The sequence below is a fragment of the Trachurus japonicus genome, chromosome 11 (assembly GCF_045865225.1).
Source record: "Trachurus japonicus isolate A0001 chromosome 11, Traja_1.0".
Taxonomy (NCBI): Eukaryota; Metazoa; Chordata; class Actinopteri; order Carangiformes; family Carangidae; genus Trachurus; species Trachurus japonicus.
In genome coordinates this window covers 8,532,243-8,604,331 of record NC_140917.1, presented here as the reverse complement: position 1 = coordinate 8,604,331, position 72,089 = coordinate 8,532,243, and the positions used below count along the sequence as shown (strand labels likewise).

The 72,089-nt window shown below is 41.1% G+C and overlaps 1 protein-coding gene, 5 pseudogenes and 2 gene segments (V, D, J or C); 3 read left to right on the top strand and 5 right to left on the bottom strand.

The window, feature by feature from the left end:
* Positions 1-6,487: 6,487 nt before the first annotated feature.
* On the bottom strand, positions 6,488-7,606 carry LOC146978147 (Ig kappa-b4 chain C region pseudogene; annotated as a pseudogene). Its single transcript, XR_015037052.1, has 2 exons — positions 7,575-7,606; positions 6,488-6,890 (listed from the first exon to the last, which is right to left on the bottom strand). The product of XR_015037052.1 is annotated as an Ig kappa-b4 chain C region pseudogene (transcript).
* A 5,326-nt stretch (positions 7,607-12,932) lies between these two features.
* Positions 12,933-14,009, bottom strand: LOC146978146 (Ig kappa-b4 chain C region pseudogene; annotated as a pseudogene).
* Positions 14,010-17,346: 3,337 nt separating this feature from the next.
* Positions 17,347-17,998, top strand: LOC146978145 (immunoglobulin kappa variable 6D-21-like). The segment is given in 2 exon segments: positions 17,347-17,474; positions 17,688-17,998. Coding segments are annotated over 2 exon segments (363 nt in total).
* Positions 17,999-23,163: 5,165 nt separating this feature from the next.
* LOC146978144 (Ig kappa-b4 chain C region pseudogene) lies at positions 23,164-24,430 on the bottom strand (annotated as a pseudogene). Its single transcript, XR_015037049.1, has 2 exons — positions 24,399-24,430; positions 23,164-23,582 (listed from the first exon to the last, which is right to left on the bottom strand). The product of XR_015037049.1 is annotated as an Ig kappa-b4 chain C region pseudogene (transcript).
* A 3,496-nt stretch (positions 24,431-27,926) lies between these two features.
* Positions 27,927-35,059, top strand: LOC146978143 (Ig kappa chain V-III region PC 2485/PC 4039-like). The segment is given in 3 exon segments: positions 27,927-27,972; positions 28,186-28,242; positions 34,752-35,059. Coding segments are annotated over 3 exon segments (411 nt in total).
* Positions 35,060-37,460: 2,401 nt separating this feature from the next.
* On the bottom strand, positions 37,461-48,962 carry LOC146978142 (immunoglobulin kappa light chain-like). Its single transcript, XM_085790877.1, has 4 exons — positions 48,854-48,962; positions 48,439-48,751; positions 38,627-38,661; positions 37,461-37,938 (listed from the first exon to the last, which is right to left on the bottom strand). The coding sequence occupies exons 1-4, from the start codon at positions 48,942-48,944 to the stop codon at positions 37,610-37,612; spliced, it is 768 nt and encodes a 255-aa protein (XP_085647003.1). The 5' UTR covers positions 48,945-48,962; the 3' UTR covers positions 37,461-37,609.
* Positions 48,963-49,365: 403 nt separating this feature from the next.
* On the top strand, positions 49,366-57,704 carry LOC146978141 (immunoglobulin kappa variable 2D-29 pseudogene; annotated as a pseudogene).
* An 858-nt stretch (positions 57,705-58,562) lies between these two features.
* LOC146978140 (Ig kappa-b4 chain C region pseudogene) lies at positions 58,563-61,098 on the bottom strand (annotated as a pseudogene). Its single transcript, XR_015037015.1, has 2 exons — positions 61,041-61,098; positions 58,563-58,967 (listed from the first exon to the last, which is right to left on the bottom strand). The product of XR_015037015.1 is annotated as an Ig kappa-b4 chain C region pseudogene (transcript).
* Between the last annotated feature and the right edge of the window lie 10,991 nt (positions 61,099-72,089).

Genomic DNA, 72,089 nt, shown 5'->3' with positions numbered 1-72,089 from the left:
AAACTCCTGTGTATTAGAAAGTGTTGAATTAACCTTGACCTGTTGTGTCCTGACTGTAAGAAAGGCCTGATACAATTGAACCAAGGTGGAATTCACCTCCATCTGTTGTAGCTTTGTTAAAAGGATTTGAGGCAGAATCGTATTGTAGCTGAACTAAAATCCATGAAAACTGATCTAGCAAAGACATTAGTATCTTCTAAGTGCTTCAGTATGAGACGGGACATGGTACATAAGGCATCAGTACTACTCCAGTACATCCCTAGATGCAAATTGATAGGGATCAAGAAGATGTTGGACCTGTCTACCAAGTTCTCCAAACATAATGGGCCCTAGTCTCGTTAGACGGGTGAAGTCTAACATCAGCGCAGCTTCGCCACGCCAACGGGGTGTGGCCCAGGGCCATTTCGCAAGATTGGTGGGCGCGCAGTCAGACTTAGACCAGCGCAGCCCTCCCCTCGTCCCTCCACCGGCGCAAACGGTGAAGAGGGATGAGAGAGGGCGGGAGGGAGACAGGAGGAGGAGAGAAAGGCGTGTGGAGTGGGTTTGACACAGCGAGTCAGATCTTCACAATCAAAGGAGCTCCTCTCCTCACTTTAACTGCGCGGCGGGTGATGCAAGTTTGTCATTTTATACTTTGACATGGACGGAGGAGACAGCGACGCCAGAGGCCGAACCTCTACAGGAGGAAAACAGCTGTTTTGGTCCGGAGGTCCGAGCTCAGAGTGACCAATAATGAGTTTACTAATATACTTAACCAGGATTGATCTGATACACTGAGAACGGCTGCCCAATGTAAGAAACAACAACTAATAAACTAATAAAGAAACTCACATTTATTCAAACCCTGTAAGACAGATGAGAGGTGTAGGCTACACTAATCACAACATAAACAAAGACCATGTGGATGAAATCAAAGGACGCGCTCTCTCTCTCTCCCTCTCTCTCTCTCTCTCTCTGTCCGTCTCTTTTTTTTCTGTGATAGAGATGCTGAGTATACTGTAGTAGGCTATATACTGACTATCTGATACCGAGGCTGTTGTGGTGGACTAAGAGAGATGATGATTTGTGTTTTGTTTTTCATTACGGCTGCGTGATGCGGTCGCTCGCGCTAATGAATTAATAAGTAAATAAATAAAGTGGATCATCACAAGGGCAGAGTGGTATCTCAACACGGCAGCGACATGCAGTCATCCACCCTCAGTCCTGCTTGGGACATCCACAGCTGCTTTTCAGTACCAGTTCGTCCCTGCTGTGTTAATTCAGGTGGAGTTTCCTTTACGCGCCGACAGCCTTTGATCTCTGCTTTGATCTGATGTCAGATGTGACGGGACAATCTATATAGATATAAATTCACGTGTTGATTCCGTTAGTTGCATTAAATAGTGGTTATTGTGGATATTTATTGCATTGAAATGTGTCTGGAACTGTGGAGATCTGCCTGTGAGGTCTTGGTGACGTGTGTGCACTGCAGGTCAGTCAGCCAAACTTCCACTGCACCTGCTGCGCTCCGCCCTGTGCTGAGAGTAGACCTGGTTTGAGGTGGCGAGCTTTCAGCGCAACCTCGGCGGGACATTTTCGCACAAAACTTCCACTGCACCAAGCTGAATCTGTGACGCCTCCCCCTGCTGCGCGGCCACTCCTATCTCAGCGCAGCGCGATCTGCCAATCTTCCAATCTGACTTTGCGCTAGGCTGCGCTGGTCGAAACTTGCATTAGACCGGCTGCGCTACCTTGCGCCACCTGCGCTGCGCCAGCAAACTAGGGCCCAATACGTTCAAAGGATTTCATGATGAATGACGTTGTTGCAACTGGTCTGTAGTCATTATTCCATTGTGGGCATGGTGTCTTTGCCATTGTGCTGCTGGTATACTGTGTGTTACAATACTAAATATACTTCAACACTGGTCTCCAACTTTATTAATTTCAGCATAAACGTTCAGTAGACATCATATTGCATCATATTTCTATGATCTACATTTTGTTGGGTTAGGGTTAGGTTATATGTGTCCTTAGTGAACTGTATCAGTCTCTGCAGTATCTTACAGCTGCAACAGTCAGTTCAGTTTCTGTTCACTTTGACTGAGGGAGGTTTTTGTACGATGCTTTTTCACTGTGTGAACACCACTTGCTGTTGATATAGTGAGCACCTGACAGTAGTAAACTGCTGCATCTTCAGCCTGGACTCCACTGATGCTCAGAGTGAAGTCAGAGTTTGATCACTGCCTGTTAAAACGACCTGGAATACCTGATCCTCGAGTGGAAGCATTATAAATGAGGAGTTTAGGTTTTTCCCCATCTCTCTGTTGGTACCAGTGGAAATAGTTGTTGCCGTAAACATCCTGACTGAATCTACATCTGATGGTGACTGAGCTCCTACAGCAGAGCTCACTGCTCCAGGCTGAGTCACTGTGACCTGACCTCTGGACTCTGAGGACACAGAGACAGAAAGATAAAACAGAGTCATGGTTTTGTGGGCTTCATTTCAGAGCGACAGATGTTGATAGAGGAGTTGGAATCTCTAGACTTTACCTGTGAAGCAGCAGCAGAGGAGAGTCCAGATGAGGACGGAGACCAAAGTCATGTTTTTGATGAGGAGGATTTCTGTGTCTTGTGTTGTCATGAAGGACAGCTGTCAGTTATCCAGTCTTCAACTCTCAGGACTATAAACTCTCCCAGAGCACTGGAGCATGGTGCTGCTGATGCAAAGTGGCTCTCTATGGAAATGCTCTGACTGACTCCAAACAGGGACTGGGATCAATCTGATCATCCTGATTATCAATGGATCAATGACATTAATGGAATAAATATTAGAAATCCTGAAAAACCCAGGTTAAGGCTTTCTGAAATGTCATATATTGTACTAATTTAAACACGAGCAGTCACGATACAACATGATGATGTGTTGAGGACAGCTCCAGTTGAGTGACTCTGTGTGTTTGCATTGTGACAACCCCAAGTGGTTGTGTGTGTGTGTGTGTGTGTGTGTGTGCGGCGCCCCTCTCGCTCTCCTGTCTCTCCTTCCCTCAGGATTACTCATGGGCCTCCGGTGTGCGTGCCGTAGGGGGGCGTGGCTATGTTCCTAAAAGCCGGGTGGAGATCGCCGTCTCCTTCTCTCTCATCCCATTCATGACCTGGCGTCCTGCAGCTCCCCCGCTGCGACTGTCCTCGTGGTTTTAATGCACAGACAACACCATATCCATCCATGCACCCGCACTCACCACTGATATCCTCCACTACTGATTGTTTACCTTTGCCTGTTGTTACAAATAAATAAGATTATTGTCGGCACCTTCCCCTCTCCGCGTGTTGTTTGTCAGGAAAAGGAGCCAGTCCTGACAAATGGGGGCTCGTCCGGGGTTGTTGAGGACCAGTCTGTTTTTTCTCAAGAAAGTTCAATCGACATCAGGCCAACTATTCCGTGATAGAAAAGGAGGCTTTGGGTCTCATTCTGGCCTTACAGCATTTTGAGGTGTACGTAGGTGGGACGGCACCTTTAATTGTTTACACAGATCACAACCCTTTGACATTCTTAGGTTCCTTGAAAACTCCAAATCAGAGACTGGTCAGGTGGTCTCTCTTTTTGCAGGGTTATGATTTAGACATACGCCATATTAAAGGGCAAGATAATATCCTGGCAGATGCTTTGTCTAGGGCGCCTCTGCCTTAGAGTTAATGGGGTATTGGGTCAGTTGTGCATTGTTAATCTTGTATGTATGATGACATGTAACTTTATCCCCGCTTTCACACTCCTGCTCCTCCGTCCTTTCAAACTCTTAAATAGGCTTCCCCGGTACCAGGTTGCAGAGTTCTGGGATGGCTGGGTGAGTTGGGTTGGGTTTTTGCAGTGGGAATTGTTCATGTAATTCATGTTATTTGGAGTATGGTTACAACTGTAAATGGGTAACATGTAGCTGGTCCTGCCACCCTTACTAGCTTGGGGGTTTATTGTGCCGGTTCCCCTTTGGGGTCCCGTCTTAAGGGGGGGGGGTGTGACAACCCCAAGTGGTTGTGTGTATGTGTGAGTGTGTGTGTGCGGCGCCCCTCTCGCTCTCTGTCTCTCCTTCCCTCAGGATTACTCATGGGCCTCCGGTGTGCGTGCCGTAGGGGGGGCGTGGCTATGTTCCTAAAAGCCGGGTGGAGATCGCCGTCTCCCTCTCTCTCATCCCATTCATGACCTGGCGTCCTGCAGCTCCCCCGCTGCGACTGTCCTCGTGGTTTTAATGCACAGACAACACCTACATATCCATCCATGCACCCGCACTCACCACTGATATCCTCCACTACTGATTGTTTACCTTTGATTGTTGTTACAAATAAATAGATTATTGTCGGCACCTTCCCTCTCCGCGTGTTGTTTGTCAGGAAAAGGAGCCAGTCCTGACAGCATATGTGTCCTTCCTCTCTGCTCCCAGCCGTTAAGAGGCAAGTGTTGATCAGTGTGTGTCCAGGCCTTTCACAGCCACTGACACCACAGCAGCTCAATGATGATGTCTGTGACTCTACTGCTGGCCACCCTGGGGCTCCTTGTTCAGGGTGAGACTCTCTGCTGAAAACTTTGCTTCAGGATGGAACCAGGTTCACCACAATGATGTTCAGCTATGATGGAGAAACACTGAAACCAGCAGCATTGACCTTCTTCCATCTATTCTCCATGTTCAAGAAATGATCCTCTTCTATTTGGATGTTGATCTTTCTCCAAGATGGATTTGTCTCAATAACTCTTCCCCTCTTGTTGATGTTTTTCAGGTTCATCAGGAGAAATCATCCTGACTCAGACTCCTGGAGCTCAGTCTGTTGTTCTAGGTCAGACTGTTTCTCTCAGATGTAAAGCCAGTTCAAGTATTTCTAATAACCTTCATTGGTACCTTCAGAAACCTGGAGAAGCTCCCAAACTTCTGATTCGTTATGCAACAACTCGACATTCTGGAGTTTCAGATCGTTTCAGTGGAAGTTATTCTAATACTGACTACACTCTGACCATCAGTGGAGTTCAGACTGAAGATGCAGGAGATTATTACTGTCAGAAGAGTGGCAGTTTTCCGTTCACACAGTAAAACAGCGTCGTACAAAAACCCTCCTCAGCTGCAGAGGAACTGATCTGACTCAACAGCTGCAATGAAACTAGAGCACTTCAAGTTTGCCACGATAGAAATATGGTATCTATTCAATTTATCAAGGACAACAATGTCAACTTAAATGTTTCTAAATACAAAACATTAAGATGTAATTCAATTAAAGCAGAAATAATTAACACAGGCAGAAATAGTTAACACAATCAGAAATGATTAACACAAATAATAGGTGTCAGTTACTGTAATGTGAACACAAAATTGATATGTTGAATATATTATGACAATGAAATAAATTTAAAATCTCATTAATAGATATATATTTTAACAGATTCTAAGGGCAAATTCCAAAATGGTTACATTTCCAAACTGCACTCCAAATAATATGAATGAAGACATTTTCATATAAGTAGGATGATACAATTTACATGTAAAATTTGCCACATCCACTCATTCCCATTATGTCACAAATCTCACACAATTAAGAAAATCACAGATCACCAACCACAACTAATCATCGTCAATTTGTAGTTTAACTATTAATTATATAAATGGATTCTACACACATGAACAAGGACAAAGTACTCCACAAGAACTAATGATAGAACAAAACCATTCAAGAAACATTTGAAAACAGATTGTAAAAGGAACTGTGGCACAGCTCTTAAGCAAAATCATATTGATGTTTCGGTTTGTCCATTCGAGACAGAAAATCTAAAAGAGCCAATAATCTTTCTACTGCATCCACATGTTCTGACATCAGCGCAGAGAAGGTCAGATGTCACATGTGGAAGACAGGCACATAGTTGCTTGTTGTCATTAAGTCTTTTATTATGACTCTATGTTTCATGAACCAGCAGTCAGAGCCAAGACGTTGGAAAAGAGACAGCACATGTTTTACTTTAATGAGATGCATTGAAAAAAGCTTTATAATCAAAGTGTTTTATTATAATTAATTATTGAAGCAAACACCACTGTTGAAATCTATGTCAGCCCTGTTAAAAACAGACACAGAGGGAGAGCTGCAGAGTTAGTGGATATCTTTCTATACTGATGATACCTGACTTTATATTTGTGTTTCTGAAACATGCACAACATTTGGTGGAGTTGTGTCAAACAACAAAGAACAATCAGCAGTTTAATAGTTCCATATTTTAATCAGGGAGTGAAAATTATGAATTTTTGAATTGAAAATTTAAAAATAAAACACTTTGAATCCACACTTTGTTTTTTGTAGACAATTCAATTTTTGAAGGGTTAAGTTGTGTTTCATATAACTGTGAAAGTATCATTATCTGTTGATAAAAAACAAAGACAGAATCAAAATTTATTTGATGAACAGATCTTTATTTTCTGGAAATAATGAAATTAAAAACATGAGGAAAAACAGTCAAACAAATCAGAGAGAAAGACAGAACATGATAATGAAAGAACGAGAGAGAGTGTTAGAGAGAACAGAGTAAAACCAGTAGTAGAGTCCCAGTGAGTCAGCTCAGGACTAAGGACACTGGTCTCTCCTCAGTGTCTCTGAGACCAGAGTCTGGGAGCCCTGGGTGGCCTCACAGGTCACAGAGCCCAGCTTCCTCCACTGGTCTGCAGGGAGCCTCAGGGTGCTGCTCCAGCTGTAGAGGCCGTCCTTCCCCAGCACCACGGGGCTCCTGCTCTCCTCCCAGCTGCTGCTGCTGCTGCCGTCCACCTTCCAGACCAGACTCCAGTCTGAGGGGAAGCCCTTGTTGGCCAGGCACATGAGCGTGGCCTTCCCCTGCTGCTGCAGCTCCTCACTGGAGGGGGGCAGCACCGTCAGGGTGGGACGGGTATCACCTAGGAGACACAGACCATAAACTGTCAATCCAACAGCAGCCACTTGGACACCTTTACTGTGTGAGAGCTGGTTTTGTCCTTTAAGGAGTTTCTGTCAGATGTTTTTCTGCTCCACCAGTCACTCACTCACACATTGTTTCACTTCCCTTTAAGAAGCCTCTCATGCACATCAGCACAGAGACAATCATCATACAGTTTGACCTGAAACATATCAAACTACTCTAGAAATACATCAAACTCATTTAGGAAACAATCATACATTTTTCGTGAGTTTGATTTTCAAGTGCAACACAAACATTTATCAAATAATCTGACAACGATCAAATGTTCCTCGAGTGGAAAATACTGCACATTGAACAAACTCTTAAAATGATTCAAATGAACAATGGAAACAGTGAATCACATGTTTCAAAAGGATTTCAAAGACTAGTACTACTACGATGAAACAATATATTAAAAATATACAATATATTTAAAAACAAATTATGTTTGACCATTTCTACAGTTCAACTTCAATTCAATCATGGCAGGCATGCGATAAGAAAGGCCCTACGTTTAACTCTACGATTAAGAAGGAGAAATAAAAACACAAATATGAAAAATATAGTTAATAACATAAAAGATTTTATTTGCTAAAAACTAAAAAAAGAAAAAAATAGTTTTAGTATTTTTGCAGAAACTTACTTCCAAGCTCCAGTCTGGTTCCTCCACCAAAAGTCCACCACAGTGATACAAAGTCATTGAGCCGTCGTACAAAAACCTCTCACTGTAGAGACACGGCTCTCTGACTCTGTCACACTGAACTACTCTTATCTACAAGATTTTATCATGAAACTTTAACATAAATGTTTTGTATCTGTTTCTCAATTGTTTATCCTCTTTATGTTGCAAAATTTGAAGTCATAATTTTTTTTTTTTAAAGAATAAATATTTATAATAATCACGAAATATATTTAAAAACAAATGATGTTTGACCATTTCTACAGTTCAACTTCAATTCAATCATGACAGGCATACGACAAGAAAGGCCCTATGTTTAACTACACGATTAAGAAGGAGAAATAAAAACACAAATATGAAAAATATAGTTAATAAAATAAAAGATTTTATATGCTAAAAACTAAAAAAAGAAAAAAAAAAATCTTTTTAGTATTTTTGCAGAAACTTACTTCCAAGCTCCAGTCTGGTTCCTCCACCGAACGTGTACCACAGTGATACAAAGTCATTGAGTCATCGTACAAAAACCTCTCACTGTGGAGACACGGCTCTCTGACTCTGAAACAAACAAACTCACCATAATTAGTCTGTTTATAACGTTTTGGCAGCAGATGTGAGAAATGACAACAACACAGTACAAAAAGGACAATAAGTATCGACAATTTTTAATATTTGTTCATTTTAAGAAAAATCTACACTTTCAAAAATGTTTTAAGACATGAGAAAATATAGTCGGAATTAAAGAAGCTCAAGCAGATAAAACCTAAACAGCATTAAAAAAGCACTTCCTGATCAATATACTCATCAATTGATTGATCCATTGATAATCAGCACGATGAGATTGATCCCAGTCCCTGTTGGAGTCAGTCAGAGCATTTCCATAGAGAGCCACTTTGCATCAGCAGCACCATGCTCCAGTGCTCTGGGAGAGTTTATAGTCCTGAGAGTTGAAGACTGGATGACTGACAGCTGTCCTTCATGACAACACAAGACACAGAAATCCTCCTCATCAAAAACATGACTTTGGTCTCCGTCCTCATCTGGACTCTCCTCTGCTGCTGCTTCACAGGTAAAGTCCAGAGAATCCAACTCCTCTATCAACATCTGTCCTTCTGAAATGAAGCCCACAAAACCATGACTCTGTTTTATCTTTCTGTCTCTGTGTCCTCAGAGTCCAGAGGTCAGGTCACACTGACTCAGCCTGGAGCAGTGAGCTCTGCTGTAGGAGGCTCAGTCACCATCAGGTGTAGAGTCAGTCCGGATGTTTATGCTGACGGCAACGGGCACCATTCATACTGGTACCAACAGAGAGATGGAGAAAAACATAAATTCCTCATCAAATACACTTCCACTCGAGCATCAGGGATTCCAGGTCGTTTTACAGGCAGTGGATCAAACTCTGACTTCACTCTGAGCATCAGTGGAGTCCAGGCTGAAGATGCAGCAGTTTACTACTGTAAGAGCCTTCACCGTATCAACAGTCAGTGGGTGTTCACACAGTGAAAAAGCGTCGTACAAAAACCTCCCTCAGTCAAAGTGAACAGAAACTGAACCGACTGCTGCAGCTGGAAGATACTGCAGAGACTGATACAGTTCACTGAGGACACACACATATACACACACACACAGTTGGCTCCACGGCAGGGCCGGCCCTGTACATCTGGGGGCCCTAAGCAGGATAAAATTGGGGGCCCTGCCTCACAGTGTATCATCACATATTCATAAAACCAGCTACCGTATGCAACCCTTGCATATTTTATTGTACCTCTATCAACATGATGGCGAGCAGATATTTCATTACTAATTAGAGTCTAAACACTTAAAGCTGTCTAATTGCACTTGTCATTTTTTCTTCTACTTTGTTTTTGTCTGAATGTTAATGTTAATATTGTGAATGGCAATAGGTGGCTCCAAACCGGCAGTACTTTTGATGTAGCAGAAAGATAAAAGATTCTACAAAAGATTACAGTTTGAACAGATTTATTTTCTTTAAATTATCTGTACAGCTAAATTCTAGAACCCTTAAAACAAAACTTCAGTTGAGAAGAAGATAGAGGATGTTGGTTGGTCAGCAGCATCATCAGCAGTAACCATTGGAGCTGTGGAGAAGATTAGTAGAATTTTTTAGCCACTTTACACACAATTTAATTTTCCAACAGAGATAAACATATTGTGGCAACAAACAAGAAACTTACCAACTGTATGACTGGAACCAGCCACAGGGGATGAGGATGTGGCAACATGACAGCCATTAATAAATGGGTGATTGATCCTTTATCCCCTCACAGGAAAACAGCTGTTATCTTTTCACTGTAAACAGACCTTAAAATCAGCCAGGACATGTTAACTGCAGCAGGCTGGTATGTAGCAGCTAGCCAGCTAAGTGAGCTAACACAAGCACCGACATGTTTTTCGGCTAAACGTACATCTAGTAAACATAACATTAATTAGCCTTACCTTGTCCTTGTTTTTTTTTTCATCCTTGACCTTCTTTTTCCTATTTTCCGCACCTGACGGATATATCCTTTTGGACATCGTCGCTGTCCAAAAGCTAATCACCTCCTCGCAAATCGCGATCTCAGTGAGTGAGGGAGGGAGGGGGCCAGGGGGGAGAGAAGGGGAAGGGGTGGTGCGCGCTCGTTACCGGACAACGGCCACAGTCTGCGTTACGTTTACGTATGCGTGTCACGGTCATTGTTGCCAGTTGGGTCAAGGGTTACACTTTGTCAGAGACGGTTAGACAAATGATTGAGCAAAGTTTGGGGGCCCCCTAGTGGCTGCGGGGCCCTAAGCAGCTGCTTAGTTCGCTTATAGGGAGGGCCGGCTCTGCTCCACGGACATCCACACATACACCTGATATTCGGTGTCAATGTCCATAGTTCAAATCTCTGCACCAGAGGCGGTCCTGGCTAGTTTTACGCCCTGGGCGAAACCATCCCTTGGTGCCCCCCCCCCCCCCCCCAAAAAAAAAAAAAAACCACCAACGAACAAACACAAGAATATATAATCAGTATTGGGGGGGTTTCTTTTAAAATGTATTCCCCTACAGATTACTGATTACATGTCCCAAAATCTGTAATCTGTAATGCATTTCGATTACTCAAGTAAAGTAAGTACTTTCTGGATTACTTTTAGCATAGCCTATTTCAAAATCACCTGCCTAAGCGCCTTTAACACTGAATTTGATCTTACACATGATCTTATAGGCTACCGTGGTTCCTTTAAATTAAATCATCAATAAATGTGTTTGAATTTGTCAAACCACAGTTTAATTTGTTATTGATCATCCAGCCATAAATGATTTTTTAAAATAGCCAATCATATAAAATTATAGGCTTAGGCTATATTAAAGCAGAAGTAAGCGATATGTTTGTGTTAATATAAGTCTTAAATAGTTATATCTTCCGACAGCAATCACTTCTATAGAGTGTTTGGACCGAAACACGGGTCTGTCAGTCCCTCTGCTCTGCTCTGAGCCGAGGAGAAAACTTTTCTCGTATCCTACAAGTTTTATCCAATGAGGAGAGAGAACGGCATGAAGGGCTGTGTGTGCAGCCAAGGGATGCGCGTGAATGTGGTGACGTAGGGTCGAGGGCGGGGACTGCTAACTCCATCGGCTGACAAGAAGTTATGGTGCGTTCAAGGCAACCCGTAACTCGTGATTTTCCGACCTGTGAAGTGGTACCAGTTCGATCTGGTACGAGTTCACGGGTCAGAAGTTACGAGTGGCCGTTATAGTGACTTTCACAGGTAAAACAGGTCGGAAAAACACGAGTGGGTTGCCTGGAACGCTACAAAGTCGTAAGTTGTGACTTGAAGCTGTAATTTACGGTTTCAAAAGCCTGCCTGGAACGCAGCATTAGCCAAAACGACCGGATCGCTTACTTCTGCTTTAAAACTGAGCAGCTTGACTACAGCCTCTGAACCTCTAAAAAAAATACACAATTTAAAATAGTTTTTGTTTGTGAGTGTAGGGCCAGCAACATGATGATATTTTGAATATAAAGTGACAGGAACCACTGTTCCATCTGTAGGCGAAACTAAAAATGTGCTTAAACTCACATCTCTGCTGAAGTCGGTGTGGTTTTGGAAACAGCGTGACGTTGCTCATTAGAAACATCATGACAGTCCGGGAACCTTTTTAACACAGGATCCTGTCGCAGTTCATTCATGTTGTTTACCAGTGACCGGACATTGAAGAGGGAGAAGAGGAATATTGCTGGGCATCCCATAGCAACATTACCAAAATGAAGCCAACTTCAGGGCGAGGAGTTTAGCACTCCTTTCTTTCCCCGCATGAGAGCCCTCTGGGCATCCGACGTGAGACCTCAGCAGTCGCAAGTTGATCCCCCCGCCCCCCTCCCCCCTCCCCCCTCGCCTCTCCTGACACACACAGAACCTGTAGTAGACCCAGTATATGTAGTAGACCTATGACTCTCAGCAGCAAGTTGACGTGACAGGGGCGCCCCAGCGACCACTCCACTGACTAACTTGACAGCGAATTTTGTTTTGTCTTTTTTTTTTTTTTTTTTTGGAGAGCGCTCGTGCGCCCTCACAAAGATTGCGCCCTGGGCGGTCGCCCATATTGCCCATAGCTAAAACCGGCCCTGCTCTGCACACTGAAACCTCATCTACAGTGTGACAAGGTGGCAGAATCACTAGCACTGTCAAAAACACAATGTGTCTGAAACACAACACAAACTGCACATGACACAGATAAAAGGCAATTGGAACATTTGCTGTTCATATGTTAGTATACATGAGTCAACAGTATCAGTGGCTGCACTTTAAAATCTTTATATGACACAACACCCATCATTTAAACAGTCTTCAGAATGAGTGCAGACTCAGTGGATATCACTCTATGCAGATGATACTTGACTTTATATTTGTGTATCCCCAAAGGATACAGAGACATATCAAGCTTCCGTCTTTCAAACAACAGAGAAGTTGAGTAGTCCTGCTTTCAAATCAAGGCTACCAATGTATTAATTGAAAAATATTCCAAGTATGAGAAAAAAGATATTTAAAAAAACAAAAAAACATTCACATTTGGATCCCACAAATGTTTTGTGTATATAAATCAGTGGAGACATTGATCAAGTGTTGTTTCATGACACTGACAAAACATCACCATCTTATGATGTTATAAAAACCAATGATAGAATCAAAAATTTATTTGATGAACAGATCTTTATTTTCTGGAAACAGTGAAATTACATGATAGAAAACTGTCAAACACATCAGATAGAAAGACAGAACATGGTAATGAAAGAAAGGCAGAGAGTGTTAGAGAGAACAGAGTAAAACCAGTAGTAGAGTCCCAGTGAGTCAGCTCAGGACTAAGGACACTGGTCTCTCCTCAGTGTCTCTGAGACCAGAGTCTGGGAGCCCTGGGTGGCCTCACAGGTCACAGAGCCCAGCTTCCTCCACTGGTCTGCAGGGAGCCTCAGGGTGCTGCTCCAGCTGTAGAGGCCGTCCTTCCCCAGCACCACGGGGCTCCTGCTCTCCTCCCAGCTGCTGCTGCTGCTGCCGTCCACCTTCCAGACCAGACTCCAGTCTGAGGGGAAGCCCTTGTTGGCCAGGCACATGAGCGTGGCCTTCCCCTGCTGCTGCAGCTCCTCACTGGAGGGGGGCAGCACCGTCAGGGTGGGACGGGTATCACCTAGGAGACACAGACCATAAACTGTCAATCCAACAGCAGCCACTTGGACACCTTTACTGTGTGAGAGCTGGTTTTGTCCTTTAAGGAGTTTCTGTCAGATGTTTTTCTGCTCCACCAGTCACTCACTCACACATTGTTTCACTTCCCTTCAAGAAGCCTCTCATGCACATCAGCACAGAGACAATCATCATACAGTTTGACCTGAAACATATCAAACTACTCTAGAAATACATGAAGCTCATTTAGGAAACAATCATACATTTTCCATGAGTTTGATTATCAGGTGCAACACAAACATTTATTAAATAATCTGACAACGATGAAATGTTTCTCGAGTGGAAAATACTCCACTTTGAACAAACTCTTAAAACGATTTAAATGAACAATGGAAACAGTGAATCACATGGTTCAAAAGGATTTCAAAAACTAGTACTACTACTACTACTACTACGAAACAATGTATTAAATATACAATATATTAAAAACAAATGATGTTTGACCATTTCTACAGTTCAACTTCAATTCAATCATGGCAGGCATGCGACAAGAAAACCTCAGAAAAGAGGCCCTACATTTAATTCCATGATTAAGAAGGAGAAATAAAAACACAAATATGAAAAATATAGTTAATAAAATAAAAGATTTTATATGCTAAAAACTAAAAAAAGAAAAAAAAATCTTTTTAGTATTTTTGCAGAAACTTACTTCCAAGCTCCAGTCTGGTTCCTCCACCAAAAGTCCACCACAGTGATACAAAGTCATTGAGCCATCGTACAAAAACCTCTCACTGTAGAGACATGGCTCTCTGACTCTGTCACACTGAACCACTCTTATCTACAATATTTTATCATGAAACTTTAACGTAAATGTTTTATATCTGTTTTTTAATTGTTTATCCTCTTTGTGTTGCAAAATTTGAAGTCATAATTTTTTTTTTTTTAAAGAATAAATCTTTTTGGATCCTAAAACTGAAATTTTTCACTTTTCAAAAATCCCAAAAAGCCAAGTATGTGCTTTTCTTTGCCATTTTAGGATTTAACAAATTAAATTAAATAAAATTCCATGAAGAAATATTCACTTACTTCCAATATCCAGTCTGGTTCCTCCACCGAACGTGAGCCACAGTGATACAAACTCATTGAGCCGTCGTACAAAAACCTCTCACTGTGGAGACACGGCTCTCTGACTCTGAAACAAACAAACTCACCAGAATTAATCTGTAACGTTTTGGCAGCTGATGTGAGAAATGACAACAACACAGTATAAAAAGGATAATATGTATGTCAATTTTTAATATTTGTTCATTTTAAGAAAAATCTACATTTTCAAAAATATTTTTAAAACATGAGAAAATATAATCGGAATTAAAGAAGCTCAAACAGATAAAACCTAAACAGCATTAAAAAAGCACTTCCTGATCAATATACTCATCAACTGATTGATCCATTGATAATCAGGATGATCAGATTGATCCCAGTCCCGGTTGGAGTCAGTCAGAGCATTTCCATAGAGAGCCACTTTGCATCAGCAGCACCATGCTCCAGTGCTCTGGGAGAGTTTATAGTCCTGAGAGTTGAAGACTGGATGACTGACAGCTGTCCTTCATGACAACACAAGACACAGAAATCCTCCTCATCAAAAACATGACTTTGGTCTCCGTCCTCATCTGGACTCTCCTCTGCTGCTGCTTCACAGGTAAAGTCCAGAGAATCCAACTCCTCTATCAACATCTGTCCCTCTGAAATGAAGCCCACAAAACCATGACTCTGTTTTATCTTTCTGTCTCTGTGTCCTCAGAGTCCAGAGGTCAGGTCACAGTGACTCAGCCTGGAGCAGTGAGATCTGCTGTAGGAGCCTTAGTCACCATCAACTGTAGAGTCAGTCAGGATGTTAATGGCAACAACTATTTATTCTGGTACCAACAGAGAGATGGAGAAAAACCTAAACTCCTCATTTATCTTGCTTCCACTCGAGCATCAGGGATTCCAGGTCGTTTTACAGGCAGTGGATCAAACTCTGACTTCACTCTGAGCATCAGTGGAGTCCAGGCTGAAGATGCAGCAGTTTACTACTGTCAGAGTTATCACTGGTTGAACAGTAAGAGTGTGTTCACACAGTGAAAAAGCGTCGTACAAAAACCTCCCTCAGTCAAACAGAACAGAAACTGAACTGACTGCTGCAGCTGGAAGATACTGCAGAGAAATGAAGTTCACTGAGGACACACACACACACCTACATCACATCCACCGCTTAGATATTTTCATACACACACGCACAGGCACAGAGTTAGCTACAGTAACGTCCACACATCCATCTGATTCAATATCAAGGTAACATCAATGTCCACAGACTATGTTAAAGTCTCTGCACACTGAAGCCTCACATCTGCAATGTCACAAGTGTTTTCTGTGGCAGAAACACTGGCTTTGTAATTAACATAATTTGTCTGAAACACAACACAAACTGTACATGACACATTCAAAAGTGTTGTCAGATGATTAAACAGAACTTTGAACACAATTCGCTGATCAACAGTTTCAGGAGGATCATTGATATCTAATGTCTGAGACTTTCTGATCGAATATTTATTACTGGCAGAAAAATGGATCTTAACAACAAACAGAATATAAACTAGAGGGGACCAATGATGGCGCCTTGTGGAACTCCAGGAGTAAATTTGGTTATAGCAGATGAACATTTAGCAAATGAGAAAAATATCACCAGACAGGTGATGACTGATTTACACTGTGAGACAAGCGGGGCATGTGCTGTTTATATACAAGTCAACAGTATCAGTGGCTTCACTTCAACATTTTTATATGAAACTATATCCAGAGTTTTCATCAATTTCCATGAAGATGATTGAATGATTATACAACAAGTAGTTCCGACCAAGCAATCTGATTGGTCAATAAGACATTTAGAACGTGCTCAAATCAGCATTACAGCACGGCTGACTCATCACTGAAAATATTACTTCGCCATGTCATGTTGTTTACACATCTCCATGGCAACATGGATTTTTCGTAATTTATTACTCGTGAAAATAAATCAAAACTACATTGACCTCCTGTAGGTTGTTCCTGACAGCTGCCAAAGTCACATTTATAGAACAATTATGTTTTATTTTTTGTTAATATATTGTAAACTTCCCCGTTACAGCAGAGAGGATTGTCTCCCTCCCATGTGTGTAACGTTACAAAGTCGGAGAGACACGAGTTGTGATCGCGGTGAATATGTTTTTTAAAATATGGCCTGGAGCTGAATATTTTCATTGGATAAAACGGAGGTGATTACCTGTATGTTTCTCTCTCTCTCTCTCTCTCGCTTGCGCCTTTTGGGCTTTTAAATAATCTGGAGTAATCGTTTGGCTTTCTCTATCAGCTGTGTCGGCGACACGGCGCTATAACTTCATTTACATGCAGAGTTTGCGGTTGTAGAAGCTACATCTGTGAAAGGAAAAAAACGGCATCTTTGTTATAACTTGGGCGAGTTTGTGCAGTGTTGATTTAGTTCGGGAAAGTCAGAGACCGCGTTAAAACATGAACGTCAGCTCAGAGTTCACTCATCTGGGACTAGAAAATCATTTCTGTTGCTAGGTCGTTACTAAGGTTCGGACTATTTGCTGTAGAGGTGAACTAGGTTCCATTACACATAGGAGTCTACTGACGTGACTGATTGTGTTTCAGTTATTAGTCAGACCCCATTTATTTCCATGGAAACGGGAAGCACACTCGCAAAAAACTTTACATTTTGAGAGCAAAACGTCCATCAACATGAATATTTATTTAATTATACGCTTTATTTTGTTGGTAATTGTTGTATAATCGCAATATTACCCTCGAGGGTGTGCTTAAACGTAATTTGAGCACTTCGGTGATGCTTGCGGACCTCGGCGCAAGCGCCTCGGTCCTGACCGCATCACCGTCGTGCTCAAATGACGTTAAAGCACACCCTCTCGGGTAATATTGCTTAAGTGAATTGTTCCAGCAATGAGGAGGACACAGCATGATGTGTTGAGGACAGCTCCAGTTGAGTGACTCTGTGTGTTTGCATATGTGTCCTTCCTCTCTGCTCCCAGCCGTTAAGAGGCCAGTGTTGATCAGTGTGTGTCCAGGCCTTTCACAGCCACTGACACCACAGCAGCTCAATGATGATGTCTGTGACTCTACTGCTGGCCACCCTGGGGCTCCTTGTTCAGGGTGAGACTCTCTGCTGAAAACTTTGCTTCAGGATGGAACCAGGTTCACCACAATGATGTTCTGCTATGATGGAGAAACACTGAAACCAGCAGCATTGACCTTCTTCCATCTATTCTCCATGTTGAAGAAATGATCCTCTTCTGTTTGGATGTTGATCTTTCTCCAAGATGGATTTGTCTCAATAACTCTTCTCCTCTCGTTAATGTTTTTCAGGTTCATCAGGAGAAATCATCCTGACTCAGACTCCTGGAGCTCAGTCTGTTGTTCTAGGTCAGACTGTTTCTATCAGGTGTAAAGCCAGTTCAAGTATGGGCAACTACCTTCATTGGTACCTTCAGAAACCTGGAGAAGCTCCTAAACTCCTGATTTATTATGCTACAACCCGTCAGTCTGGAGTTTCAGATCGTTTCAGTGGCAGTCAGTCAGGAACTGACTTCTCTCTGACCATCAGCAGAGTCCAGAGTGAAGATGCAGGAGTTTTTTATTGTGGACAGAGTGGTTACAGCTCCCCGTTCACACAGTGAAAAAGCGTCGTACAAAAACCTCCCTCAGCTGCAGAGGAACTGATCTGATCCACAGCTGCACTGAAAGTAAAATATCATATATAATGTCTGAACAAAACATCATGTAGTAATAATGTTTGATACTGAACATTTTGACTTTAGTACAATTAACTGCATTTTTCTTTTTTCATTAATTTTAGTCAAAGTCAGAGTGACAGACATCACAGATGAGTGTCTCTGAGACCAGAGTCTGGGAGCTCTGGGTAACACATATTTTATTATCTCTATCTATCTATTATTATTATTATTATTATTATTATTATTATTATTATTATTATTATTATTATTATTATTATTATTATCTACCTCTAGTGGACTGCAGCGAAGGAGACTTTTACTCTGTTGGTTTTCTTCAGACTGGATGAAACTTCTCTTCAGTTTTTTCACTTCCCTCTTTCAGCCCAGTAACCATGGGAACAGACCGGCATCACTGCTGATCCATGACAACAGGCCGGTTTTAGTACAAAAGTTGAAAAGTACAAAACTTCGCTTTTGTGTCAATGTTTAATCTCTAAAATATGCATTCAAGGTTTAGACAAAAACGTCAAAACTTTCAAAAATGCCAGTTCTCAACTGTGTCTGGAAAAAGTGATTATCTGAAAAAGAGAAGACAGTCTTATTTAGGATGAACTAATTAACATATTAAAACTTATGAAATGAATCTCATTCATCCAAACTTCTTTTTAAACAGAACTGAAAAATGTGATGTGAAAATTGGTGAAAAACTGTGAGAATGTCCCTGTGCTCATTTTAAAATAAGACATAATGGTATTTTTTTCTCAATGCAAAGATATAGCAAATCACATCACTGTAAAATTTCTAAAGTGAAAACAGTTAGTTTTCCACTTTGTCTGTGAAGTGCTGAAGAAAATCCTGAAGTTTCTTTAAATCACAAATATCAGCAAGAATTTTTCATAAATGTCCAACAATATGTAGTTACAGTTCACATCCAATTCTTTCAGGTATCAAAACAAATAATGGGAAAATTAGTATTAACAACTTCTAATAAAGACGATCCAATAATTTGATCTTTGAAACCTCACCCAATTGGGTGAGGTTTTCATATAAGCCCTCTTGGGTTTCATACCTCCCCTTTGCACATCCCAGTAATGTTGATTGTTCATGTTGTTTATTTATATGATATTGCTTGTGCTAAATGAAAAATAAAAATAAAAAATAAAAAAATTGATCCATTGATAATCAGTATGATCAGAATGACCCAAGTCTCTGTTGGAGTCAGTCAGAGCATTTCCATAGAGAGCCACTTTGCATCAGCAGCACCATGCTCCAGTGCTCTGGGAGAGTTTATAGTCCTGAGAGTTGAAGACTGGATGACTGACAGCTGTCCTTCATGACAACACAAGACACAGAAATCATCCTCATCAAAAACATGACTTTGGTCTCCGTCCTCATCTGGACTCTCCTCTGCTGCTGCTTCACAGGTAAAGTCCAGAGAATCCAACTCCTCTATCAACATCTGTCCCTCTGAAATGAAGCCCACAAAACCATGACTCTGTTTTATCTTTCTGTCTCTGTGTCCTCAGAGTCCAGAGGTCAGGTCTCAGTGACTCAGCCTGGAGCAGTGAGATCTGCTGTAGGAGGCTCAGTCACCATCAACTGTAGAACCAGTCAGGATGTTTATGGCAACAACTATTTAGCCTGGTACCAACAGAGAGATGGAGAAAAACCTAAACTCCTCATTTATGTTGCTTCCACTCGAGCATCAGGGATTCCAGGTCGTTTTACAGGCAGTGGATCAAACTCTGACTTCACTCTGAGCATCAGTGGAGTCCAGGCTGAAGATGCAGCAGTTTACTACTGTGTTGGAGAATTTAATATTACCATTTGGCAGCTGTTCACACAGTGAAAAAGCATCGTACAAAAACCTCTGTCAGTCTAACTGAAGAGGAACTGAACTGACTGCTGCAGCTGGAAGATACTGCAGAGACTGATACAGTTCACTGAGGACACACACTTCATCAGTCTACCCCCCACCTCAACAAGCCAAAAGTTTCCTCATAAAGAGAACAGTTCCAGTGAGGAAGCCCAATCAGACCATTAACATTACAACTATCAAGCCCCTATGTCCAAGGTCCACAGGCTGTATTAAAATCACTGCACACTGAAGCCTCATATAAGCAGTGTCACAATCCCTTTCTATGGCAGAATCACTGGCACTGACATAAACATGTGTCTGAAACACAACACAAACTGCACTGCACACAGACAAAAATGTTGTCAGAGGATCAAACTCAACTTTGAACACAATCAGCTGATCAACATTTTCAGGAGGATCTTTGGTATCTAATGTCTGAGACTTTCTGATCAAATATGTATTACTGGTACAAAAATTAATCATAGCAAAAAAGAAAATATGAACTAGTTTGGACCAAGTATGGTGCCGTGTGGAACTAATTAGCAGATGAACATTAAGCAAGTGAGAAAAATTCACCAGACAGGTGATGACTGATTAACACTGAGACAAGAGGTACATGTGCTGTTTATGTATTACTATGAAACGAAATGTGACTCTGTGTGTTTGCATATGTGTCCTTCCTCTCTGCTCCCAGCCGTTAAGAGGCCAGTGTTGATCAGTGTGTGTCCAGGCCTTTCACAGCCACTGACACCACAGCAGCTCAATGATGATGTCTGTGACTCTACTGCTGGCCACCCTGGGGCTCCTTGTTCAGGGTGAGACTCTCTGCTGAAAACTTTGCTTCAGGATGGAACCAGGTTCACCACAATGATGTTCTGCTATGATGGAGAAACACTGAAACCAGCAGCACTGACCTTCTTCCATCTATTCTCCACGTTCAAGAAACGATCCTCTTCTGTTTGGATGTTGATCTTTCTCCAAGATGGATTTGTCTAAATAACTCTTCTCCTCTTGATCATATTTTTCAGGTTCATCAGGAGAAATCATCCTGACTCAGACTCCTGGAGCTCAGTCTGTTGTTCTAGGTCAGACTGTTTCTCTCAGATGTAAAGCCAGTTCAAGTGTTAGTTATGACCTACAGTGGTACCTTCAGAAACCTGGAGAAGCTCCTAAACTCCTGATTTATGATGCGGCATCTCGCCAGTCTGGAGTTTCAAATCGTTTCAGTGGCACTCAGTCAGGAACCGACTTCACTCTGACCATCAGTGGAATTCAGGCTGAAGATGCAGGAGTTTATTACTGTCAGCAGGATAACAGCTTCCCGTTCACACAGTGAAAAAGCATCGTACAAAAACCTACTTTAGCTTAAGAGGAACTGATCTGACTCAACAGCTGCACTAAAACTACAGTAGAACACCGCACACTCACACAGTAGGACAGTAATTAAAGCAATGGAACAAATCTCAAAACAATTACATGAGGTCATTATTTTAGAACATGGTTGGCAAATCATTGACATTTTTTTACACTCCGTAGCCTATTTATATTCAGCTTAAACGACTGCTTTACATGTATGAGGTGAATTCTCAATAACAAGAGGGATTGATACAGACTGTGAAATATCAAAAATCTGAAATAAAAAATATCACATTTCAAATAACACTCATTACAAGATAAGTCAATGACCCATTAGTTTGCAATAAAACAGCAGTGGTTGAAATTCTGATAATATCATTATGTAATTGAAAATGTAATATAGTATTCCCCTTGCGATACGATTTTCAGACACCCCTAAGGTGGACTGTACAATACCTGAACCTCCATTAGGTTAGACTGTTGACAGCTACCTGAGGTGGTGCGTGTCACTTCCATCAAGGAGACCAATAGGAGAGACTACAGTCTATGGGAGAGACCTAGAAGCAGGTAGCTCCTTCGTTTCATCTCTCTGTTGTGGCTTATGGAAAATAATGACCCCCCTAGGAAATTATTTTTCTTTTTATTGCCAATTTGGCACCAGGTTCACCAGAATGATGTTCTGCTATGATGGAGAAACACTGAAACCAGCAGCATTGACCTTCTTCCATCTATTCTCCATGTTAAAGAAATGATCCTCTTCTGTTTGGATGTTGATCTTTCAGACTGTTTCTATGTTGTGTAAATCCAGTACATACCTTGAGGATGACATCCACTGGTACCTCCACAAACCCGGAGAAACTACTAAACTCCTGATCTATAATGATGTAACCCGTTACTCTGGAGTCCCAGAACGTTTTAGTGGAAGTAAATCCAGAGGTATTGACTTCACTCTGACCATCAGTGGAGCTCAGGCTGAAGATGCAGGAGTTTATTACTGTCAACATGATGACAACTTCCCGTTCACACAGTGATACAACGTCGTACAAAAATCTCCTTCAGCTGCAGAGGAACTGATCTGACTCAATAGCTGCACTGAAACTAAAACATGATTTGACTTCAACATAGTATTAAAAATAATTTCCTCAAATATATTCTATTCAATAAATTTACAATTTAAGGTATTTTATCAAACCCGAACTGTTTAATCAAATGGCTCATTTTGAGTTGTCAAGATTTCCAATTCATATTTTATCAAACACATTAAGTAGGTGTCAACCAATACAATACAGTACATTGTGAAGAGCAAGTCAAATAAACCTAAACTTACTTAACTTTTTGCAAAAACTATGTTATGTTGAACTCCAAATATCCATCAAATGAAGGATTTTGTTTTACAGATAGCATTACAGTTCTAATGTCTAATTTTCCCACATGAAATATTGAAGAAAAAAGCACAGTTGAACTATATCATCTGTCATAAAGAGAAACAAAGGAGAGCTGCAGATTGAGTGCATACTTAGCGGACATCACTCTATGCTGATGATACTTGACTTTATATCACCAAAAGATACAGAGACGTATTAAATTTCTGTTTGTCAAACAACGCAGAAGTTGACTAGTCCAATTTGCCATTCAAGGCTACCAATTTATTAATAGAAAAATATTAAACTTATTAGAAAAAAAGTCGTCTGTGGGTGTGAACGTGAATGTTTGTTTTTTTTATGTTTTCTGTATATAAATCAGTGGAGGGATTGACCAAGTGTAATTTCATATCACTGACAAAGAATCATCATCTTATGACAAACCAAAGACTGAATCAAAATTTATTTGATGAACAGATCTTTATTTTCTGGAAATAGTGAAATTACATGATAGAAAACTTTCAAACACATCAGAGAGAAAGACAGAACATGATAATGAAAGAACGAGAGAGAGAGTTAGAGAGAACAGAGTAAAACCAGTAGTAGAGTCCCAGTGAGTCAGCTCAGGACTGGGGACACTGGTCTCTCCTCAGAGTCTCTGAGACCAGAGTCTGGGAGCCCTGGGTGGCCTCACAGGTCACAGAGCCCAGCTTCCTCCACTGGTCTGCAGGGAGCCTCAGGGTGCTGCTCCAGCTGTAGAGGCCGTCCTTCCCCAGCACCCCGGGGCTCCTGCTCTCCTCCCAGCTGCTGCTGCTGCTGCCGTCCACCTTCCAGACCAGACTCCAGTCTGAGGGGAAGCCCTTGTTGGCCAGGCACATGAGCGTGGCCTTCCCCTGCTGCTGCAGCTCCTCACTGGAGGGGGGCAGCACCGTCAGGGTGGGACGGGTATCACCTAGGAGACACAGACCATAAACTGTCAATCCAACAGCAGCCACTTGGACACCTTTACTGTGTGAGAGCTGGTTTGTCCTTTAAGGAGTTTCTGTCAGATGTTTTTCTGCTTCATTCACTCCACATTGTTTCACTTCCCTTCAAGAAGCCTCTCATGCACATCAGCACAGAGACAATTATCATACAGTTTGACCTGAAACATATCAAACTACTCTAAAAAATACAAAAAGCTCATTGGGAAATATTTATACATTTTCTTTAGTATGTATAAAATCTTCAGTTTACGAAAGTTGGTTTTCAGGTGTAACACAAACAGATTAACCAAATAATCTGACAACCATCAAATGATCAAATGTTCCCCAAGTGGAAAATACTTCTCACTGACCAAACTCCTAAAATGATTTCAAACAACATTGGAAACAGTGAATCACAAAATATAAAGTATCACAGGTTTTTAAAATATGAAATAGCCTACTCATCTACAGAAAATGAATCACAATTTACTTTTGACAGATTGTAAGGTAAGTTTGAAATTTATATTTTTTTGGGAATATATATTAGATGACAAATTATGTTTGACCAGTTTGAATTTTATGATTTTTTTGACAGTATATTAGATGACAAATGACGTTTCACCTTACAGTTCAACTTCAATTCAATCATGAAAGGCATGAGAGAAGACAAAAAAGCCCTATAAGGCCATGATTAAAAAGGAGAAATAAATAAAATAAAATAAAAAAAAATCACCTCTATAAAGACTTAATTTAAAATAAAAAAGTCACATAAATATGTTTTTTGTATTTCTGCAGAAACTTACTTCCAAGCTCCAGTCTGGTTCCTCCACCAAAAGTCCACCACAGTGATACAAAGTCATTGAGCCTTCGTACAAAAACCTCTCACTGTAGAGACAGGGCTCTCTGACTCTGATACACTTAACTTATTCTCTACATTTTTATAAAATAACTATAATTTTCACTTTAAAAAAAAAAAATGATCGTCTTTATTTTGCAAAATTTGCACTTATCTGAATTTATCTAAAAGGAATAATTGTTGGATTCTAAAAACGGGCAATTTCAATGTTAAAAAACAAACACCAGCAACACAGATTATGATTTGTTTTTGTCATTTTAACATCTAAGAAATAAAAATTCAAAAAAAAATCATGAATACAACTATGAAATATTAACTTACTTCCAACATCCAGTCTGGTTCCTCCACCAAAAGTCCACCACAGTGATACAAAGTCATTGAGCCGTCGTACAAAAACCTCTCACTGTAGAGACACGGCTCTCTGACTCTGTCACACTGAACTTAATCTACAGGTTTTCATCAAATAACTATATTTTCCACTTATTTAAAAAAAATCTTTATACTGTAAAATATAATGTAAGTTTTTTTTTTTTTTTTTAAACAAAAGATTCACCATTTTGGGATTTTTGATACAACATTTTCAACAATGAAAACACCCAACTAACAATAAAGTTCATAATTTTTTTTCTCATTTCAACACCTTGGAAAAAAAAAACAACATATATTAATCTTTACTTACTTCCAATATCCAGTCTGGTTCCTCCACCGAACGTGTACCACAGTGATACAAAGTCATTGAGCCGTCGTACAAAAACCTCTCACTGTAGAGACACGGCTCTCTGACTCTGAAACAAACAAACTCACCAGAATTAGTCGGTTTGTAATGTTTTGGCAGCTGATGTGACAAATTACAACAACACAGTATAATTGTACATTTTTAATATCTGTTAAATTTAAAGAGACCCCGAGGAGTTTGCTTTTGGTTATAAAAGAGTCTCATATTAATGTGGATGAATCTACATCACTCACACTTGTTATTGGGTCTATTTTTTATATATATATTGTTTTGTCTCTCTAGTTATTTTGATATTATTATTTAGTGGTCGACTCGCCCAGTATTTCGTAATTTTGGTTTCCTGGACGATGCCCGGCGGGTCAAGGGAATAACGCTGGCGGATCGCCATTTATGGTCGGAACTACAACGGTATCTGATCGTCTTCGAACCTCCGACTTTCATTCTTGATTAATGAAAACATCCTTAGAAAAATGTTTTCGCTTTCGCCCGTCTTGCGCCGGTCCAAGAATTTCACTGTGCGTCTGAGGCTCATGGAAAATGTAGTGTGAATACACTTTGCTTTCCGAAACTCCTCGTAGTCCTCCTCCTCGTAGTCCTCCTCCTCGTAGTCCTCCAAAAAAAAAAATATATATATAAATATTACGAATAAAATTAGTGCAAACACATAGAGCCTAAGAAGCATTAAAAATAAGAATTAGCACTTTCTGATCAATACTCTGTTGAAGTTATTGATCCATTGATAATCAGCATGATGAGATTGATCCCAGTCCCTGTTGGAGTCAGTCAGAGCATTTCCATAGAGAGCCACTTTGCATCAGCAGCACCATGCTCCAGTGCTCTGGGAGAGTTTATAGTCCTGAGAGTTGAAGACTGGATGACTGACAGCTGTCCTTCATGACAACACAAGACACAGAAATCCTCCTCATCAAAAACATGACTTTGGTCTCCGTCCTCATCTGGACTCTCCTCTGCTGCTGCTTCACAGGTAAAGTCCAGAGAATCCAACTCCTCTATCAACATCTGTCCCTCTGAAATGAAGCCCACAAAACCATGACTCTGTTTTATCTTTCTGTCTCTGTGTCCTCAGAGTCCAGAGGTCAGGTCACAGTGACTCAGCCTGGAGCAGTGAGCTCTGCTGTAGGAGGTTCAGTCACCATCAGATGTAGAGTCAGTCCAGCTGTCTCTAGCACGAGCTATTTCCACTGGTACCAACAGAGAGATGGAGAAAAACCTAAACTCCTCATCAAAAACACTTCCACTCGAGAATCTGGGATTCCAGGTCGTTTTTCAGGCAGTGGATCAAACTCTGACTTCACTCTGAGCATCAGTGGAGTCCAGGCTGAAGATGCAGCAGTTTACTACTGTCAGAGTTTTCATGTTATCAACAGTCAGTGGGTGTTCACACAGTGAAAAAACGTCGTACAAAAACCTCCCTCAATTAAACAGAACAGAAACTAAGCTGACTGCTGTAACTGGAAGATACTGCAGAGACTGATACAGTTCACTGAGGACACACACACAATTCCAGTGAAAAAGCCCAATCAAACCATTAACATCACAACTCCATGAAGCACAGTCAGCTCCACTGACGTCCACACATCCATTTGATACAATATTAAAGGGACAACAAGGAGTTTTGGAAAAGCGAAGCGTTTTCACACTACATTTATGAGCCTCCGCGCGCACCGTAAAATTATTTTGACCGGCGCAAGACAGACTCATGTTTTCATTCATCAAGATTTAAAGTCAGAGGTTCAAAGAGGTTCACATACCGTCGTAGTTCCGACCTTAAACGGCGATTCAGCTGCATTATTCTCATGACTCGTTGCGAAACCGAAAGTAAAAAACGCTGGTCGGCTCGACCAGCATCTCCGCCACCACTAAAAGTAACAAAATAACGATAGAGACAGAACGATATATTTATCGAAAATGGGCCCATTAACAAGTGTGGGTAGCGGAGATTCATCCACATTAACATGAGACTTTTTTTATAACCGAATAGAAACTCCTCGTTGTCCCTTTAAGGACTAGGACTACAGTCTATGTTAAAGTCACTGCACACTGAAGCCTCATATCTGCAATGTGACAAGTGATACTGTGGCAGAAACCCTGGAATTGTCATTAACATAACTTGTCTAAAACACAACACAAACTACACAAGTGTTGTCAGATGATTAAACTTTGAGCACTTTGATCACAATTCACTGATCAACATTTTCAGGAGGATCTTTAGTATCTAATGTCTGAGACATTCTAATCAAATATTTATTACTGGTAGAAAAATGGATCATAGCAACAAATACAATATAAACTAGAAGGGACCAAGGATGGCGCCTTGTGGAACTCCAGGAGTAAATTTGTTTATAGCAGATGAACATTTAGCAAGTGAGAAAAAAATCACCAGACAGGTGATGACTGATTAACACTGTGAGACAAGAGGAACATGTGCTGTTTAAATATTACAATACATGAGTCGACAGTATCAGTAGCTGCACTTTAAAATGTTATATGACACAACATCCACAGTCTTCATCAATCTCCAAGAGGATGAATGAATGAGTGAGTTGTTCCAGCAGTGAGGAGGACACAGCATGATGTGTTGAGGACAGCTCCAGTTGAGTGACTGTGTGTGTTTGCATATGTGTCCTTCCTCTCTGCTCCCAGCCGTTAAGAGGCCAGTGTTGATCAGTGTGTGTCCAGGCCTTTCACAGCCACTGACACCACAGCAGCTCAATGATGATGTCTGTGACTCTACTGCTGGCCACCCTGGGGCTCCTTGTTCAGGGTGAGACTCTCTGCTGAAAACTTTGCTTCAGGATGGAACCAGGTTCACCACAATGATGTTCTGCTATGATGGAGAAACACTGAAACCAGCAGCATTGACCTTCTTCCATCTATTCTCCATGTTAAAGAAATGATCCTCTTCTGTTTGGATGTTGATCTTTCTCCAAGATGGATTTGTCTCAATAACTCTTCTCCTCTTGTTGATGTTTTTCAGGTTCATCAGGAGAAATCATCCTGACTCAGACTCCTGGAGCTCAGTCTGTTGTTCTAGGTCAGACTGTTTCTCTCAGATGTAAAGCCAGTTCAAGTATTTCTAATGACCTTCATTGGTACCTTCAGAAACCTGGAGAAGCTCCTAAACTCCTGATTTATTATGCAACAGCTCGACATTCTGGAGTTACAGATCGTTTCAGTGGCAGTCAGTCAGGAACTGACTTCACTCTGACCATCAGTGGAGTTCAGACTGAAGATGCAGGAGTTTATTACTGTCAGAAGAGTGGCAACTTCCCGTTCACACTGTGAAAAAGCGTCGTACAAAAACCTCCCTCAGCTGCAGAGGAACTGATCTGACTCAACAGCTGCAATGAAACTAGAGCACTTCAAGTTCGCCACGATAGAAATATGGTATCTATTCAATTTATCAAGGACAACAATGTCAACTTAAATGTTTCTAAATACAAAACTTTATGATGTAATTCAATTAAAGCAGAAATAATTAACACAGGCAGAAATAGTTAACACAATCAGAAATGATTAACACAAATAATAGATGTCAGTTACTGTGAACACAAAATTGATATGTTGAATATATTATGAAAATGAACTAAATTTAAAATCTCATTAAAAGATCTATATTTAAACAGATTCTAAGGGCAAATTCCAAAATGGTTACATTTCCAAACTGAACTCCAAATAATATGAATGAAGACATTTTCATATAAGTAGGATGATACAATTTACATGTAAAATTTGCCACATCCACTCATTCCCATTATGTCACAAATCTCACACAATTAAGAAAATCACAGATCACAACCACAGCTAATCATTTTCAATTTGTAGTTTAACTATTAATTATATAAATGGATTCTACACACATGAACAAGGACAAAGTACTCCACAAGAACTAATGATAGAACAAAACCATTCAAGAAACATTTGAAAACAGATTGTAAAAGGAACTGTGGCACAGCTCTTAAGCAAAATCATATTGATGTTTCGGTTTGTCCATTCAAGACAGAAAATCTAAAAGAGCCAATATAATCTTTCTACTGCATCCACATGTTCTGACATCAGCGCAGAGAAGGTCAGATGTCACATGTGGAAGACATGCACATAGTTGCTTGTTGTCAATAAGTCTTTTATTATGACTCTATGTTTCATGAACCAGCAGTCAGAGCCAAGACGTTGGAAAAGAGACAGCACATGTTTTACTTTAATGAGATGCACTGAAAAAAGCTTTATAATCAAAGTGTTTTATTATAATAAATTATTGAAGCAAACACCACTGTTGAAATCTATGTCAGCCCTGTTAAAAACAGACACAGAGGGAGAGCTGCAGAGTTAGTGGATATCTTTCTATACTGATGATACCTGACTTTATATTTGTGTTTCTGAAACATGCACAACATTTGGTGGAGTTGTGTCAAACAACAAAGAACAATCAGCAGTTTAATAGTTCCATATTTTAATCAGGGAGTGAAAATTATGAATTTTTGAATTGAAAATTTCAAAAATTGATTCAGAAATTGAATCCACACTTTGTTTTTTGTAGACAATTCAATTTTTGAAGGGTTAAGTTGTGTTTCATATAACTGTGAAAGTATCATTATCTGTTGATAAAAAACAAAGACAGAATCAAAATTTATTTGATGAACAGATCTTTATTTTCTGGAAATAATGAAATTAAAAACATGAGGAAAAACAGTCAAACAAATCACAGAGAAAGACAGAACATGATAATGAAAGAACGAGAGAGAGTGTTAGAGAGAACAGAGTAAAACCAGTAGTAGAGTCCCAGTGAGTCAGCTCAGGACTGGGGACACTGGTCTCTCCTCAGTGTCTCTGAGACCAGAGTCTGGGAGCCCTGGGTGGCCTCACAGGTCACAGAGCCCAGCTTCCTCCACTGGTCTGCAGGGAGCCTCAGGGTGCTGCTCCAGCTGTAGAGGCCGTCCTTCCCCAGCACCACGGGGCTCCTGCTCTCCTCCCAGCTGCTGCTGCTGCTGCCGTCCACCTTCCAGACCAGACTCCAGTCTGAGGGGAAGCCCTTGTTGGCCAGGCACATGAGCGTGGCCTTCCCCTGCTGCTGCAGCTCCTCACTGGAGGGGGGCAGCACCGTCAGGGTGGGACGGGTATCACCTAGGAGACACAGACCATAAACTGTCAATCCAACAGCAGCCACTTGGACACCTTTACTGTGTGAGAGCTGGTTTTGTCCTTTAAGGAGTTTCTGTCAGATGTTTTTCTGCTCCACCAGTCACTCACTCACACATTGTTTCACTTCCCTTTAAGAAGCCTCTCATGCACATCAGCACAGAGACAATCATCATACAGTTTGACCTGAAACATATCAAACTACACTAGAAATACATTAAGTTCATTTAGGAAACAATCATACATTTTCCGTGAGATTGATTTTCAGGTGAAACACAAACAGGTCTATCAAATAATCTGACAACCATCAAATGTTCCTCGAGTGGAAAATACTCCTCATTGAACAAACTCTTAAAATGATTTAAATGAACACTTTCAAAAACTAGTACTACTACTACTACGAAACAATTTATTAAATATACAGTATATTAAAAAACAAATTATGTTTGACCATTTCTACAGTTCAACTTCAATTCAGTCATGGCAGGCATGCGACAAGAAAACTTCAGAAAAGAGGCCCTACATTTAACTCCATGATTAAGAAGGAGAAATAAAAACACAAATATGAAAAATATAGTTAATAAATTAAAATATTTTATGTGCTTAAAACTAAAAAAAGAAAAAAAAATCTTTTTGGTATTTTTGCAGAAACTTACTTCCAACATCCAGTCTGGTTCCTCCACCAAAAGTCCACCACAGTGATACAAAGTCATTGAGCCGTCGTACAAAAACCTCTCACTGTAGAGACACGGCTCTCTGACTCTGTCACACTGAACTACTCTCATCTACAAGATTTTATCATAAAACTTTAACAAAAATATTTTGTATCTGTTTCTTTATCATCTATACTTTTTATGTTGCAAAATTTGAAGTCATCAGATTTTTTGTTTAAAAGAATAAACATTTTTGGATCCTAAAACTGAAATTTTTCACTTTTCAAAAAATCACAAAAAGCCAAGTATGTACTTTTCTTTGCCATTTTAGGATTTCAAAAATTATATTAAAGAAATATTCACTTACTTCCAATATCCAGTCTGGTTCCTCCACCGAACGTGTACCACAGTGATACAAAGTCATTGAGTCGTCGTACAAAAACCTCTCACTGTGGAGACACGGCTCTCTGACTCTGAAACAAACAAACTCACCATGATTAGTCTGTTTATAACGTTTTGGCAGCTGATGTGAGAAATGACAACAACACAGTACAAAAAGGAAAATATGTAACGTCCATTTTCAATATTTGTTCATTTTAAGAAAAATCTACAATTTCAAAAATGTTTTAAGACATGAGAAAATACTGTATAATCTGAATTAAAGAAGCTCAAGCAGATAAAACCTAAACAGCATTAAAAAGCACTTCCTGATCAATATACTAATCAATTGACTGAACCATTGATAATCAGGATGATCAGACTGATCCCAGTCCCTGTTGGAGTCAGTCAGAGCATTTCCATAGAGAGCCACTTTGCATCAGCAGCACCATGCTCCAGTGCTCTGGGAGAGTTTATAGTCCTGAGAGTTGAAGACTGGATGACTGACAGCTGTCCTTCATGACAACACAAGACACAGAAATCCTCCTCATCAAAAACATGACTTTGGTCTCCGTCCTCATCTGGACTCTCCTCTGCTGCTGCTTCACAGGTAAAGTCCAGAGAATCCAACTCCTCTATCAACATCTGTCCCTCTGAAATGAAGCCCACAAAACCATGACTCTGTTTTATCTTTCTGTCTCTGTGTCCTCAGAGTCCAGAGGTCAATACACAGTGACTCAGCCTGCAGCAGTGAGATCTGCTGTAGGAGGCTCAGTCACCATCAACTGTAGAACCAGTCAGAATGTTTATAACAACAACTATTTACACTGGTACCAACAGAGAGATGGAGAAAAACCTAAACTCCTAATTTATGTTACTTCCACTCGAGCATCAGGGATTCCAGGTCGTTTTACAGGCAGTGGATCAAACTCTGACTTCACTCTGAGCATCAGTGGAGTCCAGGCTGAAGATGCAGCAGTTTACTACTGTAAGAGTGTTCACTATATCAACAATCAGTATGTGTTCACACAGTGAAAAATCGTCGTACAAAAACCTCCCTCAGTGAAACTGAACAGAAACTGAACTGACTGTTGCAGCTGGAAGATACTGCAGAGACTGATACAGTTCACTGAAGACACACACAGTTCTAGTGAAAAAGCCCAATCATACCATTAATATCACAACTACATCAAGCACAATCGGCTCCACTGACGTCCATACATCCATCTGATTCAATATTAAGGAATCATCAATGTCCACAGACTATGTTAAAGTCTCTGCACACTGAAGCCTCACATCTGCAATGTCACAAGTGTTTTCTGTGGCAGAAACACTGGCTTTGTCATTAACATAATGTGTCTGAAACACAACACAAACTGTACATGATGCATTCAAAAGTGTTGCCAGAGGATTAAATTGAACTTTGAACACAATCAGCTAATCAACATTTTCAGGAAGATCTTTAGTATCTAATGTCTGAGACATTCTGATCAAATATTTATTACTGGTAGGAAAATGAATCATAGCAACCAGAGGTGGGAGAAAGTCCCTATGTTGCAAGTCCAAGTAGAGTCTCAAGTCTTTGCTCTCAAGTCTCGAGTAGAGTCTCAAGTCTTTGCTCTCAAGTCCCAAGTCAAGTCCAAGTCCTAAGATTTTTGTTTCGAGTCCCAACCAAGTCCTAAGATTTTTTTTTCAAGTCCCAACCAAGTCCTAAGATTTTTTTTCAAGTCCCAACCAAGTCCTAAGATTTTTGTTTCGAGTCCCAAACAAATCGATTATAATTAATGATACGTAAAGATCACGACCACGCCTCAATTGTTAAGTTGTTTATATTTTATTGTTAATGTTCTGCCACTTATTCATCTGTTTATTTTTATTAATATTCTATTGTGATATGCTTTGTCAATATAAGCACTGCCTTCTCATGCCAATAAAGCTATTTAAAATTGACGTACAGTAACACGCCAGAAATCTCGTGTGATCAAACGTGATCTGACGTAGTCTGTTGATGGTAGCCATGGTGCATGGATGTATTATATAGATAAAACATAAAGAAGCAGAGCCAGTGACTCGAGATTGTCGGCTTCCCCCACACACAAGCCGATTTTTGATCCAAATGGTCACGATTGTTGGGACCAACAATCGTAAATACTGAACATGTTTAATATTTACGATTGTCGCCGCCGACCATTTTACGAGCCGATTGTTGGGAGAATTTAAATCTTAAAACACCATATGCTACAGGAGAATCTCATAAAATACTCTTAGGAGCCAAGATAATCGGGCGATTTTTGACTTTGGTCGGAAGGGGGAAAATCGGGGCAAAATCAGCCAGATTATCTTTATGTGTGTGGTAGGCATTAGTGTGTTGGCATTAATTATAGAGCCAAGACTGATAACAGGACTGGGTTCTATAGGAATGTCTCTGGCTGGCTGCTGCAGTATAACATTGATGTGACACTTTTTAAAATATTTTAATATTTGTGCTTGCTGCTTGTGACTTGACTTGAATTCAAGTCTTTGCTCTCAAGTCCAAGTAGAGTCTCAAGTCTTTGGCATCAAGTCCCAAGCGAGTCCAAGTCTTTTTTTGATTTGATCAAGCAAGTCTTAAGTCATCAAAATTGGGACTCGAGTCCAAGTCAAGTCTCAAGTCTCGAGTCCAAGTCCACACCTCTGATAGCAACAAATAAAATATAAACTAGAGGGGACAAAAGATGGCGCCTTGTGGAACTCCAGGAGTAAATTTAGTTATAGCAGATGAACATTAAGCAAGTTAGAAAAAAAATGTGTAATGGTGATGACTGATTAACACTGTGAGACAAGCGGGACATGTGCTGTTTACATATAAGTCAACAGTATCATTGGCTGCACTTCAACATTTTTATATGAAACCATATCCAGAGTTTTAATCAATTTCCATGAGGATGATTGAGTTGAGTGAATTGTTCCAGCAGTGAGGAGGACACAGCATGATGTGTTGAGGACAGCTCCAGTTGAGTGACTCTGTGTGTTTGCATATGTGTCCTTCCTCTCTGCTCCCAGCCGTTAAGAGGCCAGTGTTGATCAGTGTGTGTCCAGGCCTTTCACAGCCACTGACACCACAGCAGCTCAATGATGATGTCTGTGACTCTACTGCTGGCCACCCTGGGGCTCCTTGTTCAGGGTGAGACTCTCTGCTGAAAACTTTGCTTCAGGATGGAACCAGGTTCACCACAATGATGTTCTGCTATGATGGAGAAACACTGAAACCAGCAGCATTGACCTTCTTCCATCTATTCTCCATGTTAAAGAAATGATCCTCGTCTGTTTGGATGTTGATCTTTCTCCAAGATGGATTTGTCTCAATAACTCTTCTCCTCTTGTTGATGTTTTTCAGGTTCATCAGGAGAAATCATCCTGACTCAGACTCCTGGAGCTCAGTCTAGTCTAGGTCAGAGTGTTTCTCTCAGGTGTAAAGCCAGTTCAAGTGTTACTTATGACATGCAGTGGTACCTTCAGAAACCTGGAGAAACTCCTAAACTCCTGATTCATAGTGATACAACCCGTTACTCTGGAGTCCCTGCACGTTTCAGTGGAAGTAAATCCAGCAACACTGACTTCACTCTGACCATCAGTGGAGTTCAGGCTGAAGACGCAGGAGTTTATTACTGTCAACATGATGAATCCCTCCCGTTCACACAGTGATACAACGTCGTACAAAAACCTCCCTCAGCTGCAGAGGAACTGATTTGACTCAACAGCTGCACTGAAACTAAAACGTGGTTTGACTTCAACATATTCTCATGTTGTAAAACAGATTGTCCTCAAATAAGTATTCTATTCACAAAATTTACAATTTCAGGTAATTTTTATCAAACCAGTACTGTTTAATCAAATGGCTCCTTTTGAGTTGTTAACATTTCAATTCATATTTTAACAAACACATAGGTGTCAGTCAATTGTTGTGCTCTGGCACAACTATAAGAAAAGTGTTAAGAATTGTTATGATGCCTCACAATGGAAGCGCCATTTATGTTGTGCTCTAGCACAACTTATAAGAAAAGGTTATTAAGATTTATTATGATGCCTCACAAAGGAAGCACCATTTGTGTTGGGGTTATACCAACTATAAGTAAAGTTATTATTAAGAGGGTTATTGGCTATCAAATTTGTAAAATATCAATACCAAAATATTAATAATTACTATAAAAATTATTAATGGGATTTAATTTGATTAAATCCACCTCGGGGCACCAGACAGCCAATGTACCAAAGTCAGTCTCATAAGGGTGTGCTAACTATTAATATAGAACATTGTTTAATGATTAAGTTAATAATTATAAACAAAATAACATTATCAATAGCTGCAAAGTTGAAGGATTTAGAAGTTCTACTGCGTAGAGGTTGGCATACTCACTATTGTACAACATTAACAGACGAGTAAAGTTTCAAGGAAGTTTATTGGACACATCTAGAAAATGGAATAACAAAACATGAAACTAAGACAAGCTACATACACTGTGTACACGTGTGGGTGTGTGGGTGTTGGTGAGAGTGTATGGCTATGTGTCGGTGACCATGTGTCTGTGAGGTGTGAAGTGTGACCTCAGACAATGGAAAAGATGGAGGGTGGCCTTTTGTCCTGAGACTTCTAAGGCCAACCGCATGTGATGTGGTGGAGGTGAGCAAAGGTGTCCCTTTGTTCAACGCTCAGGTCACAAACTAAACGTACAGGTTAAGTGAAGATCAGGCTCTAACTGACAACAACAACAACAAAGCTCAAGTATTTAAACTGATTTCAAATCAATACATACATTGGCATGGTTGAAGTACTCTATGCTTAGTCAAGGTGCAAGGTAAGCTAACTAGGCCCAGTTACGTTACCAAGTCACGTGAGGGTGAGAAGTTCCCGGTGCTGGTGGGGATTCCTGCGGTTGCAGGTTTTGCTGGTCCTGTTGCAGCAGTCAAGTCCAGTGATTGTGTCTTTGTCCAGTGAACTACAGCCGTCCTGGCTGTGTAGTTTGAGTTCCGTTGAGGAGAGACCTTCTCCTTGCAGAGTTGGTTGGTTGTTCTGCTTGGCGTTGTGGCTCCTTCCTTGTTGACTCAACTAGCAGACCTTGTGTCATGCTAGTTGGTTCTTGTTCTTTAATCCGTTGGTAGGCACTTGCGTCGCTGCCAAGGGTTGCTCCAGTGTAGGCGTCTGCCTTGTGCAGGCCTCACGGAGGTAGGAGAGTCGTAGCAGTAGCTCCAGGTGAGGAGCTGAGAGGAACAGCAGCTCCTGCTGAGGTGAAGAAGAGAAGAAGGCGAAGAGAGAGAGAGGAGAAGGGAACTTCTCCTTTTTATATGGCCTGTGACCTCACAGGTCCTGGGGCCATACCTGACCAATGGGGGGTCAGTAGTGGAGGTTTCACACCTAGGTGCGAAGAGGTGAAGGATTGAGTTCATTGGTTTCCCTTTGTCTGGAAGACAAAGAAGCCCTGCAGCCTTATCCTCCATTTTGACTGGGCTGAGTCCCAACACAATATAATACATTGTGAAGAAAAACTCAAATAAACCCAAGCTTACTTAATTTATTGCAAAAACAATGTTATAACAAAAGATTCATTTCAAATTGAACTCCAAATATCCATCAAATGAAGGATTTTCTTTTTCTTTTCGTTTTTTTCAGATGGCATTACAGTTAAAATGTCTAATTTTCCCAAATGAAATATTAAAGAAAAAAAGCACAGTTGAACTATATCATCTGTCATAAAGAGAAACAAATGAGAGCTGCAGAGTGAGTGCATACTCAGTGAATATCACTCTATGCTGATGATACTTGATTTTATATCCCCAAAAGATACAGATACATTCAATTTCTGTTTGTCAAACAACACAGAAGTTGACTAGTCCAATTTGCCACTCAAGGCTACCAATTTATTAATAGAAAAATATTAAACGTATGACAAAAAAATTCGTTTGTGGGTGTGAATGTGAATGTTTGTTTTTTTTAATGTTTTCTGTATATAAATCAGTGGAGGGATTGATCAAGTGTTATTTCATATCACTGACAAAGAATCATCATCTTATGACAAACCAAAGACTGAATCAAAATGTATTTGATGAACAGATCTTTATTTTCTGGAAATAGTGAAATTACATGATAGAAAACTGTCAAACACATCAGAGAGAAAGACAGAACATGGTAATGAAAGAAAGGCAGAGAGTGTTAGAGAGAACAGAGTAAAACCAGTATGAGAGTCCCAGTGAGTCAGCTCAGGACTGGGGACACTGGTCTCTCCTCAGTGTCTCTGAGACCAGAGTCTGGGAGCCCTGGGTGGCCTCACAGGTCACAGAGCCCAGCTTCCTCCACTGGTCTGCAGGGAGCCTCAGGGTGCTGCTCCAGCTGTAGAGGCCGTCCTTCCCCAGCACCCCGGGGCTCCTGCTCTCCTCCCAGCTGCTGCTGCTGCTGCCGTCCACCTTCCAGACCAGACTCCAGTCTGAGGGGAAGCCCTTGTTGGCCAGGCACATGAGCGTGGCCTTCCCCTGCTGCTGCAGCTCCTCACTGGAGGGGGGCAGCACCGTCAGGGTGGGACGGGTATCACCTAGGAGACACAGACCATAAACTGTCAATCCAACAGCAGCCACTTGGACACCTTTACTGTGTGAGAGCTGGTTTTGTCCTTTAAGGAGTTTCTGTCAGATGTTTTTCTGCTCCACCAGTCACTCACACACATATTGTTTCACTTCCCTTCAAGAAGCCTCTCATGCACATCAGCACAGAGACAATCATCATACAGTTTGACCTGAAACATATCAAACTACTCTAGAAATACATGAAGCTCATTTAGGAAACAATCATACATTTTATGTGAGTTTGAGGTGCAACACAAACAGATTCATCAAATAATCTGACAAACATCAAATGTTCCTTGAGTGGAAAACACTCCTCATTAAAATGATTGAAATGAACAGTGGGAACAGTGAATCACAAGTTTCAAAAGGATTTCAAAAACTAGTACTACTACTACTACTACTACGAAACAATATATTAAATATACAATATATTAAAAAACAAATTATGTTTGACCATTTCTACAGTTCAACTTCAATTCAATCATGGCAGGCATGCGACAAGAAAACCTCAGAAAAGAGGCCCTACATTTAACTCCATGATTAAGAAGGAGAAATAAAAACACAAATATGAAAAATATAGTTAATAAAATAAAAGATTTTATTTGCTAAAAACTAAAAAAGGGAAGAAATCTTTTTAGTATTTTAGCAGAAACTTACTTCCAACATCCAGTCTGGTTCCTCCACCAAAAGTCCACCACAGTGACACAAAGTCATTGAGCCGTCGTACAAAAACCTCTCACTGTAGAGACACGGCTCTCTGACTCTGTCGCACTGAACTACTCTTATCTACAAGAATTTATCATGAAACTTTAACATAAATGTTTTGTATCTGTTTCTTTATCGTTTATCCTCTTTATGTTGCAACATTTGAAGTCATCAGATTTAAAAAAAATAAATAAATAAATAAATATTTTTGGATCCTAAAACTGAAATTTTTTCACTTTTCAAAAAATCACAAAAAGCCAAGTATGTGCTTCTCTTTGCCATTTTAGGATTTAACAAATTTAATTTAATTTAATTTCATGAAGAAATATTCACTTACTTCCAATATCCAGTCTGGTTCCTCCACCGAACGTGTACCACAGTGATATAAACTAATTGAGCCGTCGTACAAAAAACCTCTCACTGTAGAGACACGGCTCTCTGACTCTGAAACAAACAAACTCACCACAATTAGTCTGTTTGTAACGTTTTGGCAGCTGATGTGAGAAATAACAACAACACAGTATAAAAAGGACAATATGTATTGTCAATTTTTAATATTTGTTCATTTTAAGAAAAATCAACATTTTCCAAAATGTTTTAAGACATGAGAAAATATAATCGGAATAAAATAAGCTCAAGCAAATAAAACCTAAACAGCATTAAAAAAGAACTTCCTGATCAATATACTAATCAACTGATTGATCCATTGATAATCAGCATGATCAGATTGATCCCAGTCCCTGCTGGAGTCAGTCAGAGCATTTCCATAGAGAGCCACTTTGCATCAGCAGCACCATGCTCCAGTGCTCTGGGAGAGTTTATAGTCCTGAGAGTTGAAGACTGGATGACTGACAGCTGTCCTTCATGACAACACAAGACACAGAAATCTTCCTCGTCAAAAATATGACTTTGGTCTCCGTCCTCATCTGGACTCTCCTCTGCTGCTGCTTCACAGGTAAAGTCCAGAGAATCCAACTCCTCTATCAACATCTGTCCCTCTGAAATGAAGCCCACAAAACCATGACTCTGTTTTATCTTTCTGTCTCTGTGTCCTCAGAGTCCAGAGGTCAGGTCACACTGACTCAGCCTGGAGCAGTGAGCTCTGCTGTAGGAGGCTCAGTCACCATCAGATGTAGAGTCAGTCAGAATGTTTATGTTGACGGCTACGGGCACTATTTAGCCTGGTACCAACAGAGAGATGGAGAAACACCTAAACTCCTCATCTATCTTGCTTCCACTCGAGCATCAGGGATTCCAGGTCGTTTTACAGGCAGTGGATCAAACTCTGACTTCACTCTGAGCATCAGTGGAGTCCAGGCTGAAGATGCAGCAGTTTACTACTGTAAGAGTTTACACAACAGTCCATGGAGGTTCACACAGTGAAAAAGCGTCGTACAAAAACCTCCCTCAGTCAAACAGAACAGAAACTGAACTAACTGCTGCAGCTGGAAGATACTGCAGAGACTGATACAGTTCACTGAGGACACACAAACACAGTTCCAGTGAAAAAGCCCAATCAGACCATTAATATCACAACTACATCAAGCACAGTCAGCTCCACTGATGTCCACACATCCATCTGATTCAATATTAAGGAAACATCAATGTCCACAGACTATGTTAAAGTCTCTGCACACTGAAGCCTCACATCTGCAATGTCACAAGTGCTTTCTCTGGCAGAAACACTGGCTGTGTCATTAACATAATGTGTCTGAAACACAACACAAACTGTACATGACACATTCAAAAGTGTAACCAGAGGATTAAATTGAACTTTGAACACAATTTGCTGATAAACTGTTTCAGGAGGAACTTTGGTATCTAATGTCTGAGATGCTCTGATCAAATATTTATTACTGCTGGAAAAATGGATCATAGCAACAAAAAAATATATAAATTAGAGGGGACTAAAGATGGCGCTTTGTGGAACTCCAGGAGTAAATTTGGTTATAGCAGATGAACATAAAGCAAGTAAGAAAAAAATCATCTGGTGATGACTGATTAACACTGTGAGAGAAAATAAGAGGGACATGTGCTGTTTATATATAAGTCAACTGTATCAGTGGCTGCACTTTAAAATTTCTTATATGAAACCATATCCAGAGTTTTAATCAGTGAGGATGATTGAGTTGAGTGAATTGTTCCAGCAGTGAGGAGGACACAGCATGATGTGTTGAGGACAGCTCCAGTTGAGTGACTCTGTGTGTTTGCATATGTGTCCTTCCTCTCTGCTCCCAGCCGTTAAGAGGCCAGTGTTGATCAGTGTGTGTCCAGGCCTTTCACAGCCACTGACACCACAGCAGCTCAATGATGATGTCTGTGACTCTACTGCTGGCCACCCTGGGGCTCCTTGTTCAGGGTGAGACTCTCTGCTGAAAACTTTGCTTCAGGATGGAACCAGGTTCACCACAATGATGTTCTGCTATGATGGAGGAACACTGAAACCAGCAGCATTGACCTTCTTCCATCTATTCTCCATGTTGAAGAAATGATCCTCTTCTGTTTGGATGTTGATCTTTCTCCAAGATGGATTTGTCTCAATAACTCTTCTCCTCTTGTTGATGTTTTTCAGGTTCATCAGGAGAAATCATCCTGACTCAGACTCCTGGAGCTCAGTCTGTTGTTCTAGGTCAGACTGTTTCTATCAGATGTAAAGCCAGTTCAAGTATGAGCAACTACTGTCATTGGTACCTTCAGAAACCTGGAGAAACTACTAAACTCCTGATTCGTTACGCTACAACGCGTCAGTCTGGAGTTTCAGATCGTTTCAGTGGCAGTCAGTCAGGAACGTATGGTTACATGGTAACCTTGGTTCTCTGAGTGGAGAGACTGTCTCTCCACTCAGTTACATATTCCATATGTACGGGATATGACCCCCGCTGCTTGTCAGGGCACGTGGATATTTCTTTAAGACACACCGGCTTGCCCGGCCACGCCCTATTGCGTAGCTATAAAGCGCCTGCGCCGGCGTGTAATCACTGATAGTTTGATCGAAACGTGTCTCCGAGCGGCCTAAGGACTGGAGAGACAGTCTCTCCACTCAGAGAACCAAGGTTACCATGTAACCATACGTTCTCTATCGTCCTGAGACTGTCTCTCCACTCAGTTACATATTCCATATGTACGGGATAGATCTTTAAGACACCCCGTGAGGAGACGGTGCAGCCACAATCCCACACCACAACGTGCAACACACGAACTATGTACAAATATACAATATATACAATTCACAGGAGAAGGCCCCGCAAGGCGCTAGGGCCAACCCTGAGAGGGAAAGGGCTGCCATGGAAGCCCGCAAGACGCAGGACTAACCCAAGGAGACCGACAATGGCCCCGCAAGACGCAGGGGCCAGCCTGGCCACAGAGCGGCCGCTCACTCAGCCTGCAAGACGCAAGGCCGAGGGGAGACAAGTAAATGTGAGGTCGGGCCACGCCCAGCACACGCCGGAGCCTGGCCCATGTTGATGTTTGCCAGGACCCGCCGACACTGGGGGCCCTGTGAAGCCTCCAAGGGACCGCCACTATGGTCCCGTGGGACCCCTGCGGGCCCAAATGCAAGCCCAGCAGACATCTCTGCACGGGCTGCATGTGAGAGGGGCCGCCCACACCATGGAACCCATGGTGCAGGCGGTCCCTCCACCACCAGACGAAGGCAGAGTCCCAAGTCGAACCATACCCCGGAAGGCAGACGGAGGAGGCTGGTTGGCCAGGGCCTGGTGGCCGTCAGGACCTTGGGGGACGCTCAGGGGACCCCTCAGCCCTGGCAGGTGGTCCTCGCCTCCTGCCCCGTCGGGGGTACCCACGCCGACGGGAAGCCTCCAACGCAGGTCTGAGATCCCCTTGCCATGTTGAGGCCTCTGGAGTTGGTGCCACTGGAGTTGGTGCCGGCTGAGACCACGAGACCATGTCTGTGGTACGCCTGGCAAGGCCCACTGAAACCTCCCTTGCACAGCGGCGGCCCTCCTGTGCCTGCTGCAACAAAGCAGTAGCATGGGGCCCAAACATAGCGGGAGGTTCCACCGGCACCTTAAGCAGGCAGTCTCTATCCTCGTGCTGCAGCAGGGATTGAGACAGCCACAGGTGGCGCCTAGCCACCCAGAAGGAAGCCAAAGCACAGCCTGCTGCCTCAGCCTGCTCCTTCATCACGGAGGAGAGGCATGAGGAGGCCGTCTGTAGCTCCTCCCCCACACTGGTGTCATCCTGAGCCTGCCGAGACAAGTCACGGAGGTAAAGAGACAGAATAGCCCCAGTGTTGGCCAACCGGGTCAGCACCGCCATAGCTTTATGTAGCTTCGCGAGCAGACTATCCATTCGCCTGCAGTTCTTGCTGGAGCAGGTGGCGTTGCCAAGGATAGAGCTGGAGGGGGAAACCAGTGGGGTGAGGGGTCGGTCCACTGGGGGAAGTGTCCCACAAGCAACCTGGTCCCTGTCATGCATGTCAGAAAACCGGCGACATGCTGCAGACCACTTGTGGGTAGAAGTTGGGGAATGGAACTGCTGACACAGCAGTTCCTTAAAATCAAGCAGGAGGGGCACCTGGGTTGATGCAGGGCGCACCTCTGCATCCTCCTCAAACCTAGAGGACGTGGCCCTAGGATTTGCAGGGAGGGAAACCCCCAGAGCTCTGGAGGCCCTGTTCATTACCGCCTCAAAGCGGTGAGCTACCTCCCCCCTCGTGGCGTCGTCCACAGTTTGCTGCGCGCAAGAGAGGTCGTTGTCATCGGAGGAGGCGACCGTTTCTATATCCACATCCTCCTCCGCCTCTTCCTCCCTGTCCAACCCTGAAGACGGGGGCAGGAAAGAACTGAGCGGAGGCCGGATCACCATGGGCCGAAGGGGGAGCAGAGGAGTCTGCCAGACCCCTGAAGACTCCCCCCTCCCCTCCGAAGCTGCAGCCGTTCTGCCAGTTTTCCGCCTCGGCCCCTCAGAAACCTGAGGGCCTGAGCGTTTTGAGGCAAAGAAACGACACCGAGCCTCCCTAGAATGTGGGGGCAGAATAAAACAGTCCATGCATGATTGAGGTTTCTCACTTGAGGCCAAGGCATGCTCATGCCCCAAACAAAGCACGCAACTATCATGCCCATCCTCTAGGGGCATGGCCACCCCACAGCCCACACAGCAATAGCCCTCCTGGCTTGCCATACTGCCCAGGACCGGAAACAGGAAGTACCGCACTTCCTGTTTACAGGTAGCCTGTAGCACCGCAGCTAACTTAGCTTTTTTATTTGCTTTTGTGAGTGTACTTTGCGTGCCGGCCCTGTGGGAACCGTACGCTTATGATGGGGTGAGAGTGCTCGAACTGTTGGAGAAGGGAGACAGACGTTCGCCGCCGGGCGCGTCAGCCCGCGAGCCGCGGGCAATACGCCGGTGAGGGAACACTGCCGAGGCCGGCCCGGGAGCCAAAGAGCTCCGGCTCAGCCACACAGATGATGTTCGCCGTGAATCCACCCGGCGCGTCAGCCCGCGAGCCGCGAGCAATACGCCGGTGAGGAACGCTGCCGAGGCCGGGAGCCGAAGAGCTCCGGCTCAACCACACAGACGATGTTCGCCGTGAATCCACCCGGCGCGTCAGCCCGCGAGCCGCGGGCAATACGCCGGTGAGGGAACACTGCCGGGGCCGGCCCGGGAGCCAAAGAGCTCCGGCTCAGCCACACAGATGTTCGCCGTGAATCCACCCGGCGCGTCAGCCCGCGAGCCGCGGGCAATACGCCGATGGAAGACACTGCCGACCCGGTCAGTACTCAACCACCAAGCGCGTCAGCCCACGAACCGCGAGCAATACGCTGGGGAGAGAGCACAGTACCGGACGCAGTCCGTGTGTATCCACCAAGCGCGTTAGCTCACGAGCCGCGAGCGATACGCCGGGAGGAACACAGCCACCGCCGCTGGGAGCCAGAGGACCTCCGGCCGGACCAGACAGGCTATGGTTTTCTTTTCTTTTTTTTTTTTTTTGAAAGAACAGACAGAAAGAGCTTCGGATACAGCAATCCAGGGAGGCTGCCAGTGACAGACGCCCCGACTCACACAGGTAAGCGGATTCACTGCTATATCTATTGCTCCTCTTTCAGTATTAATTTCTCGGATTGTGAGACACAGCACCCTGACGTACAACGTGGAGATCAAACAATCAGTGATTACACGCCGGCGCAGGCGCTTTATAGCTACGCAATAGGGCGTGGCCGGGCAAGCCGGTGTGTCTTAAAGAAATATCCACGTGCCCTGACAAGCAGCGGGGGTCATATCCCGTACATATGGAATATGTAACTGAGTGGAGAGACAGTCTCAGGACGATAGAGAACTGACTTCTCTCTGACCATCAGTAGAATCCAGAGTGAAGATGCAGGAGTTTATCATTGTGGACAGAGTGGTCACAGCTTCCCGTTCACACAGTGAAAAAGCGTCGTACAAAAACCTCCCTCAGCTGCAGAGGAACTGATCTGATCAACAGCTGCACTGAAAGATCATAATGTCTGAACAAAACATCATGTAGTAATAATGTTTTACACTGCACATTTTAACTTCACTACAATTAACTTCATTCTTCTTTTTTTTTTTTGAATTCATTTTAGTCAAAGTTCTCACAAAAACCATTTATGACACTAAGACTGAAATCACAGACAAGTTAGTAGCTTCACATGAAGACACATCAGTGTTTCTCTTGTTCAGAATTATATTCTAAGGTTTTATTGAGAGTATTTTACTGATGTATCCGACAAACACAGTGAGTGAAGGGACATTATGTTGTTGAGCTTCAGTTGTAAATCAGTTGCAGTAAAAGATTATTTCAAGTTTTGTTGAGAAGTGTTAAATATCATTGAAGAAAATAATAGACTTAAATTTATGTCATATACACTTATGCTGACAATGATTTTCAAAATATATAAAATACTTAAATCGATGGCCACACCTTTTAAAATTATTTAAAGTACATTTTAACACAATCTTGATCGTTTTAGTTTCACCTATACAGTATCAATCCTACCTCATATATACAACTGTTATTTAAAAATATTTATCACAATAAGAGAAAACAATCAATTCATTGATTATATGTTGATAGTTGTTGACATTGTATTGGATAAAATAATGGATTATTTATGAACATACAAGGCTGAATAAAATGTGAATTATATCTTAACTTTACTTCACAGTTTCATGAAACTTAACTCCCTCTAGTGGACTGCAGCGGAGGAGACTTCTACTCTGTTGGTTTTCTTCAGACTGGATGAAACTTCTCATCTAACTTCAGTTTTTTCATTTCATCACTGCTGATCCATGACAATGGTTTCAGAGCAAAATAGGAAAAAATAAAAAAAAACTCTCTTTTGTATCAATGTAATCTCTAAAATATAAATTCAAAGTTTAAACCAAAAAGTCACAAATTCAAAAAAAAATGCCAGTTATAAACATTGTCCTGAAAAAGTGATTATCTGAAAAAGAGAAGATACTCTAATTTAGGATGAACTCATTTACATATTAAAACTCACAAAAATGAATATAATTCATCCAAACTTAAAGAGAACATTGATGCAGATAATTTCACAAATTCTCTGAAAAATGTGATAGCTTATAGAATATTAGTGAAAAGATGTGAGAATGTTTTTTGTCCCTGTACTTATTTTAAAATCTGAAGACATAATGGTATTTTTTCTCAGTGCGAAAATATAGCAAATCATTATCACTGTCAAATTTCTGTAGTGAGAACAATTACTTTTCCACTTTGTCTGTGATTTGCTGAAGAATTGCTGAGGTTTCTTTAAATCACAAATATCAGCAAGCATTTTTCATAAATGTCCAACTCCTGTCAGTCAAAACAACAAGCCAATATGTAGTTACAGTTCACATTCAATTATTTCAAGTATCAAAACAAATAATGGGAAAATGAGTATTAACAAATTCTAATAAAGATGATGATCAAATAATTGATTCATTTATGATCAGCTTGTTCAGATTGATTTAAGTCTCGGTTGGAGTCAGTCAGAGCATTTCCATAGAGAGCCACTTTGCATCAGCAGCACCATGCTCCAGTGCTCTGGGAGAGTTTATAGTCCTGAGAGTTGAAGACTGGATGACTGACAGCTGTCCTTCATGACAACACAAGACACAGAAATCCTCCTCATCAAAAACATGACTTTGGTCTCCGTCCTCATCTGGACTCTCCTCTGCTGCTGCTTCACAGGTAAAGTCCAGAGAATCCAACTCCTCTATCAACACCCGTCCCTCTGAAATGAAGCCCACAAAACCATGACTCTGTTTTATCTTTCTGTCTCTGTGTCCTCAGAGTCCAGAGGTCAGTACACACTGACTCAGCCTGGAGCAGTGAGATCTGCTGTAGGAGGCTCAGTCACCATCAACTGTAGAGTCAGTCAGAATATTTATAGCAACTATTTAGCCTGGTACCAACAGAGAGATGGAGAAAAACCTAAACTCCTTATTTACTACATTTCCACTCGAGCATCAGGGATTCCAGGTCGTTTTACAGGCAGTGGATCAAACTCTGACTTCACTCTGATCATCAGTGGAGTCCAGGCTGAAGATGCAGCAGTTTACTACTGTCAGAGTTATCATAATGACCCGATGTTCACACAGTGAAAAAACGTCGTACAAAAACCTCCCTCAGTCAAAGTGAACAGAAACTGAACTGACTGCTGCAGCTGGAAGATACTGCAGAGACTGATACAGTTCACTGAGGACACACACACACACCCAAACCCTACAATATGTAGATCGTAGAAATATGATGCATGATGATGTCTACTGAACCTTTATTCTGAAATTAATAAAGTCGGAGACCAGTGTTGAAGTATATTTGGTAACACACAGTGTAACAACACAATGTCAAAGACACCGTGCCCACAAGAGAATAATAACTACAGACCAGTTGCAACAACGTCAGTCGTCATGAAATGTTTTGAACGTATTATGTTTGGAGAAATTGGTACACAGGTCCAACATCTTTTTGATCCCTATCAATTTGTGTATAGGGATGTACTGGAGTAGTACTGGAGATGCCTTATGTACCATGTCCCATCTCATACTGACGCACTGAAAAGATACTAAAACCTTTGCTAGATCAGTTTCATATAGTTTCATATCAAATGAATGCAGGTACCACTAAACATAATTATATTAATATGTTTTCTGTCTTTTAACAAGGGACACAGACACTATGGTCTATCAGTCAGAGATAGAGAGAGTAGTGTTATCGTGTGGTATTTATGGATTATCACTGGGCAATATTACACATGTTACTGTGAGTAGAGGTGTCTGAGTGAGGAAGGATCTCATGGATGGGCAGGTGAGTGTGTTTTTGTAAATGTGAGTGTGGTTGGGACAGCTGAGGGATGAGGTAAGTGTGAGCTGAGGTGTGCGTGGTGTAGTAGGGGACATCCCATTTTATGTATTTGTGCTTTGACTAAATGTTTTTCATTGCTTGTGGCAGGAAATATGTATTTATTGTCTGTATCTGTGTCTTTCTCTCCTAATCGCCCAAGACAAATTTCTCCACTCTAGGAGACAATAATCTAACTTATCTTCTCTTATAAAATGTATGAAATTATCTGTGTGTGTGTGTGTGTGCGTGTGTGTGTGTGTGTGTGCGTGTGTGTGTGTGCGTGTGTGTGTGTGTGTGTGTGTGCGTGTGTGTGTGTGTGTCCTCAGTGAACTGTATCAGTCTCTGCAGTATCTTCCAGCTGCAGCAGTCAGTTCAGTTTCTGTTCAGTTTCACTGAGGGAGGTTTTTGTACGACGCTTTTTCACTGTGTGAACACATACTGACTGTTGATGTTGTGTTCACTCTGACAGTAGTAAACTGCTGCATCTTCAGCCTGGACTCCACTGATGATCAGAGCGAAGTCAGAGTTTGATCCACTGCCTATAAAACGATCTGGAATCCCTGATGCTCGAGTGGTGGCAAGATAAATGAGGAGTTTAGGTTTTTCTCCATCTCTCTGTTGGTGCCAGGCTAAATAGTTGTAAACATTAACATTCTGACTGGTTTTACAGGTGATGGTGACTGAGCCTCCTACAGAAGTGCTGACTACTCCAGGCTGAGTCACTGTGACCTGACCTCTGGACTCTGAGGACACAGAGACAGAAAGATAAAACAGAGTCATGGTTTTGTGGGCTTCATTTCAGAGGGACAGATGTTGATAGAGGAGTTGGATTCTCTGGACTTTACCTGTGAAGCAGCAGCAGAGGAGAGTCCAGATGAGGACGGAGACCAAAGTCATGTTTTTGATGAGGAGGATTTCTGTGTCTTGTGTTGTCATGAAGGACAGCTGTCAGTCATCCAGTCTTCAACTCTCAGGACTATAAACTCTCCCAGAGCACTGGAGCATGGTGCTGCTGATGCAAAGTGGCTCTCTATGGAAATGCTCTGACTGACTCCAACAGGGACTGGGATCAGTCTCATTGTGCTGATTATCAATGGATCAATGACATTAATGGAATAAATATTAGAAATCCTGAAAAACCCAGGTTTGGGCCTTCTGAAATGTCATATATTGTACTAATTTAAACATAAGCAGTCATGAAACAATAGCATGATGTGTTGAGGACAGCTCCAGTTGAGTGACTCTGTGTGTTTGCATATGTGTCCTTCCTCTCTGCTCCCAGCCGTTAAGAGGCCAGTGTTGATCAGTGTGTGTCCAGGCCTTTCACAGCCACTGACACCACAGCAGCTCAATGATGATGTCTGTGACTCTACTGCTGGCCACCCTGGGGCTCCTTGTTCAGGGTGAGACTCTCTGCTGAAAACTTTGCTTCAGGATGGAACCAGGTTCACCACAATGATGTTCTGCTATGATGGAGAAACACTGAAACCAGCAGCATTGACCTTCTTCCATCTATTCTCCATGTTAAAGAAATGATCCTCTTCTGTTTGGATGTTGATCTTTCTCCAAGATGGATTTGTCTCAATAACTCTTCTCCTCTTGTTGATGTTTTTCAGGTTCATCAGGAGAAATCATCCTGACTCAGACTCCTGGAGCTCAGTCTGTTGTTCTAGGTCAGACTGTTTCTATCAGATGTAAAGCCAGTTCAAGTATGAGCAACTACTGTCATTGGTACCTTCAGAAACCTGGAGAAACTCCTAAACTCCTGATTTATCGAGCTACAACCCGTCAGTCTGGAGTTTCAGATCGTTTCAGTGGCAGTCAGTCAGGAACTGACTTTTCTCTGACCATCAGTAGAATCCAGAGTGAAGATGCCGGAGTTTATCATTGTGGACAGAGTGGTTACAGCTCCCCGTTCACACAGTGAAAAAGCGTCGTACAAAAACCTCCCTCAGCTGCAGAGGAACTGATCTGATCCACAGCTGCACTGAAAGTAAAAGATCATATATAATGTCTGAACCAAACATCATGTAGTAATTATGTTTCATACTGAATATTTTGACTATATTACAATTAGCAAATTTTTTTCCCCCATTCATTTCAGTCAAAGTTCTCACTTAAAACAGTTCATGAGACTGAGTTAAAGTCAGAAGGACAAACATCACAGACAAGTTAGTAGCTTCACATGAAAACACATCAGTGTTTTTTAATTAAGTTTTAATTAGATTATTATTATTTTTACTTGTTTGCCCAACAAACACAGTGAGTGAAGGGACACAGAATATGATGTTGTTGAGCTTCAGTTGTAAATCAGTGGCAGTTAAAGTTTATTTCAAGTTTTTTTCTTTTTCCAGGTTTCTGTTGAGACATTTTTAAGTGTTAATTTTCATTGAAGAATATAATAGACTTTAATTCATGTCAAGTCTATTTATGCTGGTGATGATTTTCAAAGTATGTCCAATATTTTAATCAATGGCCACACCTTTTTTAACTTGTTTAATGTACATTGTAACAGAATCTTGATCCTTTTATTTTCACCTATCCTACCTCATATATGCAACTAAAATATTTAATCACGATAAGAGAAATCAGGGAATACATTGATTATATCATTAGGTTGATAGTTGTTGACATTGTATTGGATAAGATAATGGATTAATTATTAACATACAAGACTGAATAAAATGTTAATTATGCCTTAACTTTATGTCATACCAAATTAGTTTTTACAGTTGGCTGTTTTATATACCATGTCCAACTGTTGTGATTCAAAACAATAAATGTCTATTTTAGGTCAAGTTTGAACAAGGCAATGTGTAATTACAGTTCACATGCAATTATTTCATATATCAAACTAAAACCAAGTGAACATGAGAACTAACAAATTCCAATAAATATTATGATCATTTGATTGATCCATTGATAATCAGCATGATGAGATTGATCCCAGTCCCTGTTGGAGTCAGTCAGAGCATTTCCATAGAGAGCCACTTTGCATCAGCAGCACCATGCTCCAGTGCTCTGGGAGAGTTTATAGTCCTGAGAGTTGAAGACTGGATGACTGACAGCTGTCCTTCATGACAACACAAGACACAGAAATCCTCCTCATCAAAAACATGACTTTGGTCTCCGTCCTCATCTGGACTCTCCTCTGCTGCTGCTTCACAGGTAAAGTCCAGAGAATCCAACTCCTCTATCAACATCTGTCCCTCTGAAATGAAGCCCACAAAACCATGACTCTGTTTTATCTTTCTGTCTCTGTGTCCTCAGAGTCCAGAGGTCAGGTCACACTGACTCAGCCTGGAGCAGTGAGATCTGCTGTAGGAGGCTCAGTCACCATCAGATGTAAAGTCAGTCCTGCTCCGAGCTATTTCCACTGGTACCAACAGAGAGATGGAGAAAAACCTAAACTTTTCATTAAAGGCACTTCCACTCGAGAATCAGGGATACCAGGTCGTTTTACAGGCAGTGGATCAAACTCTGACTTCACTCTGAGCATCAGTGGAGTCCAGGCTGAAGACGCAGCAGTTTACTACTGTAAGGGACATAATTTTATCAATAGTCAGGAGGTGTTCACACAGTGAAAAAGCGTCGTACAAAAACCTCCCTCAGCTGCAGAGGAACTGATCTGATCCACAGCTGCACTGAAAGTAAAATATCATAATGTTTGAACACAACATTATGTAATAATGTTTTACACTGAACATTTTGACTTAAAGCAGATATCAGTGGAATGTTTTTGTTAATATAAGTCCTAAATAGTCCTATTTTCCGTCAGCAATCACTTACATGAAGTATTTCAGCCTAAACACGAGTCTCTCCGTCACTCTGCTCTGCTGTAACCCGAGGAGAAAATTTTCCTTGTGGGATACAAGTGTTATCCAATGAGGGGAGAGAACGGCATGAAGGGCTGTGTGTGCAGCCAAGGGATGCGCGTGAATGTGGTGACGTAGCACGAGGACCAATTGATGCCTGACAAGGGCGGGGGCTGCTAACTCATGGTGCGTTCAAGGAAACTCGTACTTTGTGTTTTTCCTTCCTGTGAAGTCATACCAGTTCGATCTGGTACGAGTTCACGGGTCGGAAGTTACGAGTGGCCGTTATAGGGAACTTTCACAGACAACAGGACGGTAAAAACACGAGCTACGGGTTACCTGGAACGCTACCAAGTCGTAGTTGTGACTTGAAGCTGTAACTTACGGTTTCAAAAGCCTGCCTTGAACACAGCATTAGCCGAAAAACGGCCGTGCCACTGATATCTGCTTTAACTACAATTAACTTAATTTTCTTTTTTTATTCATTTTAGTCAAAGTCAGAGTGACAGACATCACAGATGAGTTAGCTTCACATGACACAGTGTTTCTCTTGTTCAGAATTAAGGTTTTATTGAGAGTATTTTACTGATGTATCCAACAAACACAGTGAGTGAAGGGACATGATGTTGTTGAGCTTCAGTTGTAAATCAGTTTCAGTTAAAGATTATTTCAAGTTTTTGTTGAGAAGTGTTAAATATCATTGAAGAAAATAATAGACTTAATTTATGTCATAAATCCATGATCCTTTTAGGTTTACCGATACAGTATTAATCCTAACTCATATACAACTATTATTTAAAAATATTTTACCACAATAAGAGAAAACAATCAATTCATTGATTATATCATTATGTTAATAGTTGTACCAGTATCAGAGTTCCAGTGAGTCAGGTCTGGACTGGGGACACTGGTCTGTCCTCAGTGTCTCTGAGACCAGAGTCTGGGAGCTCTGGGTAATTTCAAATCTTTTATTAAACTTAACTCCCTCTAGTGGACTGCGGCAGAGGAGACTTTTACTCTGTTGGTTTTCTTCAGACTGGATGAAACTTCTCGTCAGTTTTTTCACTTCCCTCTTTCAGCCCAGTAACCATGGGAACAGACAGGCATCACTGCTGATCCATGACAACGGTTTCAGAACAAAATATGAAAAAGTTCAAAACCCCTCTTTTGTGTTAATGTTTAATCTCCAAAAATATAAATTCAAAGTTTAAATGAAAAAGTCACAAAATGAGAAATGTTCTAAAGTGTGTCTGAAAAAATATCATTTAAAAAAGAGAAAATACTTTGCTCATTTAATTAACATATTAAAACCCATGAAATTAACCCCTCATTCATTAATTTTCTATACCACTTATCCTGCAGAAGGGTGAAGGGTGAACTGGAGCCTGTCTCAGCTGACTTCGGGTGAGAGGCAGGATACACCCTGGACAGGTCGCCAGTCTGTTGCAGGGCAAACATATACAGACAGACAACCATTCACACTTATGGGCAATTTATATCATATGTGTTGCCAATTAACCTAACCTGAAGGTCTTTGGTTTGTGGGAGCAAGCCGGTCGGACACCTCTTGCTGAGGCGACAGTGCTAACCACTGCAACACTGTGCCACCCCGATGAATCCACTTCATTCAAACTTCTTTTTATCAGAACAGTGATGTAGGTCATTTCACAGATTCTGTGAAAAATTGAATATTTCAGAAAATCAGTAAAAAAAAAAAAAAGGGAGATTTTTTTTTGTCCCTGTGCTTGTTTTAACATGTGAAGACACAACTGTATTTTCTCAATACGCAATATAATGTCCAAACATCACTGTCAAAATTGATAACAGTTACTTTTCTAGTTTGTCTGTGATGTGCTGAAGAAAACCCTGAGGTTTCTTTAAATCACAAATATCAACTACAATTTTTCATAAATGTCCAACTGTCAAAACAATAAATGTCTATTTTAGGTCACGTTTGAACAAAGCAATATGTGGTTACAGTTCACATCCAATTATTTCAGATACCAAAATAAAACCAAGTGAACATGAGAACTAACAAATTCCAATAAATATTATGATCATTTGACTGAACCATTGATAATCAGCATGATGAGATTGATCCCAGTCCCTGGTGGAGTCAGTCAGAGCATTTCCATAGAGAGCCACTTTGCATCAGCAGCACCATGCTCCAGTGCTCTGGGAGAGTTTATAGTCCTGAGAGTTGAAGACTGGATGACTGACAGCTGTCCTTCATGACAACACAAGACACAGAAATCCTCCTCATCAAAAACATGACTTTGGTCTCCGTCCTCATCTGGACTCTCCTCTGCTGCTGCTTCACAGGTAAAGTCCAGAGAATCCAACTCCTCTATCAACATCTGTCCCTCTGAAATGAAGCCCACAAAACCATGACTCTGTTTTATCTTTCTGTCTCTGTGTCCTCAGAGTCCAGAGGTCAGGTCACAGTGACTCAGCCTGGAGCAGTGAGATCTGCTGTAGGAGGCTCAGTCACTATCAACTGTAGAACCAGTCAGAATGTTTATGGCAACAACTATTTACACTGGTACCAACAGAGAGATGGAGAAAAACCTAAACTCCTCATTTATGTTGCTTCCAATCGAGCATCAGGGATTCCAGGTCGTTTTACAGGCAGTGGATCAAACTCTGACTTCACTCTGAGCATCAGTGGAGTCCAGGCTGAAGATGCAGCAGTTTACTACTGTCAGAGTTTTCATGTTATCAACAGGCAGCATGTGTTCACACAGTGAAAAAACGTCGTACAAAAACCTCCCTCAGAATCTGAACTGGCTGCTGCAGCTGGAAGATACTGCAGAGACTGATACAGTTCACTGAGGACACACACACACACACACACACACACACACACACACACACGCACACACACACACACACACACACACACACACACACACACACACACACCGTGTGTCTCTTATTGATAAAATATGATGATTTTATTTTTGCAATGTCCATCAATGTCCATCAATGTCCATCAATGTCCATCAATGTCCATCAATGCCTTCTCTGCTGAAATCAGTAAAAAATATTAAACAATACAATACACTTTCAGTGAATCCCAGTCAGACCATTAACATATGTGTTGACAGTGTCTCCATCAGTCTACCTCCCACCTCAATTAACTAAAACTTTCCCAATCAGACCATTAACATCACAACTACATCCAGCTGAGTCAGCTCCAGTAACATCCACACACCTGATTCAATATTAAAGACTGGGTAAACAAAATTCATTATTTTTCTCCTTGACATATTAAATAGGTCTTAAATGTGTCCCTCAAAACATATAAAAAGCCCTTTTGCCATTCATAATTTCCTTGTGGAGCGAGGCCTCAGAGACCGTGTTTCACCATCTCTGTGTTCAGAATTTAATGGGCGGGTCTAATGGCCTCTATACACAGTGCGATTTTAGCAATCTTATAAGACTATTGCATGACACACTGCAACATGGATCTAATAATCTTTGGTACCACGTCAAGTTTGACGTGTGCAGACTGTACGATGATCATTCTACTGAATCGCAGGTCGCCCGCTACCCCCCCTCCCTCCATACCTGGCACCAGAGGATCAGTAGCCTACCGCCAGTTGTTGTTTATCACCATTCGCCCGGCGTCCGTTATTTAAAAATGAAATCACGGCCTGTATTGGTACCAGAGAACATCACAGTAATGAGAGCACATCTAAACGAGGACGAAGTCACCTCTCCCGGCTTAAACACATCAGTGTTCTCCGGTAGGCTACCGCTTCTCATCACAGTCCGCACATGGGTTTCTTTTTTCTTTTTCTTTTTTTGACAGTTTCACACAACCTTTCTGATGGCTGTCTGTCCATGTTCCTCCTCCTTCTGCGACAGTAAAAGGGAACATTTACACCAGACAAGACGACATAAACTATTTGTTTTTTGTTTTTTTTTAATTGAATTATTTACTCGAAAATCATAGCTCATCTCTATCACGTGCACCACAAAGTAAACTGCAGCTTACAGAGACTGCAATACATCCAAAACAGCGCTGCCAGGATCCTGATGAGGGTGCGCAAATACGATCACATCACCCCCATCCTCAATTCTCTCCACTGGCTCCCTGAGTACAAGGTCTCCCTCCTCACCCACCAGTGCATTCATGGACATGCCCCCCAATATCCCAAAGAACTCCTCACCCCCCACCCCACCACACGCACCCTCTGATCTGCAAATACAAACACCCTCAAAACCCCCAGAACCAAGCTCCGCACTTTGGGCGACCGGGCCTTTTGCTCCGCAGCTCCAAGGCTGTGGAACGCCCTCCCAGACCACTTGAGGGCCCCACAGACCACTGATGTTTTTAAACGAAACCTGAAGACATATTTATTCAAGACAGCTTTCTGCTAAATTTTAGTACACTTTTAATTGTCTTTTCTGAACTTTTATCAACGTTGGTTCCATTTTAAATTAAGCTGTACTGTAGCACTTTGAGATTGCTTAAATGTAAAGTGCATTATAAATAAAATTTATGATTATTATTAAGTAACTTGGTTTGTCCTTCTGCACTACTATGTGTAGACTGGGTTTTGTGTTATGTGAAGTTGTTCAGATAAGACAAGACACACACACTCACACCTAACCAGGTAGTGAACATTAATGCAAGAAGCACAAAGAACACCTACTCATACAACAATAACTGAATAAAGAAAAACAGGACTAAAAACAATTAATTTCTGGTGTCTTTTCTTTTCTTTTGAAGAAAAGAGCAATAATGTATTTTGTGTTATTTTTTCGAGTGATATTTTTGTGTTACTGAAATAAAACTATCAGTTGTTTATATCCAGTCATACTCGTTATTATTCCTCAGAACCTAGGTATCAGTAGGATAAATCTGGGTCTCAAACACAAATGCCACAATAGCAACAAATAAAATAGTAGGAAGAAGTAGAGGGGACCAAGGATGGCACCTTGTGTAATTCTGGAGAGCAAATTTGATGGTAGCAGATGAACATTTAGCAAAGGAGGAAAAAAATCACCAGACAGGTGTTTTATATAATAATTAATATGAATCAAGAGTATCAGTGGCTGCACTTTAAAATCACTATAAAACAAATATCCAGAGTTTCAATCAATCTCAAAGAGGATGACTGAATGAGACATTTGTTCCAGCAACCAGGACACACCATGATGTGTTGAGGACAGCTCCAGTTGTGTGACTCTGTGTGTTTGCATATGTGTCCTTCCTCTCTGCTCCCAGCCGTTAAGAGGCCAGTGTTGATCAGTGTGTGTCCAGGCCTTTCACAGCCACTGACACCACAGCAGCTCAATGATGATGGCTGTGACTCTACTGCTGGCCACCCTGGGGCTCCTTGTTCAGGGTGAGACTCTCTGCTGAAAACTTTGCTTCAGGATGGAACCAGGTTCACCACAATGATGTTCTGCTATGATGGAGAAACACTGAAACCAGCAGCATTGACCTTCTTCTATCTATTCTCCATGTTAAAGAAATGATCCTCTTCTGTTTGGATGTTGATCTTTCTCCAAGATGGATTTGTCTCAATAACTCTTCTCCTCTTGTTGATGTTTTTCAGGTTCATCAGGAGAAATCATCCTGACTCAGACACCTGGAGCTCAGTCTGTTGTTCCAGGTCAGACTGTTTCTATGTTGTGTAAATCCAGTACATACCTTGAGGATGACATCCACTGGTACCTCCACAAACCTGGAGAAACTACTAAACTCCTGATTTATGATGATACAAACCGTTACTCTGGAGTCCCAGAACGTTTCAGTGGAAGTAAATCCAGAGGTATTGACTTCACTCTGACCATCAGTGGAGCTCAGGCTGAAGACGCAGGAGTTTATTACTGTCAACATGATGACAACTTCCCGTTCACACAGTGATACAACGTCGTACAAAAACCTCCCTCAGCTGCAGAGGAACTGATCTGACTCAATAGCTGCACTGAAACTAAAACATGATTTGACTTCAACATAGTATTAAAAATAATTTCCTCAAATATATTCTATTCAATAAATTGACAATTTAAGGTAATTTTATCAAACCCGAACTGTTTAATCAAATGGCTCATTTTGAGTTGTCAAGATTTCCAATTCATATTTAGTCAAACACATTAAGTAGGTGTCAACCAATACAATACAGTACATTGTGAAGAGCAAGTCAAATAAACCTAAACTTACTTAATTTTTTGCAAAAACAATGTTATGTTGAACTCCAAATATCCATCAAATGAAGGATTTATTTTACAGATAGCATTACAGGTCAAATGTCTGATTTTCCCACATGAAATATTGAAGAAAAAAGCACAGTTGAACTATATCATCTGTCATAAAGAGAAACGAAGGAGAGCTGCAGCGTGAGTGCATACTCAGTGAATATCACTCTATGCTGATGATACTTGACTTTATATCCCCAAAAGATACAGAGACATTACATTTCTGTTTGTCAAACAACACAGAAGTTGACAAGTCCAATTTGCCATTCAAGGCTACCAATTTATTAATAGAAAAATATTAAATGTATGAGAAAAAAAAGTCGTTTGTGGGTGTGAATGTTTTTTAAATGTTTTGTGTATACAAAGGGATTGATCAAGTGTTATTTCATATCACTGACAAAGAATCATCATCTTATGACAAACGAAAGACTGAATCAAAATTTATTTGATGAACAGATCTTTATTTTCTGGAAATAGTGAAATTACATGATAGAAAACTTTCAAACACATCAGAGAGAAAGACAGAACATGATAATGAAAGAACAAGAGAGAGAGTTAGAGAGAACAGAGTAAAACCAGTAGTAGAGTCCCAGTGAGTCAGCTCAGGACTGGGGACACTGGTCTCTCCTCAGAGTCTCTGAGACCAGAGTCTGGGAGCCCTGGGTGGCCTCACAGGTCACAGAGCCCAGCTTCCTCCACTGGTCTGCAGGGAGCCTCAGGGTGCTGCTCCAGCTGTAGAGGCCGTCCTTCCCCAGCACCACGGGGCTCCTGCTCTCCTCCCAGCTGCTGCTGCTGCTGCCGTCCACCTTCCAGACCAGACTCCAGTCTGAGGGGAAGCCCTTGTTGGCCAGGCACATGAGCGTGGCCTTCCCCTGCTGCTGCAGCTCCTCACTGGAGGGGGGCAGCACCGTCAGGGTGGGATGGGTATCACCTAGGAGACACAGACCATAAACTGTCAGTCCAACAGCAGCCACTTGGACACCTTTACTGTGTGAGATCTGGATTTGTCCTTTAAGGAGTTTCTGTCAGATGTTTTTCTGCTCCACCAGTCACTCACTCACACATTGTTTCACTTCCCTTCAAGAAGCCTCTCATGCACATCAGCACAGAGACAATCATCATACAGTTTGACCTGAAACATATCAAACTACTCTAAAAATACAAAAAGCTCATTGGGAATCATTTATACGTTTTGCTAAGTAATGTATAAAATCTTCACTTTACGAGAGTCTAATTTCTGCTGTAACACAAACAGATTTATCAAATAATATGACAGCCATCAAAGTGGAAAATACTTCTCCTAACCAAACTCCTAAAATGATTTCAAACAACATTGGAAACAGTGAATCACAAAATATAAAGTATCACAGGTTTTTAAAATATTGAATACTCATCTACAGAAAATGAATCACAATTTACCTTTGACAGATTGTAAGGTAAGTTTGAAATTTATATATTTTTGACAATATATTAGACGACAAATTACGTTTGACCAGTTTGAATTTTATGATTTTTTTGACAGTATATTAGATGACAAATTACATTTGACCATTTGAACAGTTCAACTTCAATTCAATCATGAAAGGCGTGAGAGAAGAATACTTCCTTGACCAAAAAGCCCTATGATTCAAAAGAAGAAATAAAAATAAATGAATATAAATAAGCCATTTATATAGAGACTTAAAGCAGATATCAGTGGCACGGCCGTTTCGGCTAATGCTGTGTTCAAGGCAGGCTTTTGAAACCGTAAGTTACAAGTCACAACTACGACTTGGTAGCGTTCCAGGTAACCCGTAGCTCGTGTTTTTACCGTCCTGTTGTCTGTGAAAGTTCCCTATAACGGCCACTCGTAACTTCCGACCCGTGAACTCGTACCAGATCGAACTGGTATGACTTCACAGGAAGGAAAAACACAAAGTACGAGTTTCAGTTTCCTTGAACGCACTATGAGTTAGCAGCCCCCGCCCTTGTCAGGCATCAATTGGTCCTCGTGCTACGTCACCACATTCACGCGCATCCCTTGGCTGCACACACAGCCCTTCATGCCGTTCTCTCCCCTCATTGGATAACACTTGTATCCCACAAGGAAAATTTTCTCCTCGGGTTACAGCAGAGCAGAGTGACGGAGAGACTCGTGTTTAGGCTGAAATACTTCATGTAAGTGATTGCTGACGGAAAATAGGACTATTTAGGACTTATATTAACAAAAACATTCCACTGATATCTGCTTTAATTAAAGAAAAAGTTTTTTAGTATTTTTGCAGAAACTTACTTCCAACATCCAGTCTGGTTCCTCCACCAAAAGTCCACCACAGTGATACAAAGTCATTGAGCCATCGTACAAAAACCTCTCACTGTAGAGACACGGCTCTCTGACTCTGAAACACTGAACCTAATCTACAGGTTTTCATCAAATAACTATATTTTCCCCTTATTGAAAAAAAAAAACAATCTAAATACTGTAAAATATAATGTAAGTTTTGCTTTTTAAACAAAACATTCAACATTTTTTGATTTTAATACATATATTTTCAACATTGAAAACACCCAACTGACAATAAAGTTCATAATTTCTTTTTCTAATTTTAACACCTTAGAAAAAAAGAATAAAAATTTATTAATTTTAACTTACTTCCAATATCCAGTCTGGTTCCTCCACCGAACGTGTACCACAGTGATACAAAGTCATTGAGCCGTCGTACAAAAACCTCTCACTGTAGAGACACGGCTCTCTGACTCTGAAACAAACAAACTCATCAGAATTAGTCGGTTTGTAATGTTTTGGCAGCTGATGTGACAAATTACAACTACAAAGTATAATTGTAAATTTTTAATATCTGTTAAATTTAAAGAGACCCCGAGGAGTTTGCTTTTCTTATAAAATAGTCTCATATTAATGTGGATGAATCTACATCACTCACACTTGTTAATGGGTCTATTTTCGATAAATATATTTTTTTGTCTTTATAATCATTTTAATATCGAGTCGCCCAGCATTTTCTACTTTCGGTTTCCTGGACACTGCCTGGCAGGTCAAGGGAATAACGCTGGCGGATCGCCATTTATGGTCGGAAAGACGACAGAATCTGATCGTCTTTGAACGTCCAACTTTCATTCTTGATTAATGAAAACATTCTTGGCAAATGTTTTCACTTTCGTCCGTCTTGCGCCAGTCCAAGAATTTCACGCGTGCTGAGGCTCATGGAAAACTTAGGGTGAATACACTTTGCTTTCCGAAACTCCTCGTAGTCCCTTTAATGAAAAAATCCACATTTTACAAAACTGTTTTAATGTGAAAATATATTAAGAATAAAATTTGTACAAACACATAAAACCTAAAAAGCATTACAAATAAGAATTAGCACTTTCTGATCAATACTCTGATGAAGTTATTGATCCATTGAAAATCAGCATGATGAGACTGATCCCAGTCCCTGGTGGAGTCAGTCAGAGCATTTCCATAGAGAGCCACTTTGCATCAGCAGCACCATGCTCCAGTGCTCTGGGAGAGTTTATAGTCCTGAGAGTTGAAGACTGGATGACTGACAGCTGTCCTTCATGACAACACAAGACACAGAAATCCTCCTCATCAAAAACATGACTTTGGTCTCCGTCCTCATCTGGACTCTCCTCTGCTGCTGCTTCACAGGTAAAGTCCAGAGAATCCAACTCCTCTATCAACATCTGTCCCTCTGAAATGAAGCCCACAAAACCATGACTCTGTTTTATCTTTCTGTCTCTGTGTCCTCAGAGTCCAGAGGTCAGGTCACAGTGACTCAGCCTGGAGCAGTGAGATCTGCTGTAGGAGGCTCAGTCACCATCATCTGTAGAACCAGTCACAGGGTAGATGATGGGGTAGATGTCTAATGGTACCAGCAGAAATCTGGAGGAACTCCTAAACTTCTTATTTACTATGGCAATCGAGCATCAGGGATTCCAGATCGTTTTACGGGCAGTGGAAGAGACACTGACTTCACTCTGAGCATCAGTGGAGTCCAGGCTGAAGATGCAGCAGTTTATTATTGCAAGGGTGAATTCTATTACAGCAGTCGGTACTCGTTCACACAGTGAAAAAGCGTCGTACAAAAACCTCCCTCAGTGAAACTGAAGAGGAACTGAACTGACTGCTGCAGCTGGAAGATACTGCAGAGACTGATACAGTTCACTGAGGACATGCATACACACACAGACTAATAATTTCATACATTTTATGAGATAAAATAAGATAAAATGAGATTAGCCTTGATTGTCTCTTAGAGAGGAAAAAATTGTCTTGTCAATCAGGAGAGAGAGACACAGATACAGACAATAAATACATACTTCCTGCAATGAACAATGAAAAACATAATAGTCAAAGCACAAATACATAAAATGGGATGTCCCCTACTTCACCACACACACCCCACCTCACACTTACCTCATCCCTCAGCTGTCCCACCCACACTCACATTTACAAACACACACACACCTGCCCATCCATGAGATCTTTCCTCACTCAGACACCTCTACTCACACAGTAACATGCATAATATTGCCCAGTGATAATCCATAAATCCCACATGATAACACTACTCTCTCTATCTCTGACTGAGAGACCGTAGTGTCTCTCTGTCCCTTGTTAAAAGACAGAAAACATGTTAATATAATTATGTGTAGTGGTTCCTGCATTCATTTGAATACAATGTGAAAAGGAGAGGCGAGCTGACACAGCCTTGGGGAACTCCTGTGTATTAGAAAGTGTTTAATTAACCTTGACCTGTTGTGTCCTGTCTGTAAGAAAGGCCTGATACAATTTAACCAAGTAGGGATTCACCTCCATCTGTTGTAGCTTTGTTAAAAGGACTTGAGGCAGAATCGTATTGTAGCTGAACTAAAATCCATGAAAACTGATCTAGCAAAGGTTTTAGTATCTTTTAAGTGGTTCAGTATGAGATGGGACATAGTACATAAGGCATCAGTACTACTCCAGTACATCCCTGTACGCAAACTGATAGGGATCAGGAAGATGTTGGACCTGTGTACCAAGTTCTCCAAGCATAATACGTTCAAAAGATTTGATGACGAGTGACGTTATCGCAACTGGTCTGTAGTTATTATTCCATTGTGGGCATGGTGTCTTTGCCATTGTGTTGGTATACTGTGTGTTACCAAATATACTTCAACACTGGTCTCCGACTTAATTAATTTCAGCATATAGGTTCAGTAGACATTACATCATATTTGTATGATCTAGATATTGTTTCATATTGTTTATCATTTTTACTGATGTCAGCAGAGAAGGCATTGATAGACATCGCAGAATAGAAAGATCATATTTTATAGACATTTAGTAGTGTGTGTGGGTGTGTGTGTGTGTGTTTGTGTGTGTGATCAGTGAACTGTATCAGTCTCTGCAGTATCTTCCAGCTGCAGCAGTCAGTTCAGTTTCTGTTCACTTTGACTGAGGGAGGTTTTTGTACGACGCTTTTTCACTGTGTGAACACATACTTGCTGTTGATGTAGTGTTCACTCTGACAGTAGTAAACTGCTGCATCTTCAGCCTGGACTCCACTGATGCTCAGAGTGAAGTCAGAGTTTGATCCACTACCTGTAAAACGATCTGGAATCCCGGATTCTCGAGTGGAAATGTATCTAATGAGGAGTTTAGGTTTTTCTCCATCTCTCTGTTGGTACCAGGCTAAATAGTTGCTGTAAATATTCTGACTGAATCTACAGTTGATGGTGACTGAGCCTCCTACAGCAGAGCTCACTGCTCCAGGCTGAGTCAGTGTGACCTGACCTCTGGACTCTGAGGACACAGAGACAGAAAGATAAAACAGAGTCATGGTTTTGTGGGCTTCATTTCAGAGGGACAGATGTTGATAGAGGAGTTGGATTCTCTGGACTTTACCTGTGAAGCAGCAGCAGAGGAGAGTCCAGATGAGGACGGAGACCAAAGTCATGTTTTTGATGAGGAGGATTTCTGTGTCTTGTGTTGTCATGAAGGACAGCTGTCAGTCATCCAGTCTTCAACTCTCAGGACTATAAACTCTCCCAGAGCACTGGAGCATGGTGCTGCTGATGCAAAGTGGCTCTCTATGGAAATGCTCTGACTGACTCCAACAGGGACTGGGATCAATCTCATCATCCTGATTATCAATGAATCAATGACATTAATGGAATACATTTTAGAAAGACTAAAAAACCCAGGTTAAGCCTCTCTGAAAAGACATATATTGTACAAATTTAAACACAAGCAGTCACAATATAACATGAAGATACATTGAGGACTGCTCCAGTTGAGCGACTCTGTGTGTTTGCATATGTGTCCTTCCTCTCTGCTCCCAGCCGTTAAGAGGCCAGTGTTGATCAGTGTGTGTCCAGGCCTTTCACAGCCACTGACACCACAGCAGCTCAAAGATGATGTCTGTGACTCTACTGCTGGCCACCCTGGGGCTCCTTGTTCAGGGTGAGACTCTCTGCTGAAAACTTTGCTTCAGGATGGAACCAGGTTCACCACAATGATGTTCTGCTATGATGGAGAAACACTGAAACCAGCAGCATTGACCTTCTTCCATGTATTCTCCATGTTCAAGAAATGATCCTCTTCTGTTTGGATGTTGATCTTTCTCCAAGATGGATTTGTCTCAATAACTCTTCTCCTCTTGTTGATGTTTTTCAGGTTCATCAGGAGAAATCATCCTGACTCAGACTCCTGGAGCTCAGTCTGTTGTTCCAGGTCAGACTGTTTCTATCAGATGTAAAGCCAGTTCAAGTATGAGCAGCTCCTGTCATTGGTACCTTCAGAAACCTGGAGAAGCTCCTAAACTCCTGATTTATCGAGCTACAACCCGTCAGTCTGGCGTTTCAGATCGTTTCAGTGGCAGTCAGTCAGGAACTGACTTTTCTCTGACCATCAGTAGAATCCAGAGTGAAGATGCAGGAGTTTATCATTGTGGACAGAGTGGTCACAGCTTCCCGTTCACACAGTGAAAAAGCGTCGTACAAAAACCTCCCTCAGCTGCAGAGGAACTGATCTGATCAACAGCTGCACTGAAAGTAAAAGATCATAACGTCTGAACAAAACATCATGAAGTAATAACGTTTTACACTGCACATTTTAACTTCACTACAATTAACTTAATTCTTCTTCTTTTTTATATTCATTTTAGTCAAAGTTCTCACTTTAAACCATTTATGACACTAAGACTGAAATCACAGACAAGTTAGTAGCTTCACATGAGTGTTTCTCTTTTTTCAGAATTATATTCTAAGGTTTTATTGAGAGTATTTTACTGATGTATCCAACAAACACAGTGAGTGAAGGGACATTATGTTGTTGAGCTTCAGTTGTAAATCAGTTGCAGTAAAAGATTATTTCAAGTTTTTTCTTTTTCCAAGTTTTTGTTGAGAAGTGTTAAATATCATTGAAGAAAATAATAGACTTAAATTTATGTCATATACACTTATGCTGACAATGATTTTCAAAATATATAAAATACATAAATCGATGGCCACACCTTTTTAAATTATTTAAAGTACATTTTAACACAATCTTGATCCTTTTAGTTTTACCTATACAGTATCAATCCTACCTCATATATACAACTGTTATTTAAAAATATTTATCACAATAAGACAAATCAATAAATTCATTGATTATATGTTGATAGATGTTGACATTGTACTGGATAAAATAAAGGATTATTTATGAACATACAAGGCTGAATAAAATGTGAATTATATCTTAACTTTACTTCACAGTTTCATGAAACTTAACTCCCTCTAGTGGACTGCAGCGGAGGAGACTTCTACTCTGTTGGTTTTCTTCAGACCGGATGAAACTTCTCATCTAACTTCTATCAGTTTTTTCATTTCATCACTGCTGATCCATGACAATAGTTTCAGAGCAAAATATGAAAAAAAACCCTCTTTTGTATCAATGTAATCTCTAAGATATGAATTCAAAGTTTAAACCAAAAGGTCACAAATTCAAAAAAAAATGCCAGTTATAAACATTGTCCTGAAAAAGTGATTATCTGAAAAAGAGAAGACACTCTTATTTAGGATGAATTAATTAACATATTAAAACTTATAAAATGAATCTCATTCATCCAAACTCCTTTTTAAACAGAACAGTGATAATTTCCAAAATTCTCTGAAAATGTGATATTTTAGAAAATGAGTAAAAAACTGTGAAAATGTTTTTTGTCCGTGTGCTCATTTTAAAATGTGAAGACATAAAGGTATTATTTCTCAATGCAAAAATATAGCAAATCACATCACTGTCAAATTTCAAAAGTGAGAACAGTTAGTTTTCCACTTTGTCTGTGATGTGCTGAAGAAAACCCTGAGTTTCTTTAAATGACAAATATCAGCTAGAAATTTTCATAAATGTCCAACTCCTGTCAGTCAAAACAACAAGGTAATATGTAGTTACAGTTCACATCCAATTATTTCAGGTATCAAAACAAATAATGGGAAAATTAGTATTAACAACTTCTAATAAAGATGATCAAATAATTGATCCATTGATAATCAGTGTGATCAGATTGATCCCAGTCCCTGTTGGAGTCAGTCAGAGCATTTCCATAGAGAGCCACTTTGCATCAGCAGCACCATGCTCCAGTGCTCTGGGAGAGTTTATAGTCCTGAGAGTTGAAGACTGGATGACTGACAGCTGTCCTTCATGACAACACAAGACACAGAAATCCTCCTCATCAAAAACATGACTTTGGTCTCCGTCCTCATCTGGACTCTCCTCTGCTGCTGCTTCACAGGTAAAGTCCAGAGAATCCAACTCCTCTATCAGCATCTGTCCCTCTGAAATGAAGCCCACAAAACCATGACTCTGTTTTATCTTTCTGTCTCTGTGTCCTCAGAGTCCAGAGGTCAGGTCACAGTGACTCAGCCTGGAGCAGTGAGATCTGCTGTAGGAGGCTCAGTCACCATCAGATGTAGAGTCAGTCAGAATGTTTATGTTGACAGCAGCGGGCACCATTTAGCCTGGTACCAACAGAGAGATGGAGAAAAACCTAAACTACTCATCTACTACACTTCCACTCGAGTATCAGGGATTCCAGGTCATTTTATAGGCAGTGGATCAAACTCTGACTTCACTCTGAGCATCAGTGGAGTCCAGGCTGAAGATGCAGCAGTTTACTACTGTCAGAGTGCTCACTATATCAACAGCAAGTGGGTGTTCACACAGTGAAAAAGCGTCGTACAAAAACCTCCCTCAGTCAAAGTGAACAGAAACTGAACTGACTGCTGCAGCTGGAAGATACTGCAGAGACTGATACAGTTCACTGAGGACACACACACACACACACACACACACACAGTTCCAGTGAAGAAACCCAGTCAGACCATTAACACACCTGATTTAATCTTACAACAATGTCCAACGACTGTGTAAAAGGCTCTGTACACTGAAGCCTCATGTCTACAATGGCACAAGTTTTTTTCTGTAGTAGAAACACTGGCACTTTCATGAATATAATGTGTCTGAAACATGTCTGAGACTTTCTGATCGAACATCTATTACTGGTAGAGAAATTAATCATAGCAATAAATAAAATGTAAAGTAAAGGGGGCCGAAGATTGCACCTTGCGGAACTCCAGAAGTAAATTTGATCATAACAGATGGGTATTTAGCAAGTGAGGAAAAAATAATTAGACAGGTGATGACTGATTAACACTGTGAGACATGAGGAACATGTGCTGTTAATATATTACTACACGAGTCAACAGTACCAGTGGCTGCTTTATATGACAACAAATCCCAAAGTTTTAATCACTCTCCATCAGTATGATTGAATGAGTCAGTTGTTCCGGCAGTGAGGAGGACACAGCATGATGTGTTGAGGACAGCTCCATTTTTTCTTTTTACAGATCAGATCAGATCATTTTACAGATGATATTACTTTAAATATCTTATTTTCCTTCATCAAATATTGAAAAAAGTAGCACTGTTGAACTGGTGGCCCTGTTAAAAAGAGAGCCACACTGAGAGCTGCAAGTGAGTGAAGACTTAGTGGATATCACTCTACGCTGATGATAACCAACTTTATTTTGTCTTTCCCCAAAGAGACTTGGCACATTTCTCTCTGCCGAAAAAAAAAAAGTAGTTTACCAGTCCTGTTTCATTTCAAGGCTACCAATGTATTAATTGAAAAATATAAAAAGTAAAAGAAAAAAAATCAATAATAAACACACATTTGGAACAAACAAATATTTTGTGTATACAAATCAGTGGAGGGATCAATCAAGAGGCGTTTCATTTCACTGAGAACGTATTATATTCTGTTGATGTTATAAAAACCAAAGACAGAATCAAAATGTACTTCATGGAAAGTTCTTTATTTTTCTGGAAATAGTGAAATTACAAACATGAGAGAAAACTGTCAAATGCATCAGAGAGAAAGAAAAAACATGAGAATAAAAGAAAAAGAGAGAGTGTTAGAGGCAACAGAGTTAAACCAGTAGTAGAGTCCCAGTGAGTCAGCTCAGGATTGGGGACACTGGTCTCTCCTCAGTAGGTGCGTTTCCATTACCCCTTGAAATGCGCAAAACCCAAATATCGAAATTAAAAAGTGGTAATGGAAACACCTTCATTTCGAAAAAACTCACAAATATCGCAAAAAAGTTTTTGCGCTCTCATGAGGTGGTTTTTGAGACGTATCGATACAAAAGTGTATCGCAAAAGTGTAATGGAAACACTTTTTTCGCTTTTCTACACGTCAACGGCGTCAGCGGAGTTGTGTGTGTCCACGCTGTGTTGGTTTATGTAACTTGAGGGGACAAATGAACCACATGTTTATTGTCATGCATTGCTGACCTGGGCATTGTTTCTCATTAAATTAGAAAAACCTTTTCTATCATTCCCCTTTTCCGTGCATGGTTGAAGGAGACTGGCTCGCATCCACACTCCCACTCCCTCCTGCGCCGACATGTCACCTTAAGTCACATAAACCAGTACGGGTGTGTGGACACACAACCACCTATATTGTTGTCAGCGCCTCATCACCGCTGGTGTTTAAAAGCCTCCCTTCTTTCTGCAGTCAGGTTAAAGCGCACATCCGCCGTGTTGGTAAACAAATGATCCCTCTATATCAACGGAGGCCGTGCTTGATCAGCTTGGGTTGGAGGTGGTGTGAGTGCCGGCCAGCGGGGGACAGAGGAGGGGGCATTAGAGCTTCAGCACGGTACAACTGGCCCGTGTGAGTGCGTCCTTATTTGTGGCCGCTGCAGCGCCACACGGGCTTTGCCTTTCAGTAATCAAGCGCTGTTTTTGTCTTTGTTAAAAACAATAACAGCAACAGCTGTCGGCAGCTGAGATCGCTGTGCCGTCACCATAGAAACGGAAGACGCATTACGGCTCATTCGCGAAATACCTTTCAATGGAAACACCCGCAAATAGCAATTGCACTTTTTCGAAGTTTCAGAAATATCGCTTTTATTTTGCGAAAATCTGTAATGGAAACGCAGCTAGTGTCTCTGAGACCAGAGGCTGGCAGCCCTGGGTGGCCTCACAGGTCACAGAGCCCAGCTTCCTCCACTGGTCTGCAGGGAGCCTCAGGGTGCTGCTCCAGCTGTAGAGGCCGTCCTTCCCCAGCACCACGGGGCTCCTGCTCTCCTCCCAGCTGCTGCTGCTGCTGCCGTCCACCTTCCAGACCAGACTCCAGTCTGAGGGGAAGCCCTTGTTGGCCAGGCACATGAGCGTGGCCTTCCCCTGCTGCTGCAGCTCCTCACTGGAGGGGGGCAGCACCGTCAGGGTGGGACGGGTATCACCTAGGAGACACAGACCATAAACTGTCAATCCAACAGCAGCCACTTGGACACCTTTACTGTGTAAGAGCTGGTTTTGCCCTTTAAGGAGTTTCTGTCAGATGTTTTTCTGCTCCGTCACTCACTCACACATTGTTTCACTTCCCTTCAAGAAGCCTCTCATGCACATCAGCACAGAGACAGTCATCATACAGTTTGACCTGAAACACAGCAACATTTATACATTTTCCGTAGTAATGTAGGTATAAAATCTTCACATTACGTGAGTTTGATTTTCAGGTGAAACACAAACAGATTCATCAAATAATCTGACAACCATCAAATGTTCCCTGAGTAGAAAACACTCATCATTGAACAAACTCTTGAAATGAATTTAAACAACACTGGAAACAGTGAATCACAAAATGTATCAAATGCTCATCTACAGAAAATGAATCCGAATTTACCTTTTTCAGATCGTAAGATAAGTTTGAAATGTTTTTTTTTTTTAGAATTTATTAAAAAATCTAATGACTTTTGACCATTTCTAAAGTTCAAATTCAATTCAATCATGACAGGCACGAGAAAAGAAAAGTTTAGAAAAGCACCCCTGCATTAAACTCCATGATTAAGTAGCAGAAAAGAAAACACAAATACAAAAATTCAATTAATAAAACAAAATCATTTTTATCTGCCAAAACATAAAGAACTGCAATTTAAAAGATATCAATTTACCATATAACTCTTAAATATTTTTGCAGAGACTCACTTCCAACGTCCAATCTGGTTCCTCCACCAAAAGGCCACCACAGTGATACCAAGCCATTGAGCCATCGTACAAAAAACCTTATTATACTGATCTAAATCTACAAGATTTCATCATGAAATTATATTTTCCCCTTATTTTTTATAATCTTTATGAATAATTTGAATTGAACATTTTTGAATTCTTAAGACAAATATTTTCAATATTGAAAAAAATGAATAAAAACACAGTTCTAAACTTAGTTTCGTCATTTTAACATCTAACAAATAAAAATTCAGGAATATATCATTAATAGAACTAGAAAATCTTAACTTACTTCCAACATCCAGTCTGGTTCCTCCACCAAAAGTCCACCACAGTGATACAAAGTCATTGAGCCGTCGTACAAAAACCTCTCACTGCAAACACGGCTCTCTGACTCTTATACACTTAATCTATAAGTTTGCATTGTAAAACTTTGACATAAAATGTTCTACAATTTGCTATTTCTTTTTGTTAATTTAGGATCTAATGAAAATTAAGCAAAAATAATTCTTAAAACAATAAAATCTTTACTTACTTCCAACATCCAGTCTGGTTCCTCCACCGAACGTGTACCACAGTGATACAAAGTCATTGAGCCGTCGTACAAAAACCTCTCACTGTAAAGACACGGCTCTGTGACTCTGAAACAAACAAACTCACCAGAATTAGTTGGTTTGAATTGTTTTCACAGCTGATGTGCACAGTAGGATTAGGATTTTTAATATATATTTCATTTCTTATTTCTAAGGAAAGAAATATCAAGATTTTGCAAAAAAAAAAAAAAAAGGGATGAATAATTACATTTGATAATTGATTATGGGAAAATATATTTGGCATAAAAGAAGCTCAAACACATGAATCTATAAGAATTAGCACTTCCTGATCAATACTCTGATCACGTGATTGATCCATTGATAATCAGCATGATGAGATTGATCCCAGTCCCTGTTGGAGTCAGTCAGAGCATTTCCATAGAGAGCCACTTTGCATCAGCAGCACCATGCTCCAGTGCTCTGGGAGAGTTTATAGTCCTGAGAGTTGAAGACTGGATGACTGACAGCTGTCCTTCATGACAACACAAGACACAGAAATCCTCCTCATCAAAAACATGACTTTGGTCTCCGTCCTCATCTGGACTCTCCTCTGCTGCTGCTTCACAGGTAAAGTCCAGAGAATCCAACTCCTCTATCAACATCTGTCCCTCTGAAATGAAGCCCACAAAACCATGACTCTGTTTTATCTTTCTGTCTCTGTGTCCTCAGAGTCCAGAGGTCAGGTCACACTGACTCAGTCTGGAGCAGTGAGATCTGCTGTAGGAGGCTCAGTCACCATCAGATGTAGAGTCAGTCAGAATGTTTATGTTGACGGCAGCGGGCATTGGTTTTCCTGGTACCAACAGAAAGATGGAGAAAAACCTAAACTCCTCATTAACTACACTTCCAATCGAGCATCAGGGATTCCAGGTCGTTTTACAGGCAGTGGATCAAACTCTGACTTCACTCTGAGCATCAGTGG

Bases quoted from the DNA above. Each gene is read 5' to 3' on its own strand.
- LOC146978142 (XM_085790877.1), bottom strand. From the start codon at position 48,944: ATGACAACACAAGACACAGAAATCCTCCTCATCAAAAACATGACTTTG. The intron at 48,752-48,853 runs GTAAAGTCCAGA...CTGTGTCCTCAG, and splicing joins CCTCTGCTGCTGCTTCACAG to AGTCCAGAGGTCAGGTCACA. The intron at 37,939-38,626 runs GTAAGTTTCTGC...TGTGTCTCCTAG, and splicing joins AACCAGACTGGATGTTGGAA to GTGATACCCGTCCCACCCTG.